The sequence below is a fragment of the Cantharellus anzutake genome (assembly GCF_015039405.1).
Source record: "Cantharellus anzutake strain C23 chromosome Unknown EI90scaffold_100, whole genome shotgun sequence".
Classification (NCBI taxonomy): Eukaryota; Fungi; Basidiomycota; class Agaricomycetes; order Cantharellales; family Hydnaceae; genus Cantharellus; species Cantharellus anzutake.
In genome coordinates, this window is record NW_024067050.1 from 41,562 (window position 1) to 113,466 (window position 71,905).

General features: G+C 48.7%; 3 protein-coding genes across 3 annotated transcripts; 1 reads left to right on the forward strand and 2 right to left on the reverse strand.

Annotated features, from left to right (window-relative positions):
* Positions 1 to 18,480: 18,480 nt before the first annotated feature.
* EI90DRAFT_3021076 (uncharacterized protein) lies at positions 18,481 to 19,095 on the reverse strand (the record flags this gene model as incomplete). The annotated part of the gene is made up of 3 exons (XM_039057606.1): positions 18,481 to 18,530; positions 18,597 to 18,720; positions 18,775 to 19,095. 3 exons carry the CDS (start codon positions 19,093 to 19,095, stop codon positions 18,481 to 18,483), a joined length of 495 nt encoding a protein of 164 aa, XP_038909669.1.
* Positions 19,096 to 61,477: 42,382 nt separating this feature from the next.
* EI90DRAFT_3083767 (uncharacterized protein) lies at positions 61,478 to 62,620 on the reverse strand. The gene is made up of 3 exons (XM_039062076.1): positions 62,400 to 62,620; positions 62,142 to 62,313; positions 61,478 to 62,072 (listed from the first exon to the last, which is right to left on the reverse strand). The coding sequence occupies exons 1-3, from the start codon at positions 62,550 to 62,552 to the stop codon at positions 61,708 to 61,710; spliced, it is 690 nt and encodes a 229-aa protein (XP_038909670.1). The 5' UTR covers positions 62,553 to 62,620; the 3' UTR covers positions 61,478 to 61,707.
* A 3,816-nt stretch (positions 62,621 to 66,436) lies between these two features.
* EI90DRAFT_3133273 (uncharacterized protein) lies at positions 66,437 to 66,813 on the forward strand (the record flags this gene model as incomplete). The annotated part of the gene is made up of 3 exons (XM_039064562.1): positions 66,437 to 66,485; positions 66,549 to 66,595; positions 66,655 to 66,813. The coding sequence occupies 3 exons, from the start codon at positions 66,437 to 66,439 to the stop codon at positions 66,811 to 66,813; spliced, it is 255 nt and encodes an 84-aa protein (XP_038909671.1).
* Positions 66,814 to 71,905: the final 5,092 nt, after the last annotated feature.

A 71,905-nucleotide genomic window follows, 5' to 3' on the forward strand; every position in this document is an offset into this window, starting at 1 on the left:
CGATGAGGGAGCAGAAGATTGAATCGGGGCGGGTTTGGGAGATGCAGGGCGTCCCCTTGCCATGCACACTGTAGGAGAAATAACGGTCACACTATGGAAACCCATTATGGAAATATGCCAGATAAATCACAAAACCTCATACGACAAGTAGATATGAGAAAATAGAAGGACCTGAATTTTTACGAATTTTTACGAATTATTATGACTATACGCAATAAATCAAAAGAAAGAAAATTAGCAAAAATGCTTCAAGCTTAGCATCAACGAGACGGAATTTTCGGGGGAATTTATAGCAAATATTAAACAAAGAATTAGGACAATCGACCAAGATTTGACTATAAAAACAATCAGAGAACCTCCATGGAAACTACTTTCCCACGTCCGCACGTGTAGCCAAGGATGGAAGTACCACGGAACAAGGATTCCTCAGGAACTAATGCAAAATTCAAAGTCGTGTCTATAATAAGAAATGTAGATGTCCCCCAAACGGACCCAATAAAAGTAATTACAGGGGAAACTGTCAGGGACGCGTCCGGGGTAGAGGAGGCCCGGGTGAGACGCCCGACACTAGAAGCCTTGCGGGGTGTGGAGCGGGCGTGCGTACTGGCGGGCCCGGCTCAGGAGGCAGTCCCTGGCCACTTAGACTGAAGTGGAAAAGGGTGTTATTATTATTAAAAGGGGATACTATGTTACTTACCTGAAGTGGAAAAGGGTGAGAAGAAGGCTACTTCTTCGGTTCCCACTTCAGGTATGTTTATATACATGCGGCTTAGGTCACATGACGGGTGCCACGTCATCCTCGCATACAGCCGTAGTCACCCGGGTGTCTCCATGGGAGATCCCGAGGGCGTCCGCTGTGGGCGCACGAGCTGGACATAGCGGGGGTCGCCCGAGGCGCCCGGGCTGGGCGTGTCATGAGCGCGCTGCAGGTGGGTCAATGGTACATTGATACAAGGAAAGGTCGTCCGTGTAGAATAAAGAGAAAATAAAGAGAAGGTGAGACAAGTAAAGAGAGAGTGGAATGGAGGAAGAAAGAAAGAAGAAGGGGGGAAGGAGGTAGGGGAGGACTGGGTGGCGGGGTACCGGGTGAAGTGGGGCCGGGTGGGGCCGGGTCAGGCGGGTGTGCCCTGACACATCCCTATACCGCCGCCACCGCTGCCGCACTCGCCTTGCACCCACAGCGGGCCCTCTCGGGATCTTCTGCAGAAGCACCCGGAGAGCCGTGGCTGTGTGCAAGGGTGACGTGGCGCACCCCACGTGACCATTCCCGCATGTATATAATAACACCTGGAGTGGGAACCGAAGAAGTAGCCTTCTTCTCACATTTCCACTTCAGACTAAGTGGTTGGGGACGCTCACCCCGCAACGGGATCGCCGCTACGCATAGCCGCTATCCGTCCCCCCAAGTCCCGCACCCCGGGACCTCGCCGCTTTCGGAGCTGTCCCTGACAGATAGATAAATAGGAAGTAGGCTACACTTGCCTACTGTGGGTAAGAAAGTGAGAAGAAGGTTAACTTCTCACTTTCCCACAGTGGCCCCAATATGGCGAAAACTTCCGGGGATACCCGGAAGTCACATGAAGGGTAGGAACCGGGCCCGGGGCATGCGGTGCACGGAGCATGCAGGGCAGAGGCGCACATGCGGGTCCAGGTCCGGGTCCGGACGCGGGTCCGGGTCCGGGCTAGTCAGGGTGTGTGCCCTGACAGGTGGCAATGCGAAGGGAACCAGCCATCGGAACCAAGATCCGCACTTCGGCAGATCACGAGACCAATTTCTGTCCAAATAAGGAAGAGCCTGGTCAAAACAAAGCATGGAAAGTGCAAAACAACCTTAGATCATGAGGGAAAAATCTGAAATAAATCACAGAAGCCCATATGAAAGATATAAACACCCGTGCATATCATAAATCCCGAACAATTAAATGGAAACAGTGCCCACATATGAACGACTATGGGAACAATGCACATGATTACCGAATGTGCACACAAACTTTTGCTAACTCAACGAATACCAGGAAATAGAACACAACTTTAGTACCATTGGAAAGGTGGGAATAAATGAAAATTTATGATACCAAGAACGTGAGAAAACATCCAGAAATGAATGAGATACAAGGACATGAAGTTAGAAACCTGAAAATGTGCGGGAAGACAGCTTCAAGAGGTCCAGAGCCCTAAATAAAATACATAAAAATATGATATCTTCGAGGACGACCTACTATAACAACGAACAATACATATGGAGGATTAGGATGTGATAATACAAAGGGGAATCAGGGAATATGAATGAAATTCACGAAAACCACTAAACTACGACGGACCATGGTGGGAATTTTAGGGAACAATATTCTAATGAAGTGGAGAGCTATAATACATTCGTTTGAGTAATTCTTGACTACTAGCAACTTTTTCTTTCGGTTTTAAACCTGAATAATTCACTCATTTACCATTTCAGTCTCATTTTAACTAAATGTCACTAAATAAAAATGGAATAAATCAGCTGAAGGTCTCAGCACAGCCGTACGCATAGTAATGCGAAGTTTGAATTCAGAATCACCGAGTCATAGCAAATTTAATGGTATATATAAGGAATTTGAAATAGGTAACTGTGACAAATGCAGTGCAGCCAAGTTCCAATTAACTATTAAAATAGCTTAGGCGAGGGAGGACAATAAGGATTCTAGGCACAGTCTGACCACAGTAGAACCGCAGTTCAGTGCAGCAAAAGCGCAGTAGAACTATAGCATGAAAATTTCATTTTTTATTCAGTTTGAGAAAAATACACTGTAAATAAATCCTGTAAATAGAAGGTAGAGCGTGAAAAAGGAAGGCGACCCAAGGAGTATAAAAGGGAGACCCTTTCTGCGACTTTTTGCCCCCCTTAGAGAAGTAAGAAAATAGAGTATTATTTTCTCAAGCATTTCTGGTTGTCACTCCAGCACGAAAAAGTGATATACAGTTAAGATTGCCACTGTAGTAAAAGGCAGCAATAAAGGAGAGAAATATTAAGTAGATATTTCAACAGGAGGGCTGGTTAACACTCCAGATTTCAAAGTGTAAACACAAAACAGTTATTTTGCTACTGTTAAAACAAGCAATAAGACAAAAATAAAAAAGACTCAAGGGACACTCCAGACACAATCCAAATCCATTAACTGAGTAGAATCTTTGAAACTTCACCAAGTAGAAGATTTAATTCAAGTTAAATTCCAAATTAAACAACGCTACACAGAATTACACCCAGACAAATTAAGAAATTTAAATAAAGAAACAGCTCCGCAGGGCTCGGTTTATCTCTAAGTCAATTCCCAGGAACTTTAAAACTAACCCATAAAAATAGAATTAGCCAAAACACTTGGATTGGTACTATATTTACAATAAATACTACTAGTACACTTCCCCATCCTAACTAAAGAACCAGGGAACAGCTTGGTGGTGGTCTCGTTTGAACCTCCCAACTGACCTTCCTTCGTTCTCTCCTTCAGTGTGGAACGCGGCAGGTGGGGGTATTTCTCACTCGCACTTACGTGAGTGGGCAGGACCAAATGGTCCTGTTTTGGGGTTAAAATGCCCGTGCTGCTGGGCACTTCAGGGGTGACAGTCTGAGCGACTGTGGAGTTGTTGTCCATCGATGACATGGCAGCATCCGTGATGGAACTTACAGGTGGGGAGTTTGGACTGGAGTCTACGAGGGCCTCCTTGATGGGGGAAAGGTCGAGGGAAGAATCAGTGAGGGGGGATTCAGTTGAGTGATTTCAAATTTGATGGTAGGAAGCAGGATTTGATCCCGCTTTCATCGCATTTATCCGATCTTATTCGGATATTCCCGGACTTGCCAGTTTAGGCAACTCATGGCTTCAATGCCATAGTTGGCCATGATAAGGCATTGATATCTGCTGGTATCGGACCAGTAGGCGACATTCACGCTGCGGTCATGATGGTCCACTGGATCTATTGTCTGGCATCTGATCCTGTCGTTGACGGTTCAGTTCCTCGACGTTCTCTACCCTTGTACTGTTAGGTAGTCATCCAATGCAATTAGATCGTTTACGTTGGCCAAGGGTTCCCAAGTAAGGTCACCAAGTCCCCATCGGACATGGAACCATAAAGACTTATCGTCGTCCCACTGATGGTCGACGATTTCCTTAACCTGGTATTCCCATTCTGGGTCGTTGTTAGACACTGGTCCGGGGTCGGCACCGAGGGTCACCTATGCGGGCCGCTATAGGCCGTGATGGCCATGATGCCGTGAACAAGGCCCGAGGGTAGGGCATTTGGCCTCAGCAACTCTAAAGGGAGTGCTGTGCCCCCTAGCTGTCTCTTGGCCCTCATTTCGGACTCACTGGGGTTGCCTTGCTGGGGTCAGGACTTAGGGGTCATGGTCACATCGATATTAGAGCTAAGGTACAATAAAGTATCATACAGGGTATATATAGGAAGAAGAAATGAATGGAAGCGGACCCGGGCCGGAGGCCGAAGGGTCCGGAAGCAAACAAGAAGAAGGAGCGGGGTTGGCTGCATAGCGGCCAGCAATGACCGAGGGTCAAAACAAACAATAACAGATAAATAAAGGAAAGAGCGTAGGGCCACGATAGCGGCGATGGTATCGTAGCGGCGCTGGACTCGGAGTTGGGCCAGAGTCGGGCGCGGGGATGATAGCGGCCCTGTAGGGGCCAAGTGGGCGGGGTAGGGGAGTCGTGCTGGGCACGGTGCCGGAGGTGGACTCAGGGTGGGAAGGTTGGTGCAGCAGCAGGGGAGTCGGCCAAGTGTAGGGGAGCCTAGGGGCAAGCGGGGAAGTGAGCAGGGAGTCCTCAGGGAGGATAGGGCTGAGGTTGGGGCTCACACTCACGCTCGCATAGTGGGAACGGGCTCGGGCAGCATCGGGACGGGCAGCTAACGGGCCGGAATGCACGGCCGTGACAGTCATCACCAAAGTCATAAAATACTTCTACGGCGCGCCCAGGGAACAGCACAGAATCATTCGGCTCATGAGGTGCAAGCCGTGAGACATGGAACTTCGCAAAGATATTTCTTTGCATCAACACTGGGGGAAGCCTGAGGACGTAGTTGGATGAGTCCTCAAATACCTCCAGTATTTTGTAGGGGCCAATATAAGTTGGCAACAGCTTATGTGCCCTCCCCTTGGGGAGGTTCAGATCTTTCGTTGAAAGATATGCATAGTCCCCTTTCTTCAGTTTGGGGGAATCAGGGTGCCGATGTCGGTTTGCCTGGATAGCCTGTTCTACACGACTCTTAATAATAGCATCGTGAGTGGCCTGGATGTTGTCCAGGGCCCACTGGGCAAAGGATTTTACCCCCAGCAATTCGGATGATGGCAGAGACACGGTCATCATCCATATACCAACTCAAATGGGGTGAATCCTGTTGATTTATTCGCACTTGAGTTCAATGCGAATTCTACCATGGGTATATGCACAGCCCAATCTCGCTGATCAGGTTGGACAAATGACCGAAGGATCTGGACCACCGTCTGGATCGCTCGTTCTGCTTGGCCATCCCCTTGAGGATGGAACCCGGTAGTTAACTTGAGTTTAACTGTCATATCCATCCCCGGCCATCGACTTCCGGTCCCTCCGATTCCTCCGGTCTACCCCTGCTCCTTCTTCACTAACCTTGGAGCTTCCGTATTCCGCAATCCCCTCGGTACCCCTCAATGGTCACCACCCCCTCCTTTCAATTTATTACCTACGCCTCCCTAAGTACGGAGCCCTGAAGACTTCCGGACAGCTCCAACATCCGCTAGCGCACTCCCGCCTCCATTGGGCAATACACTCGCCTGCCCTGCAGAGCCTACCTTCGGGCCTATCCCTCCTTTCCGTTTCTGGGTTATCGCCTGCCTTTCCATTAACCCTGCAACCCGACTCGTTGGTAATATTCAGTCGGCTAATGTTTAACCCCGTTAGCTCCGCTCCGTTCGGCTCCGCCATTTGCGGACCCATCTTTGCTGTAACCATATATATATCCAACTTGTACATAGGTTACACTTCAGTAATAAAATCAACTAGAGTTACCCCCCTTCAGTTCTGGTCGCCAGTTAGTAAGTTAGGGCATGGACATGTTACTTGGCACAGCACTCCTGGCATAAGTCGCTGAGGCCGAAGCCCTCTGCCATGGAGACTTTCCCTCGTCTCAACCTGGTCTCTGACATTAACACCCATTAGTCGGTGTAACTCAGTCCAAAATTGAGATGTAAACTTCATGTCATGGTCTGACACAATGGATGTTGGCATGCCATGCAAGCACATGACATGTTGCAGGAACAGATGCGCCAGCTCAATTGTCTTGACCTGGGTCGTCACAGGCACTAGGTGAACCTGGCACGTTAGACAGCACAGAACTACCCAAAGGTAGTTATAATTCAGGCTTGTCAGGAATGGTCCAACGAAATCCATGGCGATTGACTCCCAAGGTTTCTCAGGGACTGGGAGCTGGTGAAGCAGTCCCGGATATCTGAGTTTGCTCTTCTTGGTCGTCTGGGACGTGCAGAATTTCTCGATGTCAAAAGACATTGAAGACCACTGTCAGGGCACACCTGCCTGACCCGGCCCCACCCGGCCCCACCTCACCCGGTACCCCGCCACCCAGTCTTCCCCTACCTCCTCCCCCCTTCTTCTTTCTTTCTTTCTTTCTCCATTCCACTCCCTCTTTACTTATTCCACCTTCTCTTTATTTTCTCTTTATTCTACACAGACGACCTTTCCTTGTATCAATGTACCATTGACCCACCTGCAGCGTGCTCACGACACACCCAGCCCGGGCGCCTCGGGCGACCCCCACTATGTCCAGCTCGCGCATTCACAGCAGATGCCCCCGGGATCCCCCACAGGGACACCCCATCAGCAAAAAATTGTTATGCTCCTGAGTGCTCTGGAGTATCGAGAGCACTGGGAGAATCAGGAGGAGATTGGCCGGTCCAGGAACAGCCCATTTCCTCCGGAGTTGGCTAGGTACTCCAGGGCACTCCCAGGAGGGCCTGGAGCATTGCTTTGTGCACAAACATATCCAGTAAATACAATTTAAATGCTTCAAAGTGTATAGGGGTGAGAAGCTTCTGGGAGCTCCTGGAGCATTTGAAAATGAAAAGGAAAAAAAGAGGGAAGATCCCCCATGAATACCTCCTACCACAAGACTAACACAACAAGACACTGCTTAACATTTAGATCAAACACTATACTATATATCAAGGACACTGAGACTCACCAATACACAATCAAAATTTATGGCCTGATATATGATTAATCTGGCAACTTAATCACTTTCGGGCTGGCAGAATATGGGGGAGGGGGAAATGGGGGAGAATGAGGGGGGGAGAATGAGGGGGGATATAGAGGGAAATGAGGATAATTTGAAAAATAGGGACTTCTAAAAAGTTGAAAAAAATAATTAGGGAAAAAATAAAAAAAAAATTCAGGAACTGTAGTGCCTTTGAAGTGCTTTCAGGATATATGATTATTTGCAAAATTGAGGAAGAAATGATGGAGAAAAATGGAAAATACTTTCAGAGACCCGAGAAATAATGAGAACTGAATTGATGGGAAAGTCTGAAAATTGAATAGGAAAGTGAGGGGAAGCCTTGTAGCATTGTTATTTTCTGCTGTTCTGATTTTTCCCAATTCTTCTTGGTCTCATTCCCAGCTGCTCCTCAATACTCCAGGAAGCTCCTGAAAGCCCCTGGGAGGGTCCAGGAGCAGCTGGGAGTGAGACCAAGAACAATCAGGAAAAATCAGAACAGCAGAAAATAACAATGCTTACAAGGCTTCCCCTCACTTTCCTATTCAATTTTCAGACTTTCCCATCAATTCAGTTCTCATTATTTCTCGGGTCTCCGAAAGTATTTTCCATTTTTCTCCATCATTTCTTCCTCAATTTTGCAAATAATTATATGTCCTGAAAGCACTTCAAAGGCACTATAGTTCCTGAATTTTTTTTTTTGATTTTTCCCTAAATTTTTTTTTTCAACTTTTTAGAGACCAAAATTTTCCTCCCACTGCTCCTGGCACATTACATACTCCTCACCACTCCCAGCTGCTCCTGAACCCCCTCCCAGGAGAACACTATTGGCTCCAGGAGTGCCCAATCTGCTGTTTTGTCTCCCACATGCTCCAGCCACTCTTGATGCTCCGGAGCATAATGGACTTTTGCTGATGCCGGGTGACTACGGCTGTATGCGAGGATGACATGGCACCCGTCATGTGACCTAAGCCGCATGTATATAAACATACCTGAAGTGGGAACCGAAGAAGTAGCCTTCTTCTCACCCTTTTCCACTTCAGTCTAAGTGGCCAGGGACTGCCTCCTGAGCTGGGCCCGCCAGTACGCACGCCCGCTCCACACCCCGCGAGACTTCTAGTGTCGGGCATCTCACCTGGGCCTCCTCTACCCCGGACGCGTCCCTGACAACCACCAGTAGTGTTTGCATATGTACTCGAGCATCTTCTTGACACCGAGGTGACCAAGGATTCGGTGTGCGTGCTCAATCGCAATGCCCGTAATCCTCTCCCCTTTATGAATAGATTCAGGGAAGACAAGTCATGGTTCACCTGAATCATTCAGACGAAAAATCAGGCCATTGACGATTGAGAACTTAGGGAAATCCTCAGGTTTTGCGAGGATTCCTTTCCAAGCAGTGTGCTTGGAGTAGCCATCTTTCACACTCACGATGCAAGGGAAAGCTCCCTCCTCCCTTGACAATCATCAGGGGGATCGAGCTCAGATGCCTCGAGATCTCATGGCTCCTGAGCGTCTCCGATAGAGTGAGACGCACCCAGGCGTATGCACTGCAGTTTTAACCTGTGCAGGTGTAATAATTCGTGTGCTTCTTCAGCACGTGCCAAGGGCAAGTCGTCGCCCTCTTTATCAATCCGTATATCTGCGGATACGTAATCATCGTAGTGGACATCCTTGTCTGATGAGGATTCATAGTATCGTGACAGGGCATCAGCCACTTTGTTCATGTGGTCCTGTACATACACGATGTCACAATTGAAACCGTGAAAGAAATTTTGCCAACGAATGTGACGCGGCACAGTGTGATTCTTCTCTTTGAAGTAAGTAAGCGCCTTGTGGTCAGTGACCACAGTGAATTTTCGCCCACCAGTCAGCTCGTCAAGCCATTTGGTGAGCGCTTCCAGAACACCTAGAGCTTCCAGCTCATAGGTGAAATATGCCTGTTGAGTTGGGGTGAATTTCTTCGACATAAACGCAGCAGGGTTAGAGGTTTGCCATTCTGCACCCTGTGTGAGCATGGCCCCGACACCAGTGGGGCAGGCATCAGTGATCACCCAGACATGGTACTTGTCTCGGTCTTCTGAACCAATTGAATCTGGTATATCCCAGATTATGGGCTTTAGAATCGGTGTCTTGCATGCAATTACTTTGATCTGCGCGAAACATTTTTCGTGTAGGGTGCTCCAGTGGAACAGCATATGGCTGTTACATATGGATTGCAATGGTCCAGTGTATGCACTGACGTTGGGCAGGAATTTTGCTAGGTACTCAATGAGACCTAGGAATCACAGAACCTCGGTGTGGTTCTCTGGCGTCTGCCAGTTCCTTATTTTGTCTAGTTTGTCGGAATCTGCATGGATTCCGTTTGAGTCCACTTTACACCCCAGTATGTCGAGTACAGGGGCGAATGGCTCAAATTTCCTTGGGTTCACATAGAGCTTCTCATCCTTTAGACAAGTATATATCCACAAGAATTTCCTGTTGTGTTGCTTCACTGTTGTAGTTCCAGTGAATATGTCATCGAACCATATGTGGATGGCTCGACCGATTTGGTCCCTTAGGATCCAAGTCAAAATGCACTGGAATGTGGAAGGGCCGTTACAGTCCCCTTGTTGCAGCACGTTCGATATGAAAGTACCATATGGGGTACTCATCCCTGTGTATTGTACGCAGTCTAGTTCGATACGAATCTGTTTGTACATGTCTGTCATATCGATTTTTGATCGATAAGTTACCCAAGCCATACTATCCATGATGAAACGCATGTCAGGCATGGGCATGACATCGAGAATAGAGTTCGCATTGCGATTTCTCGCATCGATTACAGTCCATAAAGAACCGTGCTTCAAGACAAAGAAGTGGAGCAGCCATCATGACTGCCTTGCGTTCCCACCACTTGGCTTGCTCATAATGGGCAATTTTTTCTCGAAGCTGCGGTTCGAGGGCTTGAGGGCACATAGCCCTTCTTTCTATATGTTTTTTATTCGGATCAATCAAGTTGATCCGGTGGTTAACCTCCCTGAATGGAGGTAGGACCTCAGGGGCTGGTGCCATGATGTCCTTGAAACGTTCACGCCACCAATTCCTGAGTGGCACGAATTCAGGGTCTGTCATTGGCAGCCCTTCTAAATGGGAACAGTTGGGAAGCCTGAGGTCTTTCGACCTTGGGCTTGGCCAGTGATTGGGCCACTGGGAGGTATCCGCATCTTTTTGAGCGGACATGGCAAGGATGCGTGGCAAAGGGTTTTCAGCCTTCGCCGTATTGTGTCATGCCATCTGTTTAGATGGCAGTTCGGATCTCAGTGCACGGGGAAGTTTGGGGCAACCGCATGCAGCAGCCCCCACGGAGGTTTTACCCCATTCCGTTAGGACATCAAACGTTTTGATGTCACCCATCTTTATGTGGATGGTGTGAGTTTCGAAATTGAGGGACGCTCCGTTGGCATTCAGCCAAGGAGCTCTGAGAATGGCGTCGTAGTGGTCAATGTTGACGACGTTGTAACGGGGATTTGCCGGTGTACCATAAACGAGCCAAATCCCGCGATTCCACCATGCTCAACAAACTCCCCACATCCTAGACACATAGCATGCACTCTCACACACTTCTTATACACACTCCTTATTTTTCCTTATTTTTCTGATTTCATTTCCGGTGTCTAGAGGCCGATGTTTCCATTTTCTTATTGTCATGTGATACTCTTTCCTTATTTATCTATCGGACTCTTCCGTGACCCGCTGTATAGTTTGGTAGAGAGTATCAGCACCACACTCTAGAGGACCAATATACCCCACTTCAGACCTGACTTGTAGTGAGACCCTTATCCCCCCCCCTCTTTCCTGTTGCGAGTTTGGTTGGATAGACCCATTACAACATCAAAATAGTGAGTAGTCGTAACCCTGTGAATGGTTACAGGAGTATTTGTGCCATACCTTATGCACGAACGACTGTTTTTGGTCCCCATCTGGAGAACCAAGGGGTTTGGCAACTTGAGCAGCAGAATGTGTACTGCTTGGACAAAATCTGGAGATAGGGCGTCTGTTTCAGCGCCACTATCGAATAGGACAAAAGCGTTTACCCCGGCAATGTTAACCTCACCGGTGAGCATCCACCTTAAGTCGGTGCTGCGGTTTTCAGGGTATTTACCTGCCTCTTGCGAGATTCTAAACTTCGCATCGAATATTGGTGGGATTTTCTTCAGAAGCTTGTTAGGCACTGAAGAACTTGCCACACTTTGCATTGACGGTTTGTTGGATGAAGATTTTGGGACCGGTACAACACTGTCCCTTTTGTAGGTCTTTACTGCGTTGTCAACAAGCTCAGCTACTATCTGCTCATCAGATGGCAGTTTGTCCGCTTGCCAAGCAGATGCTAATTTAATGGAGAAGTTTTCGTCTGTGGGATCCACGAATGTCATAGCACCAACAAACATGTCAGCGTCCACCTCTACATACTCCTCCTCCACCTCAGCGAGGAGGTTGGGGTCATATGGGTCGTCCACAAGTTTATCGTCGAACACCTCATCGTCGGCCATATAGTCCTGCACCTCTGCAGGATCTTCAACACCTTCCGGTTCTTCTACAGGCTCCGAGTCCTGTAGGTCCCACTCATCAGACTCAACCACTATGTTGTACATGTGCAGTTTGGGCTTGTTGTGATTTGGGCAATCACATTGATACCCTACTTTCCCGCATTTATAACAATGTGGTTTCCCATCCTTATCCAAGGATGGTGTCGATTTTGCCGCTGTAGATGATGTCGACTTTTCTGTTTTTGGAGCCGGCAAATAGCTCGCATGGAAGGTCGAGCGTTGTCCACTCTTCAGAGTTGACATGTTTCCCCCGAATGTGTTTTTGTACACTTTCTTGGCAGACAAGGAATCAGCAGCCTTTGTGGGTGCTGCTGCAGCATTGGTATTATGTTTTTGCATTGTTTTCGACACAGTTGGCACCTGCGAGTCGTTACGATACACAGAGATCGCCTTAATAGAATTGTACACGTGGTCCAGGTGGAGCACGGCAGTCCACAACTCATCTTTCATTGTGTAGTCCACGGAAATTTCGTGGCACATAACCATCTCCCAACGAATTTTGCCAGGGATGGCGTTCAGGAAACGTTCATTGAACGTTGCCTGGTCAGGAGGCATGATCATCTCCTCAGCTGCATGATACAGCTGGTTATAGAAGTGTTTGATTCCCTTCGTGGAATCGTATGAAAGCGTTTTGAACGCTTTTGTGGATGCTACTGCTGCAGACTTCTTGATGAAGGTGCAGATAAGGATCTCCAGTAGATCCCAGAATGGGGGAGTCACCCCGTTCTGCACTCCAATGCATATATAGTGCATTAGGAGGTCTTGGGCCTCACCTTCAACGACGGTTGTCAAAGTGTGGACGTGAAACTCATTATAAGCTTCACCCTTCCACCCACAGGACAACATATAGGCTAGCCAGGAGTGCAGCCAGTTGTGGAATATTTTTGAGTTATTCTCTCCAGACCATTTGATGGTCGGAGTTAGTCCCTGCATCTTTTTGAGCAGTTCTGGGCATACATCTGCAGGCAGTGGCTGCAGGATTCGAACCTCCACACTTCGGTGTGCAGATTCAAGAAGCTGAGTCATGAACTCAGATGGATCAGGCACTACTCATGCTGCAGGTGCTGCGTATGAATGCATGGTTGAGTCAAACAAACCGGGTCGTACAGATGAGCGGTTTGGAAAATTGGATGATGTCATATCCATCCCCGGCCATCGACTCCCGGGCTCTCCGACCCCTCCGTCCTAACTCCGCTCCCCCCTCACCAACCTCGGAGCCCCCGTATTCCGCAAACCTCCCGGTGCCCCTCGATGACCACCACCCCCTCATTTCAATTTATTACCTACGCCTCCCTAAGTACGGAGCCCCGAAGACTTCCGGACAGCTCCGACGTCCGCTAGCGCACTCCCGCCTCCGCTGGGCAATACACTCGCCTGCCCTGCAGAGTCCACCTTCGGGCTTATCCCTCCTTTCTGTTTCTGGGTTAACGCCTGCCTTTCCGCTAACCCCGCGAACCGACTCGTCGGTAATATTCAGTCGGCTAATGTCTTAACCCCGTTAGCTCCGCTCCGTCCGGCTCCGCCAATTGCGGAACCGTCTCCGCTGTAACCATATATATACACTACTTGTACATAGGTTACACCCCAGCAAATAAATCAACTAGAGTTACCCCCACTAGGTTCTAAGTGCCAGTCAGTAAGTTAGGGCACGGACGTGTCACTAGGCACAGCGCTCCTGGCAGAAGTCGCTGAGGCCAAAGCCCTCCGTTACGGAGACATTCCTTCGTCTTAAAATCTGGTCTTTGACAGATGAAGGCTCCCATTTTACTTCGGTGCCAAATGGGTCAAGAAATGGTGGGTTGGGCCAGGACGAGCCACCCTCACCACCATCCTTGTCATCACCGTCCCCACTCGGATGGCAGGGCCTTCTTCCTGAGTTAGACCTGACTTGGTCTACACACCTCTTGCTCCCTTCTGGAGCCACAGGCGGTTGTGAGAAACAGTGGTAATTATCCAGCACCCATCTGAGTGCTGTGCTGTGGGACAGTCTATCGGGGTTTTCACCATTTGCCCCATGACCCACATTGTATACAAATGCCGTGTCTGTATCCAGATGGGTGTTAAAGTCGAAAGTGGATTCACTGAGACTATGCTCAGCGAAGATTGGTCTGACCTTGGCAGGCTGCCCACCAATGTCATCTGCACAATCCTGAACGTAGATCGGGCATTTTTTCCATGTGTAATAATCATATGGAACACTGGTGACTCCCACATCACCGTCTTCCTCCTGTATTGTCTCCACAGTGGCCTTCATTGGCACTGCTTTCTTTCTCCCATGGTTGGGAGGGAAATTACGTGTTTGAGTAGCATCAATGCATGGTATTTTCACCCCACCATTTGTGGGTTGCGACGACAGAATGAACGGTGCAGGCACGAAGCCTGGCCTGAAATGGGATGGAGAAGTTCCACTCTCCCCTGCAGTCGACGATCCAGCCAGTTGTCCTGGGTCGATCTCCCTACCTTTCCCCTTGGCGCCAGTGGTTACTGGCACCATTGATGGGGTAGGTGGCTTAGTTCCACTAAAGATGGGAACAAATTGTCCATCAGATTCTTGTACCTCGATGGACGGGCGTGAACTTGTCGCCTCTGTGATGACGGCAGAGACAGTGGGGATCCCTTCAGGTATGGGGACCCCAATGATTGGTTGACCCGTTTGATTAATGGGGACTACAGGGACCTCCTGGGGCACTTGCACCTCCACAGCGGGTTTAGTGATTGGTTGACCTGTTTGATTAACGGGGACTACAGGGACCTCTTGGGGTGCCTGTGCCTCAACAGCGGTTTTTTTCATCTGGTCAGAGACAATGATAGGGTCCCCACCCATTGTTGGGTTCACTGGAGGTGTTAGAAACTGGGCAGATTCGGACGACTCCAGAGTGGAATCGGAGACTTAGCATGGAAGGACCTCAGCCTCAGCGACTCAGGCAGAGCGCTGTGCCATTGCTGGTTGTCCTGGGGGTCCCTAATTTCAGATCTAGCAGAGGGAAAGTCTCTTGGGGGGAATTCAGGTCGATTTCGGACTGAGGTTACAAGTTACTATGTACATTGTATATAAGGAGGGGTCCGGAATCAAAAGGAGCAAGGGTACTCCGAAAGGAGACAAAGGGAGCTGGAAAGAGGAACAACACCGAGGGTCAAGGGTTTGACTCAATGGTGTTTCTCAAAGGAGGAATGAAGGGCCAAGGCCCAAGGAGGAAGGAAGGAGGTTGGGAGTGGGGAATGGCTAGCTGACTGAATAGAAAGGAAGCAGCAGCCCAAATAGGAATGAGGGAGAATAGCGGAACTGAATAGGACAATGCAATAGTTGCAAGGTCCGACATAAGTCCAGAAAGTCCGAACTCGGAAGTTAAACTCCGGAATATTGGCAAACATAATTAAATGGAATGAGCTAACCAATACAATGGGTATAAGCAGAGGTGGGGTCAAAGTCTGAGGTCGGAGCTAAGACCAGAGGTTCCAGAGACAGAGACGCAAACAGGATTCCGGAGCAGAGGTCCGGAGTCGGGAGCATAGGTTTTGCGTACTCGTCTGAAAGGTGTCGAGGTTGGGGTCGGACCCAGAATGTTCTGGAGTCGGACCGAAGGTGGTGTCCGAGCTGGAGGTGGGATAACCTCTTGGGAGTCGGCAAGGAGAAGGTGACGGAAGGGAAGTAGGGCTCCAGAAGCCGGAGTTCGGAGTTCCGGGAGCCCAGAGCGGAGGTCGGGATTGTATGGATATGACAGGAGGGTTTGCAGGTGGGTTATCCACCATTGCTGTGGGTGGCTTTGGCTCGTCACGTCAAGAGAGCGTGAGGAGAATTTCATTTAATTTCTCATTAAGTCTTTCCTCCACCTTAATGATGTTATGATCTAGATGAGCAATGTCATCGCTATTCCCAGAGATTTGGGTATTCATGTTATGGACATTGCCCCTCAAGTCGGCAATGTTGTCATTGACTTGGTCGACGCGATTTCTTAGTACTCATGCCATTTCAGATGCGAGGGAGTGGGTTGGGGATGGAGGACGCAACGCATGCATTGGGACGTATGCCATGAGAGTCTCAGCTGCTAGGGCTTCAGATGTTGTGACTTGGTCAACCTCTCTCATGCAGGTGAGATGCGTCCCTGGGCCCTTGCAGGCCCAGATCACCACCATCACTTGAGGTGGTGTCGTCCTCCGCCCTACGGCCAGTGGAGGGGCCGGCCATGTTGGCGGGAGCGTTGGACATACTCCTGGTGTTGTATCTCCACGACATCAAGAAGATGTGCCGAGTCGTTCAACAAGTTCGCATGAGAACTTGATCGAAGTTGTGTGTTGTCAGGGGCCGACGATGCGCACGTTGCCAAATAGGGTTTTGGTGCCGGTAATGTGGTGCCAAGAATGGAGAAGAGAATATAGCGTAAAAAAGTGAAAGGTATCTTACTAGTTTGGGGACGGTAAGGCTTCGTTCGGGTTGAAGAAACTGGTTTCTTCAACCCGTTTCTTCCAGTTTCTTTGAGCAGTTTCTTTGACGCTCTCAAAGAAACTGCCTGCCCCCAGGGAATTCCACTTAACTAGTTTCTTCCTGTATTGAAAAATACTATTATTTATAATCATATCATGGTGCTTATGCATAGGTGCATTACAAAGGATCGACGTGAACGTGCCAAGCATCAACAACTGCTTATTGGGTTGATCGTATCTCAATGGATTCTTTCAGCAGCTGAAATTTACCACCACCGCTATATTCTCAAACGCCCTTACCATGACTCACCATATCGGGGTGAAGATTGGCTTCGGGATTTGCTGAATGGACACCCAGGTCGGTTCCACAGCCAATTTGGGGTCCATAAGCATGTCTTCCGTCGTCTGGTTGCTGAATTTCGGTCCATGGGCATGACAAATTCTAAATATCTTGCCGTTGAAGAGCACACCGCGATATTTCTCTATTCTGTGGTAACCGGACTCTCAATAAGGCTCATTGCAGAGCGGTTCCAACATTCATTTGAGACAGTTTCGATGTCAGTCTCTATCAAATCTTGTTTGTGCGGCATGGCTAACAACCCTTCAGTTACTTCAAGAAAGTTCTTTGTGTATTATCGTCTCCTCCCTTCTACCTCAAATATGTATGCCTACCCAAGCCTAATACCCCTACTCCACCCGAAATTTCCGCCAATCCAAAATTTTATCCATTTTTCAAAGATTTCATTGGCGCAATTGATGGTACACACCTTCCCTGCAACCCTTCCACAGAAGAGCGCGAAGCATCCCGCAACCGCAAAGGGGGTGTCTCCCAGAACTGCCTGGCAGCATGTTCATTTGATCTCCGTTTCCAATATGTGCTCAGTGGATGGGAAGGGTCAATTGCCGATATGGCAATGTACCGTGATGCACGCATGACAGATTTGCCTATCCCAAACGGAAAAATGTATCTTGCAGATGCCGGATTTGGTGCATGCGATACACTTCTAGTTCCTTACCGGAAAGAAAGATATCACTTACAAGAGTTTGGGCGGAGTCAACTTCGGTAAGTCAATTTTCGTGGTCCCACTACCCATCTCAGCTGTCCTACAGACCACAAAACCATCGAGAATTGTACAACCTTCGACATGCTCAACTTCGGAATGTTGTGGAGCGCAATTTTGGAATTGTAAAAAAGCGCTTTGCAATCCTCCAGCGTGCACCTTCATATCCAATGGCCATTCAGGCTCGAATTCTTCCTGCACTCTGCTGTCTCCACAACTTCATTCGATTTTACGATGCTGATGAAATCCACACTTTTGGAGTGGCCAGTATGGACATTACCTCAGGTGATTTTGGGGAACTTCAACATGGTACTATCACTCGGCAGGAAAGCAGTCGGGCAAGTGGAATTCGCGATAGTATAGCTCAAGCAATGTGGATTAGCTACCAACAGCACTTGTCAACTCATTGAAGTCAGTATATATGAATGATGTGAAACAAATACTAGGATTGCCCAATCACTGGAATTTTGGTGCTGCCAGACGGGCTATTTTCTTCCTGACCCAGTTCTTTCGCAAGCTATCACGGTTCAGGCTGAGGTAGATGTCTGCCGCATATGGCTCCTCCTGAAGAACATTGAGAAGGATCGTCAATTCTTCATCATCCAACTCATCCTCAATCTCTTGAGCATGAGTAGCAGCTTGAATTTTCCGCTGCGGGGTAGTTGGGATAGTAGAAGACGAGGCAGAGCTGGAAGCAATGAATGCCTTGGTGAAGTCACTCATTGACTCAGCTAGGGCAGTGAAGCCAATTGCGGCATTGGAACGCGGAATTGTATGCTTTCGTTTCGGTAGTGCCTCAAGTTTGACAGCATGTTGAACAAATGAGCTTTTTGATTCAGGATGTGGTGACTGATGAGTTGAAGGGATGGAGGGAAGAGATGAGAGGGAGGGAGATGGCTTGAGAAGATCGGGGTCAATATTGTCCTCAAAGCCAAGATCATGGCGCTTGCGAAGTCGTTCAGGGGAGGGGGTACATGACCAATTCTCGGTTTTGTCAGCATCCTACAGACATATATAAGTCATGACCTTGAAAGGAGTGTCAACATACCTTTGGTTCATCAGCAGTGGGTTCGGTGTCCTCGCTTTCAGGCTCCGGCATCTTGGTTGCGTGGAATGCTTGGCATCCAGTTGCGCGCTTAGGATTAATCTCTGCCATCTCATCAAAGAGTGGCCACCCTTTTTGACGGAATGGAGCAGCCAGAGGCCACTCCTAGTAATGTAAATATCATTATTAGCAATTAGTCATCGCAAATAAGAGATATGGGCTAGCAGCTACTTACCGCAACAAAATCAATCCATAATTGCTCCTCTTCCAGTCCTAGATCAGCACCATTTTCATTACTCCAGGGGAAGCCTGACTGTTCCGAGAGCCGTTTGACTGCCCAATATATCTGTTTTAACTGCGGAAAAGGTATAGTCAATACTTTGCTGAGATGCCGCAACTAGCAACTCACCTTGCCATATTTGTTCTTGCATGCACTAGGCTTGAAGACTGTCCCACACTGCTCAAGTAAGTGCGCTGAGGCACCATTCCAGACCTTGTCCTTGAAGCCAATATTAGAAGTACCACCTGCGCGCTTAACTTCAAGAAGATGGTGGATGAGCTCTGCCTCATCATGGGACCTCCAAGTAGCCCGCTCAGATGGTGTCTCAGTAGGAGCGGTGGCTGCATGAGTGGGTCCTCCTTTGGGAGGTCGACGTCGTTTGCTGCCGTTGATCGGAGCTTCAGATGTTGGGTTGACATCTGTGTCAATGTGTTTCCGCTTTGGGGGCATAATTCACAAGTCTCAATGTCGCTGCATTCCATTGTAGAATTTATAAAAGGATCTATGATGAAGAAACTGTGTACCGAACAGTCATCAGTTTCTTCTTGTTTCTTGCCGAAACTGAAAGAATCGGGAAGAAAAAGCGAGAAAGAAACACACAAATAATGAATTAAGAAACTGGAAGAAACGGATCGAAGAAACCAGTTTCTTCAACCCGAACGAAGCCTAACGTTCCGTTCCCCTGTTCGCCTCAGGCCTCAGTTGTCCATCTAATTATACGCTTTGATTTGCTGTATATTAACGGGGCAGAAGTAAAGGCTGATACAGCTACCTCGAGGGTTTATATACAATCTAATGCATTCTCAGCACAAATAAATAGAGAAGCTTCCGCGACGCTAAATTAGCGTTGCGACATAATTATTACACAACACAACATCAACTGATGTTGTGAGCAGAATATAGACATGGGCCAGGGCCTCACATTCGCCCTCCCTACCTCCTTTCAGTTATACCGCAGAGTCTAACCCATGACCTTCAGTACCACACCATTTCCATCATCCCCTTGTCTCTGTTTGGATGCCTTTGTTCTGATTCAGACCCCCCTTTGATTTCCTTGTGCTTTCATCTCTCCACTATATACAGGCACTTGTACATACTCATTTTGGACCTTCAGTCTAAAATCGACTAGAAATGCCCCCTAGAGACTTCCTGCTCACTGCTTCTAAAATTAAGGACCAAATGGACAAACAGCAATGGCACAGTGCTCCCCTTGAGTCGCTGAGGCCAAGGTCCCTCCTTACCAAGTCTCCAGTTTTCCTCCAGAATCGTCTGCCCTAGCCTAGTTCTAACAACCAAGTCATTTTGGTTGAGTCATATCTGATGAAGTCATCTGGGCAAGTCAGTAGCACTTTCTAGAACAAAAGCTTGTAAATACTCTATTGCATGTAAATAGTGCAAAGCATGGGAAAGAAAGGTCTTGAAAGGTATAAAAGGACCATGATTTCGCTCTTTTTGTAGCCCCTCAGAGAAGTAAGAAAATAGAGTAATATTTCTCTCAAGCACTTCTGGTTCTCACTCCAGTGTGAAAAAGTGATAAGACAGTTAAGTTTGCCACTGTACAAAAGGAAACAACAGTGTGATAAGTGAGATAGGCGAAAACAGTAGTATCTCTCCACACATAGGAGTAATCACTCCCTAAACTAAAAAGTGGTAAAATTAGGTGAATTCTGACTGAGAGCTGAACAGACCAGAGTTGGCTCAGACAGACAGAATTATTTGAACAGCTCTGCAGGATGTTTGATTGTTTGATTTTTCTATAGCACACTAAACTGTTGAAAAAGCAACCCAAACACTAACACAGCACTGTACTTCAACAGGTACACTCCCCCACAACCAGGAACAGGGAAAACTGCACTCTCAGTTCCACTCCTTCAATGGATATGACAGAGTAGCCTTATAGCTAAGTGTTCACTCACACCACATACTCTGCTCTGCTTCCTGTAAATACCTTAAATACTGTTTCTGACACTTTGACTGCATGTAGAATTTTTGTAAGATAGGTGATGTGCACAAGTGATTACCCTCTGGATACAAAATATTTGAAAACTAACCAGGCCCTCTGCCTGCAACACAACACTGTTTGACTATTTCTAGGCCCTAAGTTATGTAAAGTACACCCTAAAGAAGACCTCCTGGGTCGCTGAATTTTGATATCTCAACTCAATCAAAATGAGATGATGAAATGGGTGTTGATGCTGGGAATCAACTTTCTTCTCAATCCCTATGCATTTGAAACTACAATCGAAAAATTAGCTCCCAGCATTTTGGTGGCTGGGGCATACCGGATCCAATTGAATCAGGAATTAATGATTCCCAAAAGAGGGAAGTAAATGTTAACTTGCCCTTTCTCTGCCTCTGCCTGCCTCTGTGCCTTACTCCATCATGCCTATAAGCAAAAAACACAAGCACGCAAATAACCTTGGACACTTCTCCCAGGAGAAGTCAAATAATTGTGAACTGGGACCATCTCACCTATTTGTCAGGGACTGCACGTCAGTTCACGACGATAAGGGTGTTCCCAAGAATCCTAGTCATTGTTAACGCTGAAGCGCCACCTTCAGTGGAGATAGGGCTTATATACATGGATACCGCTATCCACTAGAGCGCGGCTACAAATGAGATAAGGAACAGCCGATAGAATGACGACATGAAAAGATAACTATTCATTCGGATAATTGTAAGCGAGGTGTGGGAAAGGGGTGACATGTGGATGGAAGATAGAGGCGGGATGCTAAGCGAGAGCTAAGCGAGATTACCTGCGTTCTTTGGATCTCTCCGGATCGTCTGATGGCAACTCCCTTCCGGCATAGGGGGTCAGGGTAGCTGGCTAGGCCATGCCCTGACACTGTTTTCAGAAATTGCACACTAATGTTCCTATTGAAGGATTGAAGGATTAGATGGAATGGGCTCAGGTGCCTTTCCAGATATGGGAGCTTCTTGGATGGGACTAGCAGCAGTGTTTCATTTGGTGTTGGTACTGGAGAATGTGGCTCTGTTGACTTGACTGGTAGTCCTGACTCTGATAGCGACTCTGATATAGATGAAATATCAAACCCCGCAATGTCATCCAAAAACACATTTATTCAATATCTTCATGAGTCTCAGACTGTCAGAGACCAGAAATGGGATGAAGGAGACGTCCCTGTGGTGGAGGGCTTTGGCCTCAGTGACTTAGACCAGGAGCACTGTGCCTAGTTACACATCCATGCCCTAATTTACTAACTGGCAATGAGAACTGGAAGGGGGAAACTCTAGTCAATTTTATCACTGGGGTGTAACCTATCTACAAGTTATGTATATGTAGGGCAGGCCCATGAATGGCGGGACCGAGCAGAGCGGAGCTAACAGAGTTACATGTTAGCCGACTGAATATTCCTGATGAGTCAGGTTATGGGGTTAGTGGAGTGGCAGGCTATAACCCAGAAACAGAAAGGAGGGATCAGCCCAAAGGTAGGCTTGCAGGGCAAGCAAGTGAATTGCCCAGCAGAGGTGGGAGTGTGCTAGCGGACATTGGAGCTGTCTGGAGGCCTTCAGGACTCCATACTTAGGGAGGTGTAGGTAATATATTGGATTGAGGGGTGGTGACCATCAAGGGAGTCAGAGGTGATTGCGGAATATGGAGGCTCCAAGGTTAGTGACGAAGGAGTGGAGGTAATCCAGAAGGACCAGAGGTAGTGAGGATGATGGCTGTGGATGGATATGACACAGACAAAGCTTGGTTACCTGGTCTGAGCGCAGTCTATGCTGGGATAAGGCAAAAGAGAAGGAGGTTCATAAGGGACTCCAGGAGAAGCAAAGGAAGACCACTATTGATGGAAAGAAACTGTCAGGTCATGGTCCATGTATGTAGGGGTCACGTGACCCAGGGAGGTCACGATCGTCCTACCCACTGTGAATCATACATATTTGATACTCACAGCTGGGTTCTAGGACACCCACCTTACACTTTTTGAGTACTTTTTGTCTGATATCACACTGATCCCTGGCATCGCTAGGAACCACCACAATTTTATGTGGAAACAAGTGAGTTCACACCTTCATTCAAATTCCACTTGCAACTCCAGCAAGCAAAATATAGAAAATATAGGGTTATGGCAGTTCCAGGGCCGGGGTCGGACAAGATGACAGTAGACCGCTAAGGTATATTTTCGGAGTAAATAATTGTAAATACATGATTTCGTGCTTGATCTCCAACACAAAAGACCCTTGCAACTAGCAAGGAGACAAAACACCCAGTCAATAAGACTGGGAAACAGGTGAAAGTAATGCCAGTGTCAGAGACCAGATTCGAGATGAGGGAGAGTCTCCGTGGCGGAGGGCTTCGGCCTCAGCGACTTATGCCAAGAGCGCTGTGCCTAGTGACACGTCTGTGCCCTAACTTACTGACTGGCAATCAGAACTGAAGGGGGGTAACTCTAGTCGATTTTATTACTGGAGTGTAACCTATGTACAAGTTGGATATATATATGGTTACAGCGAAGACAGGTCTGCAAATGGTGGAGCCAAATGGAGCGGAGCTAATGGGGTTAAACATTAGCCGACTGAATATTACCGATGAGTCAGGTCGCAGGGTTAGCGGAAAGGCAGGCGATAACCCAGAAACGGAAAGGAGGGATAGGCCTGAAGGTGGGCTCTGCAGGGCAGGCGAGTGTATTGCCCAGCGGAGGTGGGAGTGCACTAGCGGACGTCGGAGCTGTCCAGAAGTCTTCAGGGCTCCATACTTAGGGAGGCGTAGGTAATAAATTGAAAGGAGGGGGTGGTGACCATCAAGGGGTACCGAGAGGATTGCGGAATACGGGAGCTCCGAGGTTATTGAGGAAGGAGCAGAGTTAGACCGGAGGGATCGGAGGGACCGGAAATCGATGGCTGGGGATGGATATGACAGCCAGCACAACCCCTTATGTGCCAGGCAGAGCTGTCACCTGTAGCAGGAGAACCTCACTTTCACAAGGGTGCGAAAATTCAGTCATCAGAAGACCCTTGCTTTCGCAAGGAGATGACTTCTCCTGCACTTCACCCAACTCAATTGGGTACAAAGGCTCCGTGTGATGCCTCCCAGTTGCACAGGGAGCCAAATCCAAGCCAAACTTACATGGCAAAACCTGCTACATCATCATTTATGCCTGGGCTCCTCCACCCAGGCCTCAAAGCATTACTCCTCCCATTCTATGTGATGGGAAGGCATCAGAAGCAACCAAACGATTGCTCCTGCTCACACAGGGAGCTGTTTGGAGCTCCAGAAAATGTGGAAAAATCGCCCACATCTTCAGATTCGTCTCGCGTCACCTGTGCGACATCCAGCTTGCAATATTGCAGCAAGCTGGTCCAAGCCCTAACCTAAGGGAGAGGGTGCCTCACTTATGGTTGCTGACTTTATCTCTGCAGACTATGGTTGGCCCAAGGGTCATGATGGTTGTGCTGCATGTGTCATTCTCAAACCAGGAAAGAATAGAGATGGGTATTTCACTAATGAGGACATCCTTGCACAGGCATCTCAAGCTATGGACATTCTTCTTCAATGTCAGGGCTCGGTCCTTGATCAGGGACAGCCCGACCTCAGGCCTAGGTGTGTGCGGTGTTCCGGGTGGTTGGGTGCTAGACCCTGCCCTCAGCTCCTCAAACTCACTGAAGGGACTAAGCGGGGATTGAGTTGTCATGTATTACAGAGGGTAACTACAACTTGCCTAAGCAGGGATTGAGTTGAGAAGAAGGGTAAGTTTCCCTATTCCCCACTTGGCTACTATAAAAGGGAAGTGTACTGTACAGTTCATAACGTGACTCTGGGTAGAAGCCGAGCATGTTCCCGCAACTCGGAAAAGGTGTCACATGGGTTAAGGCGAGTTGCTCACCTTGACCCACGTGATTTTTCCCACGGGCTCACATGCGGGCTGAAGTTGTGAGAGATATGTAGGGATGGGGAGGTCAGGGAAGTGGGGGAAGTCTGGGAAGGTGGTTCTGGGGTGTGGTTGGGTGCCCTGACAGCAGGGTCAGGGGCTGATCCCTGACATTCAAGCATACCCCAACAAGAAACATGTCCTCATCTTTGACAATGCCCAGACCCATGCCAAGCATGCTAAAGACTCTCTCTCTGTGCTCAAAATTCCAAAGTTCCCCAAGGACTGGGGTGTATCTGTTTCTGCATGCAATGAACAAGGACAGATCATATACAGTATGAGAGCAATGGGAAACCACACATAATCAAGAAGTGGATGGCTGATGCATTGTTTGACAGCCAGCCACAAAGTCTTTACTACCCAGACAATCACCCAACCTATGCCGGAAAGTTTAAGGGTATGCCCAAACTTCTAGAGGAGTGGGGCTATACATCCCAGCTTCCAGCTGAATGCAAGGGATTCAAATGTGTCAGGGTTCAGCACCCTGCCTTAGGGTGCCCTGGACTCCCCACCTACTTTACTCCCTTTATTCTTTGATTGTTGCCTTGTTGCCTTTGTGTGTTGTGTACACATGTGCATGGGATAGCATGGGAACTTTCTGAGTGAGCAGCTTGCCCAGAATGTTCCCACGCTTACTGGGCACTGCCACCTGGATGTTCCCTCCAGGTCACACTACACAACTCTAGGAGCTGTATAGTTGTGGGCATGTGACCCATTCCTTTATATAGCAACCATGCAGGGAGATGAGACCTTTACCCTTCTTCTCATCTCATGCCCCACATAGTGTGAGGACAGGTTAGATGGGGGTTGAGGTCAGGGAGCCTCCGAGTCTGAGGCTGGGCCCTGACAAAATGCCAAGTGAAGGCCTCCCACTGCTGTTGCTGAAACCTTTTATTTCACCAACCCAACTTCATCAATGTTGACTGCCTCCTGACTTCACATTGCAAGGGTGCTGGCTTTGATGTTCTCTTCCTCCCAAAGTTCCACTGTGAATTAAATTTCATAGAACAGGTCTGGGGATTTGCTAAGCGGCTCTACTGTGAGTGCCCACCATCATCACGGATTGAAGATGTCAAGGCAAATGCAAAGGAGGCATTGGGTTTGGTGACAATCTAGGCAATGAGGAAGTAAGGGTTTTTATTATGTCTCTTTACTTCCATATTTACCAAGTCCTCCCAGGTTTGCTAATGTCAGGGCACACCTGCCCGACCCGGCTCCACCTGCCCTCACCCAGTATCCCGCTCACCTCTACTCCTCACCCTCCATCATGGTTCCTCATCTCTTGTTCTTCTTTCTGTCCTTTTGTTCTTTTGTTCCTTTGTTCTTTGTTCTATCTTTATCTACACAGACGACCTTTCCCCATATCTATGTATTATTGACCCACCCACAACACGCGCACAACACACCCAGCCCCGGATGACCTGGACAGCCTTGTGGTGCAACCCAGCACATGCATGTGCAGCACATGCCCTCAGGATCCCCCATGGGGACACCTGGATGATGCAGCTGTATGCAGAGTGACATGGAAAACCTCATGTGACCCAAGCCGCATGTACATAAAGGTACCTGGGGTGGGAACTGAAGAAGTAACCTTCTTCTCACAGTTCCCACTTCAGTCTGAGTGGCCAGGGACCATCGTCCCAGACCGGGCCTGTCAGTATGCATGCCCGCTCCACACCCTGTGACGGCCTCAGTGCCACATCAGGAAATTGTCACAGTCAACTTTGGACACTTCTGATGATCCTGTTGCTTCTAATACCATGAAACTGGCCGAATTGACCAATTTCCCAAAGCATTTTAGTAAAGGTGTGTCAGGAACGTGCCAGACACGTATCCGGGTGACCCGCAAAGCGCGCAAGGTCGTCCGGGCTCGTAAGGTCGGAGGGGCGGGACTTTAGCTTCAGCGACTCGGGTGGAGCGCTGCGCTTCGTTCTTACGTTGGTGTCCCAATTTCAGACAGAAGCCTTACGATGAGGATAAGAGTTTAGAGGGGGAATCCAAGTCGATATACGAACTAAGGTACATCCGGTGTAACCTACACACGTTATAAACACAAGTAACTAAATGAGACCGGCCCGGAAGGAGTGGCGGATCAAGCGCGATATTAATGAATGAAGAAAGGAACAAATAATCAATATCGGCAAACTTGGTCAACAAAAGGCAAGCAAGGAACAATAAGAGGAACAATAGTCCGCAAGCGGACAAAAGAGAAAAGGCCATCCAGCCGTCTAGCAAGCCATCCGGCTGGGGGCAGACAACAATGGAGCGGGCAACCTAGGTTGGTAGGTACACGCGCGAGGGAGGAAGTGCGGATGAGGGTGACGGGTGGACGGATGGGTGGATGGATGATGATGATAGCGGGAGGCATGGACCGAGTGGCACTAGGGCACATAGAGGGAAGTGACGGATATGTCGGGTCGTGACAGTATCCCCTTCTTAGGGCCGACGCCCCTGGAGGCCCAATTGGTGCACATGGGAATCGTTCGGCCAATTCCGAATTTGAATCCGCGTGTGAAATCAAACATTCGCTCCATCAATTTGACTGAGTCCAGTCATTACTCAACAGCTCTACTCAATAACCCGCCCTTCATGTCCAAAACTCTTGATCTTCACAACATCGCGTCCTGGGAGGAGAAGGACATCCAGGAGGCGACGGACGACGAGCCTGCATGATGCAGGCGAAGCTGAATGAGTGGGTGAGGCGCAAGGCGGTCAAAAAAGCGGCCGAGGCAGCTAGGTGGGCGGCTGAAGAGAAGAAAAGACGTGAGGAAGAGGAGGCCAGGGAGCGGGAGGCAGAGGCGAAGCGCCAACAGGCATGGGCGGCTGGGTCATCCAAAGGCAAGGTGAGTAGCCAGTATCTTACAAACACTTACTGCCACGTGATCCCTGAGGCTAACACAAGTATTTTTTTGTTTTTGTTTTTTAGCGCAAGGCCTCAGTCGACCCGCCACAGGCTGCAAGGGAAAAGCCCCCCTGTGGTCAATGCCTCAAGTCCCAGCTGGTTTGTGAGCAGGGCAGGTACCAGGCGTGCACGAACTGCATGCGCTGTAGGAGAAATAACGGCCACACTATGGAAACCCATTATGGAAATATGCCAGATAAATCACACAACCTCATATGACAAGTAGATAGAAGGACTTGAATTTTAACGAATTTTACGAATTTTTACGAATTATTATGACTACACATGATAAATCGAAAGAAAGAAAAATAGCAAAAATACTTCAAGCTTACCATCAACGAGACGGAATTCTCGGGGGAATTTATAGCAAATATTAAACCAAGAATTAGGACAATCGACCAAGATTTGACTATAAAAACAATCAGAGAACCTCCACGGAAACTACTTTCCCACGTCCGCACACGTAGCCAAGGATGGAAGTACCACGGAACAAGGATTCCTCAGGAACTAATGCAAAATTCAAAGTCGTGTTTATAATAGGAAATATAGATGTCCACCAAACGAACCCAATGAGAGTAATTACAGGGGAAACTACTCATAAACAACGGAGATATGACTAAAACTCCTGCAAAAACGAGGACAATGCCTAAAAGGGAAGCGCGAAGATTAACCAGTAACGACCGAGACAAGCCTGATAGCCCATTAGAAAGGAAGGGATCCAATCTTACTCCTCCCAAATTTTCATAATAAAAGGATCATGCGTTAATGAGATATCCAATAACGGGATTAGTAACATTGTTAGAGATGGGCGGAAACGGACGACTCCGGAGTGGAATTGGAGACTTAGCGTGGAGGGACCTTGGCCTCAGCGACTCAAGCGGAGCGCTGTGCCATTGCTGTTTGTCCATTTGGTCCTTAATTTCACAGTAGGTGAGCAGGAAGTCTCTTGGGGGCATTTCAGGTCGATTTCGGACTGAAACCAGACGAGTATGTACAAGCGCCGATATATATAAGGAAGGGGCAAAAGCACAAGGAGAAACAAAGGGTGACCGAATCGGAACGAAGACGTCCGAACGGGAACAAAGGGTTAGAGGGAGCAGAGCGGTACCGAAGGTCATAGGGCAAGACCTGTGATACATCCGAAAGGAGGTAGAGTGGGCGAGGCCCAGAGGGGCAGGAGGATGAGGGGAAGTGGGGGTGATGACTAACTGGCTAGAATAGAAAGAAGCAGTAGTCCAAATAGGGATGAGGGGGAATTGCGAGAAATACATTACAAACGGCGAGAGTGCCGGAGGCGGTCCGCGAAGCTCGGGGGTTGCGGAGCTTACGGAGGTTACGGAGGCGGGGTTGGAAGTCCGAGGAATATTGGCAATGGTGTTCACGTAGTATGAGGTCACCAATGCAATGGACTAAGACCGAGGTGGAGTCAAAGTCCGAGGTATGGACTATGACGGAGGCTCGGAGTAAGGTACGAACGGTGTCCGAGTGTGAAGTACGGAACAGCGGTGGATGGTCGTAACTTGGTGGAAGGGTGGCGGAGGAATGAGAGAGGGGACAGGTAAGGAAGAGTAGTCAGGTCCGAAGGTGGATATCGGAACGGACGGAGAAAGCGTAGGGGATGATGGGAGGGTGGAGGTGTGGTGAGGGGGAGCAGAGTTGTAGGAAGGGTGGCGAGTAGGGCGATGTTCAGTCCGAGATGAGTATCGGAACGGACGGAGAAGGGGTCGGAGAGGTAAGAGGAGGGGTGTGTTGCCAAGACCGAAGGTGAGTATCGGAAAGGCAGCGGTAGGTTATGACTCCGGAGGTGAAGAGGGTGGAGGTCCGGAAGTCGGGTCGGGGTCGGGTATGCACGGATATGACAAACATCAAAAGTCCGAGCTTAGGGAAAAGACGATGTTTGCGTAGGATCCATAATTAAAACATACAACGAAATTTACAAGGAAATTATTAAAAATGGGGAACTATAGTTATGCAAATTTTCAGCCCAAACAGTCCAGCCGTTGTGAAGTTATACCCATGACGGGAATATAGAAATCCGCTTCATGTGTAATGACACGTGAGGGTGGCAATGCGCAGGGAACCGGCCGTCGGAACCGAGATCCGCACTTCGGCAGATCGCAAAGACCAATTTCCATCCAAATACGGAAGAGCCCGGTCAAAACAAAGCACGGAAAGTGCAAAACAACCTTAGATCATGAAGGAAAAATCTGAAATAAATCACAGAAGCCCATATGAAAGAAATAAACACCCACGCATATCATAAATCCCGAACAATTAAACGGAAACGGCGCCCGCATATGAACGACTATGGGAATGACGCACGTGATTACCAAATGTGCGCGCGAACTTTTGCTAACTCAACAAATACCAGGAAATAGGACACAACCTTAGTACCATTGGAAAGGTGGGAATAAATGAAAATTTATGATACCAAGAACGTGAGAAAACATCCAGAAATGAATGAGATATAGGGACATGAAGTTAGAAACCTGAAAACGCGCGGGAAAACAGCTTCAAGAGGTCCAGAGTCCTAAATAAAAATACATAAAAATATGAAATCTTCAAGGACGACCTACTATAACAACGAACAATACATATGGAGGATTAGGATGTGATAATACAAAGGGGAATCAGGGAATATGAACGAAATTCATGAAAACCACTAAACTACGACGGACCATGGCGGGAATTTTAGGGAACGATATTCTAATGAAGTGGAGAGCTATAACATATTCGTTTGAGTAATTCTTGACTACTAGCAACTTTTTCTTTCAGTTTTAAACCTGAATAATTCATTCATTTACCATTTCAGTCTCATTTTAACTAAATGTCACTAAATAAAAATGGAATAAATCAGCTGAAGGTCTCAGCACAGCCGTACGCATAGTAATGCGAAGTTTGAATTCAGAATCATCGAGTCATAGCAAATTTAATGGTATATACAGGGAATTTGAAATAGGTAACTGCGGCAAATGCAGCGCAGCCAAGTTCCAATTAACCATTAAAATAGCTTAGGCGAGGGAGGACAATAAGAATTCTAGGCGCAGTCTGACCGCAGTTCAGCGCAGCAAAAGCGCAGTAGAACTATAGCATGAAAATTTCATTTTTATTCAGTCTGAGAAAAATACACTGTAAATAAATCCTGTAAATAGAAGGTAGAGCATGAAAAAGGAAGGCGACCCAAGGAGTATAAAAGGGAGACCCTTTCTGTGACTTTCGCCCCCCTTAGAGAAGTAAGAAAATAGAGTATTATTTTTCTCAAGCATTTCTGGTTGTCACTCCAGTGCGAAAAAGTGATATACAGTTAAGATTGCCACTGTAGTAAAAGGCAGCAATTAAGGAGAGAAATATTAAGTAGATATTTCAACAGGAGAGCTGGTTAACACTCCAGATTTCAAAGTGTAAACACAAAACAGTTATCTTGCTACTGTTAAAACAAGCAATAAAATAAGACAAAAATAAAATAAACCCAAGGGACACTCCAGACACAATCCAAATTCATTAACTGAATAGAATCTTTGAAACTTCACCAAGTAGAAGATTAAATTCAAGTTTAAATCCAAATTAAACAACGCTACACAGAATTACACCTAGACAAATTAATAAATTTCAATAAAGAAACAGCTCCGCAGGGCTCGGTTTATCTGTAAGTCAATTCCCAGGAACTTTAAAACTAACCCATAAAAATAGAATTAGCCAAAACACTCGGATTGGTACTATATTTACAATAAATAACACTAGTACACTTCCCCATCCTAACTAAAGAACCAGGGAACAGCTTGGTGGTGGTCTCGTTTGAACCTCCCAACTGACCTTCCTTTGTTCTCTCCTTCAGCGCGCCAGGGCCAAATGCGACCTGATCACGATTTGAGTGGGGACCGCGATGCCCTCACAGCAAAAGAAACCATGGGTGATCTCACCCAAGGCGCCAGTACACGTGTCTGAGGATGGGGAAGATGATATGGAGGATGAGGAGGACGATTGGGACGAGGATGGGGGTGATGTGGAGAAGTGGGGTGAGGCGATCGTGGACGCCCTCAAGGAGCTGACTGACACTGTGAGGCAGTTGCCCAGCGAGGTCGCCAAGATTACGCGGGAGGAGAGGTCGAGGAAGAAGAAGGAGAAGTCGGAGGGTGGGGGAGCAGGTGACCTGCCCACATATACTTCCCGTGGTGTGGGCGCGTTGCCCTGAAGTTCTCTTTTTTTCATTTTTGTATATACCTCCACCATGCCATACCCTAGTCGAAACATGGCCAGTTGATGCGTGAGCACTCTAAGAAAAGTGAGGGCCCGGCTTGTCAGGATAAAGCGCATGGAAGTCAGAAACCAAGTCAGAGGCATGGCCAAGCTCCGTGGCCAGCAACCAAGAAGTCTCCTCATCCGTCCCATCATACCCGAGCCAACGTACCAGGTACAGTAACTTACAGTTACGACGCCTACGATCCAACTTTGAATCTAGTATTTCAGCAATCTCATACTCAGGTTCACCATCAATCTCAACAGGTGGAGGCGGAGGTTGTACGCAGTTGGGGATGGTGTTGGGGATGGCCGGTTCGAGTTGGGACACATGAAAGACCGGGTGCACGGCTCTCATAGTCTCAGGAAGGCGGATGGTGCGGGAGTGGGTTCCTGGCATGGCGATGATCTCAAAGGGCCCGAGGTTCTTTTCTGAGAGTTTCTTCGAGGGTCGGGTGGATCTAAAATACTTAGCCTTAACAAAGACCATAGTACCAACCTCAAAGTCGGGTGTGGGTGAATGTCTAGTGTCTGCAGGGCCCTGATAACGCCGTTGCGCTGAGGACATTTCCTCACGTAGGAACTGATGTAAGGAATCGAGATCAACCGAGTACTCTTGGGCGCATACTGAAGTCAAATCTCGTTCCGGATGGACGGAGAGGGTCGGATGGTATCCCTTGTTGGCAAAGAACGGAGAGACGCCAGTAGTAGCATTAGGGGCATTGTTGTACGCGAACTCAGCCAAGGGCAATAACTCAGCCCAATTGTCCTGCTGGTAGTTGCAATACCCCCGAAGATACTGTTCTAACGTCTGGTTCATCCGCTCGGTCTGACCATCCCCTTCTGGGTGATAACCCGAAGTGAAGTGAAGGCGGATGTCAAGAGCCTTACCTAGAGAGCGGAAGAAATGGGATACGAACTCGGATCCTCGATCCGAAGTGATGTGGGAGGGTACGCCGTGTTTCGAGAATACATGGAGGAGGAACAGCTTAGCGAGGCCGGGCGCATCAATGGTATTGTGCGTAGGAATAAAGACACACTGCTTAGAAAGACGGTCAACGACTACCAGGATGGCCATGAAGCCAGAGGACGGGGGAAGCTGTTCGATGAAGTCCATGGATATCGAGTTCCATGGGCGACCGGGGACAGGGAGTTGTTTCAGCAAGCCATAGGGCTTGTGACGAGGGACCTTGGCACGGGCACAGGCAGTACAGGACGAAACATAGTCCTTGACGAATGAACGGATACCCGGCCAGGTATACTCTCAACGGACCAGATCCAATGTGCGGTTCTGACCAAAGTGTCCAGAGAGTGGATGGTCGTGCTTGTATCTCAAGATCCTGAGACGAAGATCGTTTGCGTCCGGTACATAGATACGCTTATCGAGCCTTAACAGGCCATCCATGTCTAGGGACCAACGAGAGTCTGCAGGGATAGGATCAGAGAGATATTCGGCAATGGAGGGGTCGGATGGCAGGGTGGTGAGAATGTCCTAGTGGATAGCTTCGACGTCAACCATAGAGCTGTCCTGGAGGACCGGGGTGGCTAAACAGGTGGCTCGTAGGGAGGCCGAGAGCTGTTCCGTGGTAAAGACAGGGCGAAAATTCTGCAGATTGACATGGGTGTAGTCCCTATCCCCTTCTTTTGGGTAGACGTCCCAGCGTCTAGTCAACGCATCAGGTTTCGCGCCAAGTCTTCCCGGACGAAAACGGACAACCATATTAAACTGCGAGAGAAACTCTGACCATCGCGCCTGCCTGCAGGTCAAGAGTTTGGTAGTGGTGAAATATTCCAAGTTCTTGTGATCCATGACAACGTCAATAGGAGTGCCAGAGCCTTCAAGATAGTGTCGCCAAGAGTGGAAAGCTTCAAAGATAGCTAGGAGCTCCTTATCATGGGTATCGTAGTTGAGTTCGGGCACTGTCAGCGTTCTCGAGCGAAAAGCAACCGGGTGAATCTCATCATCCTCACAACGGATGGAGAGAATACCTGAGATTGCATAGTCGGACGCGTCAGTTTCAACTATTAGCGGACGATCGGGTACCCAGTGAGTAAGGATGTGGGCAGATGTGAAAGCTTCTTTGAGACGAAGGAAGGCGGAACGACACTCATCAGAGAAGGACCAAGCCACATTTTTACGGGTGAGTCTGGTCAGCGGAAGAACTATACTGGAATAATCATGGATGAAATGGCGATAGAAGTTTGCAAATCCCAAGAAGGACTGAATGTCCTTGACCTTACGGGGCTCGGGCCAATCCTGAATGGATTGAATCTTTTTGGGCGACATGGACAAACCAGTCGGCAAAAGGATGTAGCCCAAATACTCCATAGTGTCAGTTGAGAATTCGCACTTCTGCGGATTGGCAAATAACCCATGCTTGCGTAGCCTACTCAGGACTTCCCGGACGTGATCCTCATGTTGAGTCTCATCTTCCGAATAGACCAGGATGTCGTCCAAGTAGACTACCACACAAGTGTCGAGAAGATCAGCAAAGATGGTATTAACGAAGTGCTGAAAGGCTGCGGGTGCGTTGGTCAAACTGAATGGCATGACGAGCCACTCGTAGGATCCGTAGTGCGTGTGGAAGGAAGTCTTCCACTCATCGCCCACTGCTATCCGCACCAAATGGTACGCATGGCGGAGGTCGAGCTTGGTGTAGATCTTCGCATGGCTAGGAACGTCTAGGAGATCAGAGATACGCGGCAGCGGATACCTATCTTTCTTTGTGATCTTGTTGAGGCCCCTGAAGTCCACACAAAGACGTAGAGAACCGTCTTTCTTGCGGACGAAGAGCATTGGCGCAGCGTGGGTTGAAGACAAAGGACGGATGAAACCGGATGCCAAGTGCTTGTCAAGGAATGTACGGAGAGCCTCAAGCTCAGACTGGGACAGGGAATATAGGGTGCCAAGGGGAGGATGGGAGCCTTCCTCCAACTCGATCTTCAGGTCATATTCACGGTGCGGCGCGAGAGTATTGGCTTTACTCTTACTGAAAACATCCGCAAACTCGTGATACGCCTTAGGAACAGTTGAGAGGTCAATGGGGTCAGAAGAGGTGGATGTCGAGCGCAACTCTGCTAAAGTGGACAGATTTTCCAGGCAGAAAGTGATGGACCCATCGAGTCGGGCAGTCCGGGCAAACACAGCCGGACTGACGATCTCAATTGTGATTGCCTGACGGACAGATGCACACTGTGGGTCGGAGGTTGGATTCCCTTGCATTGGGACTGGGTCCACAACTACGGGAGGAGAGCTCAGGGTGGTTGGACTGGATTGCACAGACATCCGGAAAGTTATACTGCTCGAGACCCAGTCAATCAACAGATTGTGTCGGGTGAGCCAGTCATGTCCTAGGACAATAGCGCAAGAGCCATCCAACGATGTGACATAACATGTCGTCGGAGTAACCTCACCAGTGGCGAATCGGATGGGCAGATTGATGGCTTGGGTGATCATGGAGTTCATGGAGCTGTCAAATAGTCGGAGTTGCAGAGGCGCGACAGGGTACATGGAGATGTGATGTTTATTGACGAAGGATGTATCTACAAAGGTGTCAGAAGATCCTGAGTCAATAAGAGCGGAAAAGTTTCCAGACGGAAGAGAAGAAGGAAAAGACATATTTTTACGGGGTTCAGACCCCCCGGAAGAAGAAGACAGAGCAGAGCCGGGAGCATTCTCCCTTGAAGCAGAAAATAGATCAGAGCCGGGAGCACACTCCCTTGAAGTTGGAAATCGACCATCAGCAGAACAAGGAGAAAAAGAGATCGGAACAGAAAGAGAATGGAGAGCGGATAGTCCAGACATGTTCAAGCGCAGGACTCTAGACGTACGAGGAGGGTCAGTGTGACCAACCGGTCATACGGGGCCCGGAGGGTCACTATCTAGTTTTTTTCCTCGTCCGAATCCACCACAGAATCCGCGACATCCTCAGCCTGGGCTGCCCTAGCTTTGGCCGCACGGGAGGAGGACTTAGGGCACTCTTTGGCCACATGCCCAGAGCACCCACAGAAGAGGCAGAGGTTGTTCTCGAAGCGACGCTGGCGTTCTTCTTTGGTGAGCTTGCCACTCTTGTCAAGCTTCGAGGACAGATCAGAGTCGGGTTGCTTTCCCTTAGACTTTTTAGGGTCCTTGGTAGAGCGGTCAGCGGAGGTGGAGGGGTCGGACGTGGTGTCAGGAGGGTTGGAGGACTTAGAGTACTTCGGGTTCTTGCCCGATTTCGCGTTCTGCTTGGAGGAGTCGGGTGAGGTAGCTCGATCTCTCGGACGGTGCGACAACTCGCCCTTGCGCTCCCAATATCGTCCATCGATATCTTGGGCAAGAGAGCGCATGTCATGCAACAAGCGTGGCTTACCGTAACGAGTGATCTCATCCTTGATCCTATCCGGCAACCCATTATAGAAATGGTGCCTCAAGGCAACCTCACCATATCCGGGTAACTGTGAAGCATTGCGATTAAACTCGATGACGTACTTGGCGATCCTGTGATTATCCAACATAGTCAGAGTACTCAGACGACGCTCAGCATCACCAAAGGGGTCGTGCGGGCCGAAGTGTCAGGGCACACCCACCTGACCCGGGCCCACCCGGGCCCACCCGGCCACACCACACCCGCTCCCCGCTGTCTATCCCCCTCCCCCCTCCTTCCTCCCTCTCCTCCCCCCTCTTTTCCCTTTTCTTTCCCCTTTCTTTATTTCATTCTTCTCATGTTCCTCTTCCTGTTTATTTCTTTCTATCTACACGGACCACCTTCCCTTGTATCGATGTACTATTGACCCGTCCGGCCCACACACCCCGGACGGCCTCCCGCTGTGCCCAGCACGCGCGCATGTAGCGGACGCTCTCGGGATCCCCCACGGGGACACCCGGATGCCTGCGGCTGCCTCCGAGGATGACGTGGCACCTGTCATGTGACTCAAGCCGCATGTACATAAATGTACCTGAAGTGGGAACCGAAGAAGTAACCTTCTTCTCACATTCTCCACTTCAGGTAAGTAGTATAGTTTTCCTCTTTAATAATAATAACACATTCTCCACTTCAGTCTGAGTGGCCAGGGACCACTGTCCCGGATCGGGCCCGCCAGTACGCACGCCCGCTCCACACCCCGCGACGGCCTCAGTGCCGAGCATTACCCCCGGGCCCTCTCGACCCCGGACGCGTCCCTGACAGTCTGGCGGGTCTAGGGGATTAGCAGGATCAGGACGTGGAGTAGGGTTACGAGAAGCTTCGGGGTTATAGTCATCAGCTTGGCTGTCCGGATCGACATCTCTCTCAACAGCAGCTGCCTCGTCATGGTCTTGGAATATGGAACGACGGAATTGACGGGAGGGTGCAGGAGTGGAGGAGGAAGTAGGGTCGTCACGGTCAGCTGTAAAGCTTTGGAATGGCGGACGTTCAGAAGGGTCTAGGTCATGTCTGCACAAAAGTTCTTCAAGCATCCCAAGACCTGGAAGCCTAGAAGAACCAGGTTCGGTGCGCATCTGTGAACGGGTTTGATAAGCTCTAGACATAGTTCAGTGAAACAATGATAGAGCAAGGAAAGAACGTAAGAGCGATTTGAGTTCGTATATACTGTCAGGAACGTGCCAGACGCGTATCTGGGTGACCCGCAAAGCGCACGAGTGTCAGAGATCTGGAATATTGTCAGAGACTGGATTTTGTTGGTGTCGGAGATTGTGGCAGAGGTCTGTTGGAGCGCGCACGCGTGGATATGTGGGCGGAAATATGCGGCGCGTCCAGAAGCGCTGTTCAAGGTTAGCAGAGTGGGATCGCGGCCTCAGCGACTCAGGTGGAGCGCTGTGCCCTGAGCTTGACGTTTGGGGGAGATCCCATATTTACAAACTGACACTTACAGCGGACTTCAAACCAGACTTGTGGGTGGAGCGGACCTGTAGGAGGAGCGCGGACTCCGCGAGCACGGACTCAGAGGGGGGGAAGCCCCCTTTGCAGAAGGAGAGACTCAGACCAGACAGGGGGGGTACTCTAGTTGATTTCAGACTAAGGTCCCCGAAAGTATTTACAGGATATAAATAGGCAGGAGGGAAACACAGAAGGACTGGTCAGTCCGGCGCGGTCCGGCGCGGAAATAAGCGGGGATTGTCAAACTGAATGAAGGACAAGAGCCCGGGAAATGGGAGGCAATGAACTAAACAAAAGCGGATCAAGTGCCAATATTGACAGGTAATAAGAAGTGCATCAGCACATGGATCAAGTGCCAATATTGGCAAGTTAAGCGAATGAATGGATGAACAGTATAGGCACTCGGCAAGGAATGAATGGTATGCTGCCGAGTGACAAGATGGCCAGAGAAAAGCGGAGGTCAGCGCGCGGCACCGATACAAGTCCGCAAATAAGCGGGGTCGGTGCGGTGCCGACACAGGTCCGTGAAGGGACATGGAAATCAGCGCGGTGCTGACAAGTCCGCAACAGAGGGTGGTCCGTCAGTGCCGTCACAAACAAGGGCAGCATGATGGCCAGCAAGGTCGGAGGGGAGTGTTGGCCTGACCACAGGGTGTGGAGGGCAACCAGGAGTGGCAGAGGTCCAGAGGGTGTGGAGGTGGGCAGAGGTACAGATGCGGGTGGAGGTCCGGATGCGGGCAGAGGTCCAGATGCGGGTGGAGGACTGGATGCAGTGCATGGTTGATAGGGCAGGGGGCCAGACATCGGATTGGGGGCTGGTTAGATTGGGTTTCGGGTCGGCGGATTCGCCTATCGGCATTGATTCGCCGCTGACGGAGCCCCAGGATTTGTCGGTCATGACAACGAGGTCGTCCAGGCTCGTAAGGTCAGAGGGGCAGGACTTTAGCTTCAGCGACTCGGGTGGAGCACTGCACTTCGTTCTTACGTTGGTGTCCCAATTTCAGACAGAAGCCTTACGATGAGGATAAGAGTTTAGAGGGGGAATCCAAGTCGATATACGAACTAAGGTACATCCGGTGTAACCTACATGCATTATAAACACAAGTAACTAAATGAGACCAGCCCGGAAGGAATGGTGGATCAAGTGCGATATTAATGAATGAAGAAAGGAACAAATAATCAATATCGGCAAACTTGGTCAACAAAAGGCAAGCAAGGAACAATAAGAGGAACAATAGTCCGCAAGCAGACAAAAGAGAAAAGGCCATCCGGCCGTCTAGCAAGCCGTCCGGCTGGGGGCGGACAACAATGGAGCGGGCAACCTAGGTTGGTAGGTACGCGCGTGAGGGAGGAAGTGCGGATGAGGGTGATGGGTGGACGGATGGGTGGACAGATGATGATGATAGTGGGAGGGATGGACCAAGTGGCACTAGGGCGCATAGAGGGAAGTGACGGATATGTCGGGTCGTGACAAGGTGTCACGTTTCAATTCAGTTCAGAAGTGAACTCAATTGTTTTCAAACCATTTGAAGTGAAACCCTGAGGACCTTTTGCTGATGCAGGCATTACACCTGGGCCCCCTCAACCCTGGATGCATCCCTGACAGCTGGTTGTTCTGTAAGATATATGGATGGATATCAGCAGGGACTCAATGGGTCTGATGCAGCATGGGCCATCAAAAAGTACTGTGGCCACCACCAAATACCACCTGAAGCAACAAAAGAGATCATTAAAGAGTACATAAAAGCTAAACAGCAGATTCACAATTAAAATCAATGTTACCACCACTTGTTCCACATAGACTGAGCAACTTTGGCTGCACATGATCAGCTTGGATGTTTCCATGAGCTAATCACTTGTGCACATCACCTATCTTATATAATAGTGCCTGCAGTGGGAACAGAAGAAGCAGCCTTCTTCTCAATTTCCCACTTCAGACCAAGTGGTCGGGGATGCTCACCCTGCAATGGGACTGCCACTATGTATAGCCAACACCTGTCCCATCGAGTCCCTTGCACCAGGACTTTGCCGCTTTCGGAGCTGTCCCTGACAGCTGCAGAACAAGGTGGACAGAGGTTGGAAGGATTTTTCAATGCATTTGTCATTGTAAATTACTTTTTGAATAGGTACCATCTAGGCCCTCCTCCAGATCAAAGTTTGGCCTACCTTCCTTAAAAGGCCCTCCACAAGATACATCTTTTGTGCCAAAAGGTCAGTTTTGGCCCTTCCCTGACTCAGAGCTTGGGCACTGTGTGCCGACTTTCGGCCCTTTCCTGGATCAGGGGGTCCTCGGAGTATACCGGGGTTCTATTCATATGTGAGGGGTGGAGGCCTTCCACGAGGAAGCCCCAAGGGGTTCCGGAGTGGTCATGGGTTTGCGGACGGACCGTAATGTTTGGGCCTGATTGAGGGAAGGCCCTTTTAAGAAAGGTCGTCAGATTATTCCTGAATTTCTGGTTACTTTCGGCACTGTGCTTGGCGTCTAGCGGGTATGATAGAATAGTTCTTGAGATGGATCTCCATTGAGCGAGGCGGTCGTCGCTGATATCGGCAAGAATTCTTGCGGGCTCGGAAGTCGGTCAGTTCGCCGTCGAGGTCGACGTAGTTGAAGAGGTCATTCCGGGCCCATCTTGTGGGCGCTGGGCTGCCGCTGTTACAGAGTCCGGGGCATCTGCCGTGGCCGGGATTCGGGTGTCGTATGGGAGTTCGAGAGGGAGGTTGGGTGTATGATAGGATTTTGGGTGTCAGCCATCATCTGGTTGTCAGTAGAGCCCTTCCTACAGTAGGAGGGGGTGGGGGCGCGAGGCTTGGCCCTTGTATGTTGGCCGATTCGGGAGACCTCTGGCGTTTGGCTACTTCGAGTATGGACGTGGTGGGTGGGAGTACGGACAAGGGTAGTTCGGTCATAATGGGGACTCTGATTTTAGCCGCGAGGGTACTTTGTCGGTATGACTTGTTTGGGGAGCCGTCTACCATAGTGTCATCTTCCTCAAGGTATTTAGTGGGCGACGGTGATGATAGAGGGCTATCTTGGATATTGGCTGTTCGGGGAGGGACTGCTGTGTGGGGTGTTATTTGTACGTTATTGTATGTCATGGTATTGTTTAGGAGTCCTTGAGGATACACACCGTTTTGGTGTACTTCCGCTGGTATTCGATGTGGGACGAGCGGTACTTCTGTATGTGTACTTCGTGGCAGTATGTACCTTATCTTTGCGGGATCATATTACCCGGATGCAGAAAACTGTAACAGTTTAACGTGTACCCTGCTCCTAGCCCCTACCGGATGGGGGCCCGACAGCGTATTAGGCTTAATATGATTGCCTTGTCGGGGTCCAGGGGACTTTCTTTTGCTGGTAGAGCCAGCGACTCATCCGGTTTTTTACAGCTGATGGTCCCTCCCGTATCTTATGCCCGTTTTCTGTTGTTTATTGTGTACTTAGAGCGTATTGTTTCCGTTATCTTAGTTTAACGACGTTGCGGTCGCAGGTACTGACAATGGCAGCGCTGGTTGTCGGGAAGTCCTATGACTCCGTCCGGTCCACCTATCAACTACCTATTGATGCTGTGGATCCGATGGGAACGGCTCGCACATTGAAGAGCCAATACTAAAGGTTTTGTGGTATCGTTAAGGTGCCAGTAGCCAAGTACAACATTCTGGGAGCCACACTTTGAGAATGTACGAGCATTCGCATTCGCATTCACATTCCGTAATTTCTGTAATATTTTGATTTCGCCAAGTCAGGATTGCAGTTCGCAAATCCTATGTATGTAACTATGCAAAGATGTTGTCGTCTCGGTAGCACTCACAATCTTGTTGGTTGCTAGATCCAAATACCTAATTAGTCGATGACGGTGTTGTTATTATGGCTCCTAGCGGATCAGATCCGATCCGATCCGGACCAGAATCAACACACTTTTCAAACATTGATCGGATGCCTCAACTGCTATATAACCTCCGATAGATTTCTTTCTTCCAAGTACCCACGGCTTAGCTACTCCCTGATTCACGCTAGGCAGATAGCTACCTCACGTCGTCTGCACTGGCTATTAGCAGCAGTACGCACTTCGCCAAAAATTGCAATGAGAGTCTGGAGTACCATCACCACGCTTGCTTTACATCCCATTGTCGCAGCTCATTTCCATGTCGGCGCACTCACTTCCCACAGTGGCCACGAAGTAATTTCTCTGATCCCTTCACCGGGAGGTGAGGGCTAGCCGAAATCTGAAGTGAAATTTGCTCTTATTTAGGTTTGCACCACAGACATTGGCTGCAAAGAGGTACTTGCCATCTCAGAAGGCGGTGCTCTGCTCGGGACGACGATTCAGGGCACAGTTTGCAACCGAAATGTTACGGTTTTCACTGAGAACTGGTTTGTTGGTAACATCTGGTTCACTGCGCTGGATGGCATGAGGGGGATTTGCTATATAGTTGGAAAAGCCTCAGCCTGTGGCGATTGGGTTTGGCGCGATAACGTGTGGTGCGAAGCACCGGACATCTGCTAGTGCCAAGATTTGGAAGAGCTGGCACTTAGTAGGAATTATAGTGCGCATAGATGTGCCTGCATCCCAAAGTTGTGTCAACCAAAGGAGAAGTCCGTAGCTGTAGATACATGAAGATTATGTTGGAGGACAACCTTGAAACATGTATTTACAGATGTTTGTGCCGACAATTTTATTTAGCGGTCTACTGTCATCTTGTCCGACCCCGGCCCTGGAACTGCCATAACCCTATATTTTTCTATAGATTATAATAATAAAACAGTGTAGTGGCTGACCTCAGTCTCAAGCTTAATAGTGTTAGAGAACTGAGGAAGAGAAATGAATGGATAGTGTTGCAACACAGATTACACCAACCCCTTACACTTGGCATGCATTCTGTTTATATCTTTATTCTTTATTTAATAAACTGTTGAAATATCTTGTTTCATGAAATGATGGACTAGCGAGTTTATCACTCAGTGTCAAGATGCGACGATCCTAGTGTAGACGGGGCTCAGCTAGGGGGTTCCGAGAGCTCTGGTAGTGAACCGAAGCTTCTCCAGGAAGCCCGGGTCTGCAGGCTGATACAAGAGGCTCTTAGAAGGACACAGCCTCAGCGACTTGGAGGGGAGCGCTGTGCCTCCATTATGTTAGAGACCGGATCGAGATGAAGGAGTCATCTCTGTGGCAGAGGGCTTTGGCCTCAGCGACTCAGACCAGGAGCGCTGTGCCAAGTTACACATCCATGCCCTAATTTACTTACTGGCAACGAGATCTAAAGAGGGATCAACTCTAGTCGATTTTATCACTGAGGTGTAACCTATGTACAAGTTAAGTATATATAGTTACAGCGAGGGTGGGCCTGTGAATGGTGGGGCCAAGTGGAGCGGAGCTAACGGAGTTAAACATTAGCTGATTGAATATTACCGACAAGTTGGGTTACAGGGTTAGTGGAATGGCAGGTGATAACCCAGAAACGGAAAGGAGGGATAGGTCTGAAGGTGGACTTGCAGGGCAAGCAAGTGAATTGCCCAGTGGAGGTGGGAGTGTGCTAGCGGACATTGGAGCTGTCCGGAAGCCTTCGGGGCTCCGTACTTAGGGAGGTGTAGGTAATATATTGAAAAGAGGGGGTGGTGACCATCGAGGGAGGTGGAGGTGATTGTGGAATACAGGAGCTCTGAGGTTAGTGAAGGAGTGGAGGTAGTCCAGAAGGGTTGGAGGTGGTGGAAGACGATGGCCATGGATGGATATGACACATTACGTCTTAGTTAGTCCTTAATTTCAGATGTCTGAGGTATCTTGTAAGAGGGGACACAAATCACTCATAGGGGAGCTTGGGGGTGAGGTCTTAGTTGAGATTAGAACTGAGGTACAAGGTTCTAATCTACAGGTATATATAATAAGAGGACTTTAGCCAAAGTCCAAATGATACCGAAAGGTTCTGAAGGGTATCTTTAATGGGGAACTGAGGTGTTGGGTCAAGAAGGACAGAATAGAAGGCCAGGAAATGAATGGAAATGAGAAGTGGGTAATGGGAAGTTAGCCAACTGAATGGAAAGAAGACATTGTTGTGGGGACAACTCCGTGCACCGCAAAAAGTCGGATTCTGCAGATTCTACCCAACAACACACACTACATACCCACCAATGCTTCCATTGCTCATTCCCTCACTATCCAACACTCCATACACTCATTCCTTATTTTTCCATATTTTCCCCATCATTCCCAACAGTCCCAAACCAAATTCCCATGCCCAACCATGCTGTCAATCTCACCCCCTCTCCAGACCTCCATAACCACACATTAAACCCAGCCATTTTTCTACCTGTTGGTGATGCTCTACCTTCCTCCTTTACTCATGGAGCATTTCCCAGAATGGCAATCCCCTACTTGGATGGTTCAGCATGGTGTAGAGCCTCATGTGGTCTTGACAGCACCTGTCAATGGCCATATCGAGGATAGGCGGGCGCTGTGGCAAAGTGTTGCAGAGTTAACTTTTACAATTCCCATTTCGGATCTGTTGTCATATTTTCCCCATTCATTCATATTTCTTTTATTGTTTCTCTGTTCCTAATTGGACATTCCTTATTTACGGTTTCCTAATGTCCCGTTTACATTTCCCCATTCCATTCATTCCATTTCCAATCCATATAAAATAGAAAATACCTTGTACATAACAAGTTAGTACTGAATAGACCCATGAAGGAGTAAAAAGCAGTTACATCCAAGTGGCAAAGACACCATCCACGACCCTCACACCCCCTTGAGCTTGTTGCTAACATCTAAGACCCATCCACTCATAACCCTCAGCCTTGACGTCCAAGAGAGATGTAGGTGAGTGTTTAGTTGAGGTTCTAGCAGACCCGGTAGTGCCCCAGGACCAAAACCCAAACCTCCCACCACATATGCAATCACTACCACCCTCCCCCTTTCTCTGTCTTGAGTCTAGGCAATAGACTGTCAGGGCACACCCCGCCTGACCCAGTGCTGTGCTGCCCTACTCTGCTCCCCCCGCTACCACACCTTGTTCCTCCTCTCCCCTTTTCCTTCTTTGTCTCTATTTCTATTCCACAGTCGATTTCCCTTTTCTCTATGTATCATCACACACCTAATACCACTCCCCCAATCGCCGCACCTGCCATGCACATCCCTGCCTACAGAGCGGCACACCTTCAGGATCTCCTGTGGAGACACCCAGAGAGGTCCGGCTGTGTGTGGAGATGATGTGGCTCCCCCCACGTGACCCTGACCGCATGTATATAATAGCACCTGGGGTGGGAACAGGAGAAGCAGCCTTCTTCTCAACTTCCCACTTCAGACTAAGTGGTCAGGGATGCTCCCCCATGATGGGATCGCCACTACGCACAGCCGACATCTGTCCCATCGGGTCCCTCATGCCGGGACTTCGCTGCTTTTGGAGCTGTCCCTGACATAGACCTGTCACAACATCAGCCATGCTATAAGTGGAAGATGACTAATTAAGATGATGAGGGCAGAGTCACCAAGGGATATGGGTAGCTCCAAAGCCAGAGTTACATATCCAAGAAATGTTGGGTGACTCCAATAAATGAAATGGATAGAGGAGGGGTTTAGAAGTATATAACAAAATGTCAGAGGTCCATCAGGAGGTCAGAGCAATCTGGGGATTCCGAAGGTTCTGACTCGGGACCGAGCTTCTGGAATGGAGGTGGCTAAGGGTGAGTGTGCTGAAGTCCAGGCTGCAGCTGAGACAGTAGGGGCAGAGGTGATGTAGGAACATAGGGAGGAATGGTGTAGGGGATGGTGAGGTTGTTAGGAAGGTGTAGTGAGGTGGGAGTGTGTGGGGTCAGGATTCCAGGATATGACACTCAGTCCCATTGTACATGAACTAGCATATGTCAAAAACCCCAAAAGAGGGCGTGAGTCCGAATGCAGGCAGGGCTCAACTATGAGGTGTCAGGGACAGCTCCGAAAGCGGTGAAGTCCTGGCACAAGGGACCTGATGGGACAGATGTTGGCTGTGCATAGCGGCGATCCCATCATGGGGGAGCATCCCCGACCACTTAGTCTGAAGTGGGAAGTTGAGAAGAAGGCTGCTTCTTCTGTTCCCACCCCAGGTGCTATTATATACATGCAGTCAGGGTCACATGGGGGGAGCCACATCATCTCCGCACACAGCCGGACCTCTCTGGGTGTCTCTGCAGGAGATCCCGAAGGTGTGCTGCTCTGTAGGTGGGGATGCATGCAGCAGGTGTGGCGATTGGGGGAGCAGTATTAGGTGTGTGATGATACATAGAGAAAAGGGAAATCGACCATGGAATAGAAATAGAGACAAAGAAGGAAAAAGGGAGAGGAGGAACGAGGTGTGGTAGCAGGGGGAGTGGAGTAGGGCGGCGCGGCACTGGGTCAGGTGGGGTGTGCCCTGACATCACCCCCCCTTAAGCCGCTTTGCCTCAAAGCGGCTGGGTGGTTCTCCTTTTCTCTCCCTGGGGCATGGGGGTGTGTTCGATGGAACTCCTTGACTAGGTCAGAGGTGTGGGTCAGGTGGTCACATGTGAGCCATTGATTTTCCGAGTGCAGCCAGCCTGTATACTTTACCAGGTACCGGAGTTTTCGGCATAGCCACTTAGAGTCCAAGATTTTCTCGACTTCATACTCTTCTTCTCCATCAACAAGGTCTGGGCCTGGGCGGGGGTCAGCAGGTCGTTCCGTGATTTTGTCAGGGCGGTGTGGTCTGATGTTCGTCATGGATACGACTGGGTGAATTCCTCTTTGTTGGGAAGTAAGCCGGAGTTTGATGGCAGCAGGGAGATGACTTTAACAATCATGAAGGGGCCAGTCCATTTATGGTCCAGCTTCTTGATTGGGCAGTCAGTAGTGTAATTCTGGGTGCTGAGCCAGACCCGGTCGCCTTCTTGGTATGTGGGGGCCGCCTCGTGGTTTCGGTCGCAGTAGCAGGCCATCTTGTCTGCTGCATGCTCTAGCGCTGCCTTCACCTCTTCCTGCATCTTCATCATCCTTGATGAGAAGGCGTCAGCGGCTTCTACCTTGGATGTGTGTGTGGGCTCCATCCCCATCCTGGGGTGTTGTCAGGGACGCGTCCGGGGTAGAGGAGGCCTGGGTGAGATGCCTGACACTAGAAGTCTCGCGGGGTGTGGAGCAGGCGTGCGTACTGGCAGGCCCGGCTCAGGAGGCAGTCCCTGGCCACTTAGACTGAAGTGGAAAAGGGTGTTATTATTATTAAAAGGGAATACTATGTTACTTACCTGAAGTGGAAAAGGGTGAGAAGAAGGCTACTTCTTCGGTTCCCACTTCAGGTATGTTTATATACATGCGGCTTAGGTCACATGATGGGTGCCACGTCATCCTCGCATACAGCTGTAGTCACCCGGGTGTCCCTGTGGGGGATCTCGGGGGCGTCCACTGTGAACGCGCGAGCTGGACATAGCGGGGGTCGCCTGAGGCACCTGGGCTGGGCATGTCGTGAGCACGCTGCAGGTGGGTCAATGGTACATTGATACAAGGAAAAGTTGTCTGTGTAGAATAAAGAGAAAATAAAGAGAAGGCGGAATAAGTAAAGAGGGAGTGGAATGGAGAAAGAAAGAAAGAAAGAAGAAGGGGGGAGGAGGTAGGGGAAGACTGGGTGGCGGGGTACCGGGTGAGGTGGGGCTGGGTGGGGCCGGGTCAGGCAGGTGTGCCCTGACAGGTGTTGGCCGGTATCGAGCTCAAAGGGGGTTCGGCGGGTGGAAGAGTGGACATGGTTATTATAGGTGAACTCTGCTAGCGGGAGCCAGTCCACCCAGTCATCTTGGCAATGGTTGACAAATACCCGGAGGTAGGCCTCTACCTCTTGGTTCACTCTCTCCATCTGCCCATCTGTCTGGGGGTGGTAGGGTGTCGAGGGGGTGAGTTTGATGCCAAGGAGGTCCACAAGTTCTTTTGGAAATCATGAGACAAAAGCGCTCCCTCTGTCACTGAGGATTTCCTCAGGGAGACCGTGGTGCTTCCAAACATGTTTGAGGAAAAGTCATGCGATCCCCACCGAGTCCACTGTTGTCACAGTTGGGATTGCATGGATGCGTTTGGATAGGTGATCCACTACGACCAGGACAGCATTGTAGCCCTTCAACTTGGGGAGCTCTCCGATCATGTCCACTGAAATCACTTGCCAGTGGTGGGTGGGGACCTTGTTCGGGATGAGCTTCCCCACTTTACAGGAGGGGAAGGATTTGACACAGTTGCAGGTGTCACATCTGTGGATGTACTGCCTGACATACTCTGCCATCCGTGGCCACCAGTAGTCGCAGGAGATGAGTTCTAGGGTTTTCCACCGTCCTGGGTGTCCCATTGCCTGTGCATCATGGTGTAGCTGCACCAGGTTGTGGCGGAGCTGTGGGTCCTTCAGGACGTATACCTTTCCTCTGTACAGAACTAGCTCTCCTTGCTTCTCCCATTCATCCGGCCTCAATGTGCCCTCTCCTAATTCCCGCATCGCCTTCACCACCTTCTCATCCAGGTGTTTCGCCCTACTGATCCTCTTGAGGATACTCATCTCTTTGCCCTCTACCAGGACCGCCTCCACTGCATGGGCCTTGAACCAAGCAGGTTGGAGGAGAGTCAGCCCATCATTGTCATCTTTGCCATGGCCAGTGTGGTGTGAGAGCATGTCCGGTTTTCCCATGAGTTTCCCTGGGCAGTGGATGAGGGTAAAGTGGAATTGAGAGAGGAAGAGTGACCACTGTGCTTGGCGCTGGTTCAGCCATTGCACGGTGCAGAAATATCCTAGGTTGCAGTGGTCAGTGTAGACCTTGACTTTCTCCTCTGCTCCTTGTAGGAAATGCTGCCACTCCTCGAGGGCGTGTACTATTGCAAGCATCTCCTTGTCATATACCTCATAGTTGCGCTCTACGTCCGTGAAACTCTTGGACATGAAGGCTACTGGGTGGAACTCTCTGTCCATCTGAAGCTGGGATAGGACTGCACCAGTCGCAAAGTTAGAGGCATTGCATTCGAGTTTGAAGTGACCGGTGTCAGCGGGGAAGGTGAGGACCGGGGTGGAGGTGACGGCGTCTTTGAGGGCATATGCACAGTCTTCACCTGGTCCCCAGGCCCATGCCTTGGTTTTGCAGGTCAATGTATGGAGGGGGCAGGCTGTCTCGGAAAAGTCTTTGATAAACCAGCAATAGAAGTTGACAAACCCCAAGAAGGACTGCACTTCTTTGACCTTGGTTGGGGTTGGCCAGTCGAGAACTCCGTGGACTTTCAAGGGATCCATCGCAATGCTTCCCTCAGAGATGATGAGGCCAAGGTACTCGATCCGCTTCCACTCGAACTTACACTTTTCCGGCTTCAAGCAGAGTCTCCGCTTCTGCAGTGTCTCCAGGACCTCTTGGACAACCCTCTGGCGCTCCTCCAGGGTGGCAGTGAAGATCAAGATGTCATCCATGTAGCAGATGATGACCTCTCGATTGATGAAGTCCCGGAGAATGTCGTTCATCATTGTCTGGAACGTGGCTGGGGAGTTACACAGGCCAAAGAACATAATGGTGGGCTCGAATAGTCCGCAGTTGTGTCAGGGCACACCCGCCTGACCCTGCACCGCACCCCGCGCCGTACTGCCCTACTCTGCTCTCCCCACTATCACCCCCCGTCCCTCCTTCCTCACTTTCCCCTCTTCTCTCTATTTCTATTCTACGGTCGACTTCCCTTTTCTCCATGTACCACTATGTACCTAACCCTGCTCCCCTGATCGCCACACGCGCCGCGCACACTCCTCCCTACTGAGCGGCCACCTCCGGGATCTCCCACAGAGACACCCGGGGAGATGCGGCTGTGTGCAGAGATGACATGGCTTCTCCCACGTGACCCTGACCGCATGTATATAATAGCGCCTAGGGTGGGAACAGAAGAAGCAGCCTTCTTCTCAACTTCCCACTTCAGGTAAGTACCATAGCTTTTCCCTTTTAATGATAATTCAACTTCCCACTTCAGCCTAAGTGGTCGGGGACGCTCACCCTGCGACGGGACCACCACTACACATAGCCGATACCTGTCCCATCAAGTCCCTCATGCCGGGACCTTGCCACTTTCGGAGCTGTCCCTGACAGCAGAAGAAGGCTTTAACCTCATTTCCCCCGCCTCCCCCATCTCTCCCACCCTTGTAAATTATTAGGAAAAAGAAATCGTAGGAGGGAGTAATAAAAAAGAAGAAAGAGGGTTTTTGTACGAACCGAAAGAGTCTTTTCGTGAAGGAATTGGTTGAGATTTGGTGGAGAAATTTGACCTGAGATGTCCTCAAGTGCGAAGTCTGTGCACTTGACCGCGACCATGGGAACAAGGTCAAAAGAGGACGATCTTGGGGTCATTAAATCCAGAAAAATGCCCAAAGACTCAGTGTTGAATTTCACCCTAATCGGTTCAGTGGTTGTGGAGATATTCTGATTGTCGGGCATGATGGGAGTCACAGGATGATATGAACTGTTCAGATGCTCACATGTGAGCTAGTCTCAATGAAAATATGGGTTAGTCAAATAATATAAATGCTGAAGAAGTCATTGGAGGAGTCTTGGAATTATGGCATTTTATTTGGACCAAGTTTCCCTGTGCACGGATAATTGAGTTATGTATACCGCTTCTGAGAATTCCTGTTCTCAGTCAAATCTCACCAAATTTCACAAAATCGGTATCGTTAGAAAGCTATGGATAAGGAGAGTCGGATGGAATAAAGGGATGGAGGTTTGACGCAGTGTTTGGAGTGGTATGAGTTTTCCTTTTCAATTTCTTTTGTTGTTTGGATTTATTCTAAGCCAACGGCAGCCAAACCTTACTGCTGTTGTTGGTGGAGGCTTAGCTCAGCCAAACCCATATATTTCGGACTCTTTTCACAAATTGTATGTAGCGATTGTAACAGAATAGGCGATTTCCCCCCTCCCACTACTTTGAAGTCCGTGTACTTGGGTGCTGTGAGTGGCCACATGATTGGTAAAGGGCTATTGTGACCTTTAGGGAAATCCACCATGGAAAGAAGATAAGCAAGAGTTACCAGAGTTATATATTTCCCTGAATTTCCTCCCCCCCTCCCCATTGATTATACAGACCCGTTCTTACTGCAACACCTTTCCAGCCCCCTTTCTCTTTCTTCCCTAGTTTTTGGGGAGTGAGTTGGAGTGCTACCTTCCATTTTCTGGAGACTGTAGCAGATTCCTGCTTGCAACGCTGCTTTTGACAGTTCTAAATAGAACTGTTTTAAACCTTTGCCCCACCTCATATTTTATGTTGCAGTACTTCTTTGTCACATTTAACATGGCAGATGCTTTTATGAAAGTTCTCATCAGTATGTTGAGAACTTCAAGGAACATGCCCTCATCTCCTCTGAGGAGAGTTTCATCTCGGAGTCTTATTCCGAGGTCGAATGCGGGTCCCCCTAGTCTGCAGAATAAGCAGTCCAAATGGACTTCATTGAACTGGGGGCCTTTGCATCCTTGCAAGGCAAGGAATCCCAGTAGTTCTGTGAACCACTGCCAGAACGACTCCATGTCATTTTCCCTGACCATTTCTTGTCAGGGAAAGCCAGGCCGTTCTTCAGAGCCTCCAGGTATGGAGTGAGTATTCTTACTTTGGTCATCTTTATGGCCCTTTTGTACCATTGTTCCAGGTACTCCTCTTGTTCCCCTGCCTTAGCAGGGTCACTGTCCAATGGAGATTTCTCCTTTGGAGGGTTTTTTTCTGGGAGAGACTGTTCTCTCAGCAGTTCTTTGTTTCAGGTGGTTGCACCCAAGGCTGGATATAGATTCTCTCATTCTTTTGAGAGAGCGAGTTATTACCTCTCTGTTCGAGAGGTTTGTCAGTGAAGGAAGTTTGGCTGAACCTTTGGTACGTGCTGATCCTTCTCCTGATTTCTGAACAATGTCTTCTTTCGGCATTGTCTTCTCCTATCTTTGGGAGAAGGACTTCTTTAGCATCTCTGTCAAGTTGCTGGTGGTAATCCAGTGTACTCTCACTGGTCGTTCTTTCCATAAAATTTTCACAAGTTTTAGTTTTTTCCTGGCCTGTGGACTGGGGATATTTTTTTTTGTTTCCTCACTATTTTGTGAGAAATTTAACTCTTTCAGCAAGTCCATTTGCTCACTGATTTTGTTGGTCAATGCGTCGATTGCATTGGCCATTCTTTCTAGAGTTATCTCTAGATGGGCTGTACTATTGTGGCTTGTTTCCTCAGTCTTTTTTTGGATCGAGTTTATCACGTTTATTATGCACGATTCCTGGTTTTTGTCAGGGATGCGTCCAGGGTGGAGGGGGCCCGGATGTAACGCCCAGCAGAAGGACCCTCTCAGGGAGTGAAGTGGGCATGCATGCTGACGGGCCCAATGTGGGACTGCAGTCCCTGGCCACTTAGACTGAAGTGGAAAATGTGAATTGTCATTAGAAAGGGAGAACTACACTACTTACCTGAAGTGGAAAATGTGAGAAGAAGGTTACTTCTTCAGTTCCCACTTCAGGTACATTTATGTACATGCGGCTTGGGTCACATGATGGGTGCCATGTCATCCTCAGAGAGAGCTGCAGCCATCCAGGTGTCCCTGTGGGGGATCCTGAGAGCATCCACTGCAGGTGCATGTGCTAGACATAGCAGGAAACCGTCTGGGGTGTCTGAGCTGGGTGGGTTAACATTACAATGATACAAAGGAAAGTGGTCCGTGTAAATAGAAAGAATAAACAGAAAGGGAGAATGAAACAGAAGAGAGAGAGGAAAGAGAGAAAAGGGAAGAAAGAGAAGAAAGAGAAGGGGAGGAAGGAGGAGGGAGAAGGATGGGTAGTGGGGGGTGGGTGAGGTGGGCCTGGGTGGAGCTGGGTCAGGCGGGTGTGCCCTGACAGTTTTCCAGGAGGGAGTTAGGCTGGGCAAGTAGTGACTCTCCCCAGTTCATGTTGCCGCTTCTGAAGGGGTTCTTGGAGTGTAAGCTCCATGCTTGCTTCATTTAGGTGAAGGAGTTGAGGAGGGCGCTTCCTTTTCATGGAAGAGTCTACTGGCTGATTTTTCCTTACTTTTTCGTAAGGCTTCCTCAGCGAACTCTCTCATTTTGGTTTGCCTTCTCTTCATAATCTCGGAGACCTCCTCCAAGGTTGGTGACCTTGCCTTGTCTGGCATGGCATGGGTTGCACAGGTAGTGGAGGTTCTATTTGAGCTTCCACACTCTGAGGGATCCTGCTCTCAGAGCATTCCTTTGCACTCTCTCAGGCCTTCAGCGTGAGAAAGAGTTCTTCTTCATCTCCCATCTGAATGGAGGACAGGACCTGGAACAAGTCCAGTAGTTTGTCAGACAGCCAACATAGAGGTTCTTCCCTCTGTTTCCCTTTGTCTGCCTTTGGGGCTTGACTTGGGGAGATGTGGGAAGGCTCCAGGGGATAGTGGGGCCCTGGAGTTTCCTATGTCTTAGTCCAATCAGCTTTTTGGGCTGATTTCTCAGTGCTTATGCATTCATCATGTAAGATTTGGTGTAACATGGAGTTCTAGGGGTATTGGGCCCTGCACTTACTCCATGTAAGTTTTTTGAACCCTCAGGGACCAGCCCTGAAGTGGTTGCTTTTTGAGCATCACATTGATCCTTGTTGTCGTCTGATGATGACTTTTGTTGAGAATCTCCATAGTGGGAGATTGGGGTGTCTTTATGAACTGCTCGTCCTTTTTTATTGTCACTGCAGAGGCGACTTTGCCCTTGCAGGTATGTATTGGCACCATAAGTGCTACCGAGTCAGATTGTTATGGATGTATAGAGTTGGTGGTTTGTGTTTACTTTTAAACACACCTCATACACTTAAAAAAGTGTGAGGTCTCAGGGGGTCGCTCAGCACACCAGACTGTAAGTGTTACAATGGTTGTCATATCGGTGCATACCCGACCCCGACCCGACTCCTGGACCCCCTCCTTCACCACCTCCGGAGTCCTACCCTACCACTGTCCGTTGTAACAGGTCTATCACCACTGGACTTGAGACAGAAGAGAGGGGGAGGGTTGGAGTGGTCACATGCACAGGTCCGTTAACTTGGAGTGGATTCCGCTACTCCTCACTGTCTAGCTAACTATACAGCTGGTCACGGTATCACGGAAGAGTCCAGTAATGACAAATAAGGAAAGAACAATAAGAAGGGGAAACATCAGGTGGAAATGGAGTCAGAAAAATCAGGAAAAATAAGAAATGTGTAGGAGGGAACATTGGCTAAGTAAGGGTGGTAGAATCACGGGATTTGGCTTGTTTATGGTACACCAGAAAATCCCCGTTACACCATTCCAATATTCACCTTCGGTCCTGGCACCACACCTCCCCCCACCTCCCATGCCACCCTCCTACACCTCCTCCTCCTACTCCTCCACTCCTTCCTCACAACACCTCCACCCTTCCATCATCCTCCTACGCTTCTCCCGTCTGCTCCGATACTCACCTTCGGACCTGACAACTCTCCCTTCTGCCACTCCTTCCCTCTTCCCTCTCTCTTCCCTCTGGTCCTCTTCCACCAACCTCCTGCCAAGTTACGACCTTCCACCACTGTCCCGTACTTCATACTCGGACACCGCTCATACCTTTGCTCCGAGCCTCCGTCATAGTCCCTACCTCAGACTTTGACTCCACCTCAGTCTTAGTCCATTGCATTGGTGACCTCATACTACGTAAACACCATTGCCAATATTCCTCGGACTTTCAACCCGCCTCCATAACCTCCATAAGCTCTGCAACCTCCGAGCTTCACGGATCATCTTCGGCACTTTTGCTGCTTGTAATGTATCTCTCATGTTTCCCCCTCATCCCTATTTGGACTACTGCTTCTTCCCATTCTAGCCAGTTAGTCATCATCCCCACTTCCCCTCATCCTCCTGCCCCTCTGGGCCTTGCCCTCCTTACCTCCTTTCAGACGTACCACAGGTTCTGCCTTATGACCTTCGGTACCGCTCTGCTTCTGTCATCCCTTTGTCCCCATTTGGATGCCTTCATTCCAATTTGGATCCCCTTTGTTTCCTTGTGCTTTCACCCCCTCCATTATATATATCAGCGCTTGTACATACTCGTTTTAGCCCTTAGTCTAAAATCGACCTGAAATGCCCCCTAGAGACTTCCTGCTCGCCTACTGTGAAATTAAGGACCAAATGGACAAACAGCAATGGCACAGCGCTCTGCTTGAGTCGCTGAGGCCAAGGTCCCTCCTTGCTAAGTCTCCAGTTCCCCTCCGGAATCATCTGCCCTCGCCCAGTTCTAACAATGGTGTTAAGCGGTAACCGGCAGTTTCCGCTTATCCACATGATTCTATGTACACCGTTGTTACATAAGACTTCGGGTTTGGGGCTATTGCCCTGACAGAGCACCAGTCTTCTTTGTCAAGAAGAAGGATGGGTCATTGCACCTAGTCCAGGACTACTGGAAACTGAACGAGATCACAGTGAAGAACTTGTACCTGCTCCCCTTCATCTCAGATGTTGTAAGAGGGACAAGCCAGTAGTACCCAAACAGCACTATATAACGGTCTACAGACGTTACTGGGACCTGACACACAATCCCCCAGCCCCCCCAAAGCCCATTGCACTTCCCCCATTATCTCTGTATTTTTTGATATTTTTCCAGACCAGGTTATGGCCACTTAGTTTCCATATCAGGCCGCTTTCATGGTATTTTCACCATATCTCCCCCAGTTCTTCTCCAATCCAGACGCATTAGGTATCATTGGGGGGCTGTCATCAAGACGAGTCGAACAAGTCCAATATCGGGAGATTGGGTGAAGCTGTTGTGGAGATCGTTGAATTCTATCAATTGTGTGGCTGCACCCATATATTTTTTATGTTTTCTTTGTTCTATGTTGTTCTGTCCGTTTCTATCCATCCCTAACACCATCGGATTGCTTGGACATTAGCTTTGATTATATACAAGTGTCATATCCATACAATACCTGATCCCAATCCAACTTCTGGACCCTCCTCTCCACCTTACCTCCATCCACTCCTATACCCACCTTCGGACATGATGCCACTCCTCTCGTCACCTCCTCTATCCACTCCTCTCATCACTCTCCTCCCTCTGACCCTCTTCTGCCAACCTCCTCCAAAGTTATGACCTTCTGCCACAGTCCCATACTGTCATATCCATCCCCGGCCATCAACTTCCGGTCCTTCCGATCCCTCTGGTCTACCTCCGCTCCTTCTTCACTAACCTCGGAGCTCCGTATTCCGCAATTCCCTTGGTACCCCTCAATGGTCACCACCTCCTCCTTTCAATTTATTACCTATGCCTCCCTAAGTATGGAGCCCTGAAGACTTCCGGACAGCTCCGACATCCGCTAGTGCACTCCCGCCTCCACTGGGCAATGCACTTGCCTGCCCTGCAGAGCCCACCTTCGGGCCTATCCCTCCTTTCCGTTTCTGGGTTATCGCCTGCTGTCATATCCGTGCATACCCGACCCCGACCCGACTTCCGGACCTCCACCCTCTTCACCTCCGGAGTCATAACCTACCGCTGCCTTTCCGATACTCACCTTCGGTCTCGGCAACACACCCCTCCTCTTACCTCTCCGACCCCTTCTCCGTCCGTTCCGATACTCATCTCGGACCGAACATCGCCCTACTCGCCACCCTTCCTACAACTCCGCTCCCCCCTCACCACACCTCCACCCTCCCGTCATCCCCTACGCTATCTCCGTCCGTTCCGATATCCACCTTCGGACCTGACTACTCTTCCTTACCTTCCCCTCTCTCATTCCTCCGCCACCCTTCCGCCAAGTTACGACCATCCACCGCTGTTCCGTACTTCACACTCGGACACCGTTCGTACCTTACTCCGAGCCTCCGTCATAGTCCATACCTCGGACTTTGACTCCACCTCGGTCTTAGTCCATTGCATTGGTGACCTCATACTACGTGAACACCATTGCCAATATTCCTCGGACTTCCAACCCCGCCTCCGTAACCTCCGTAAGCTCCGCAACCCCCGAGCTTCGCGGACCGCCTCCGGCACTCTCGCCGTTTGTAATGTATTTCTCGCAATTCCCCCTCATCCCTATTTGGACTACTGCTTCTTTCTATTCTAGCCAGTTAGTCATCACCCCCACTTCCCCTCATCCTCCTGCCCCTCTGGGCCTCGCCCACTCTACCTCCTTTCGGATGTATCACAGGTCTTGCCCTATGACCTTCGGTACCGCTCCGCTCCCTCTAACCCTTTGTTCCCGTTCGGACGTCTTCGTTCCGATTCGGTCACCCTTTGTTTCTCCTTGTGCTTTTGCCCCTTCCTTATATATATCGGCGCTTGTACATACTCGTCTGGTTTTCAGTCCGAAATCGACCTGAAATGCCCCCAAGAGACTTCCTGCTCACCTACTGTGAAATTAAGGACCAAATGGACAAACAGCAATGGCACAGCGTGTTAGAGATGGGCGGAAACGGACGACTCCGGAGTGGAATCGGAGACTTAGCGTGGAGGGACCTTGGCCTCAGCGACTCAAGCGGAGCGCTGTGCCATTGCTGTTTGTCCATTTGGTCCTTAATTTCACAGTAGGTGAGCAGGAAGTCTCTTGGGGGCATTTCAGGTCGATTTCGGACTGAAAACAGACGAGTATGTACAAGCGCCGATATATAAGGAAGGGGCAAAAGCACAAGGGGAAACAAAGGGTGACCGAATCGGAACGAAGACGTCCGAACGGGAACAAAGGGTTAGAGGGAGCGGAGCGGTACCGAAGGTCATAGGGCAAGACCTGTGATACATCCGAAAGGAGGTAGAGTGGGCGAGGCCCAGAGGGGCAGGAGGATGAGGGGAAGTGGGGGTGATGACTAACTGGCTAGAATAGAAAGAAGCAGTAGTCCAAATAGGGATGAGGGGGAATTGCGAGAAATACATTACAAACGGCGAGAGTGCCGGAGGCGGTCCGCGAAGCTCGGGGGTTGCAGAGCTTACGGAGGTTACGGAGGCGGGGTTGGAAGTCCGAGGAATATTGGCAATGGTGTTCACGTAGTATGAGGTCACCAATGCAATGGACTAAGACCGAGGTGGAGTCAAAGTCCGAGGTATGGACTATGACGGAGGCTCGGAGTAAGGTACGAACGGTGTCCGAGTGTGAAGTACGGAACAGCGGTGGATGGTCGTAACTTGGCGGAAGGGTGGCGGAGGAATGAGAGAGGGGAAGGTAAGGAAGAGTAGTCAGGTCCGAAGGTGGATATCGGAACGGACGGAGATAGCGTAGGGGATGACGGGAGGGTGGAGGTGTGGTGAGGGGGGAGCGGAGTTGTAGGAAGGGTGGCGAGTAGGGCGATGTTCGGTCCGAGATGAGTATCGGAACGGACGGAGAAGGGGTCGGAGAGGTAAGAGGAGGGGTGTGTTGCCGAGACCGAAGGTGAGTATCAGAAAGGCAGCGGTAGGTTATGACTCTGGAGGTGAAGAGGGTGGAGGTCCGGAAGTCGGGTCGGGGTCGGGTATGCACGGATATGACACCCTTGTCTCCTCTGAGGAGAGTTTCATCCCAGAGTCTTATTCCAAGGTCGAATGCAGGTCCCCCTAATCCACGAATCAAGCAGTCCAGATGGACTTTGTCCAATTGGGGACCTTTGCACCCTTGCGAGGTGAGGAACCCCAGTAGTCCTATGAACCACTGCCAGAACAATTCCATGTCATTCTCCCCTGACCATTTCTTGTCAGGGAAAGCCAGCCCATTTTTTAGAGCTTCAGGCTTCACTCCCTCTGGGTAGGGAGTGAGTATTCTCACTTCGGCCATTCTTATGGCCTTTTCGTACCATTTCTCTAGGTACTCCTCTTGCTCCCCTGCCTTCGTGGGGTCGCTATTCAATGGAGATCTCTCCTTTGGGGGGGTTTTTGCTGGGGGGGAATTTTCCTTGCAGCGTTTCTCTGGTTTCAGGCAAACTTGCCTGAAGTTGTATCTGGATTTTCTCATTGTTTTGAGAGAGTGTGGTTGTGTTACCTCTCTGTTCGAGAGGTTCATCAAAGGTAGATGTTTGGCTGAACCCCCGGTACGTGCCGATTCTCCTCCTGATTTCTGAACGGTGCCTTCTTCTGGCATCGCCTTCTCCTATCCTTGGGAGAAGGATCTCCTTCACATCTCTGTTGAGTCGCTGATGATACTCCAGTGTACTTTCACTGGTTGTTCTTTTTGTGAAATTTTCATGAGTTTTGGTTTTGTCCTGGCCCATGGCCCAGGGGTATTTTTTTGTTTCCTCACTATTTTGTGAGAAGTTTATCTCCTTCAGCAGGTCCATCTGCTTGCTGATTTTGTCAGTCAATGCATCGATTGTGTTGGCCATTCTTTCTAGACGAGCCATGCTATTATGGCTCATTTCCTCGATCTTTTTTTGGATCGAGTTTATCGTGTTTATTATGCGTGATTCCTGGTTTTCCAGGAGGAAGTTTGGCTGGGTGAGCAGTGACTCTCCCCAGTTGACATTGCCGCTTCTGGGGGTTCCAGAAGGGGTTCTTGGAGTAAAAACTCCATGCTCGCTTTGTTTAGGTGAGGCCATTGCAGAGGGTGCTTCCCTTTCATAGAGGGGTCTGTTTGCTGGTTTTTCCTTACTTTTCCGTAAGGCTTCCTCAGCAAACTCCCTCATTTCGGTTCACCTCCTCCAAGGTTGGCAACCTTGCCTTGTCTGGCATGGTGTGGGGTAGTGTGAACAGTGGAAGTTCTTTTGGAGCTTCCACACTCTGGGAGATCCTGCTCTCAGGGCATTGTTTTGCACCTTCTCGGGCTTCTAGCCTGAGAAGAAGTTGGTCTTCGTTTTCTGTCCTCCATTCAGACAGAACCTGGAACAAGCCAGTAGTTTTTCAGATAGCTGACATGGAGGTTCTTCCCTCTGTTTCCCTTTGTCTGCCTTTGGGGCTTGACTTGGGGACATGGGGGAGGACTCGAGGGGATAGTGGGGCCCTGGAGTTTCCTGCAACTCTATCCAATCAGCTTTTTGGGCTGATCATTTGGTGCTTACATGTTTGTCGTGCAAGTTGATCACCTCCTGAGGAGGTGAGGGATCTTCCCCAGCTTGGGTTAGATCGATGTGATGTGGGGTTCTAGGGGTATTGGGCCCTGCACTTACTCCACATAAGTTTCTAAAACCTTCAGGGACCAGCCCTGAGGTGGTTGCTTTTTCCGGATTGTGTTGATCCTCGACGTCATCTGATGATGGCTGTTGATTTGAATCTCCCATGATGGGAGATTGCAGTTTCTTAATAAACCGCTCGTTTTTTTATTGTCGCTGCAGATGTGACCTTGCCCTTGCAGGCGTGTGTTTAGGTGCCATTGGTGCTACCAAGTCAAATTGTTAAGATGTGATAGGTTTGGTGGGTTGTGTTGTAAAACACACCTCATACACTTAAAAAAGTGTGAGGTCTCAGTGGGTAGCTCAGCACACAGAGCCATAAGTGATACAAAGATGTGTATTTTAGGGTGTGTGTAAGTAGTTAACTGGAGGTTCCCACTTACCCATGTGACTATATGTATTTTGTAATTACATATGGCTCGGGGTTCAGGGCTATTGCCCTGACACCCAGGGAGTACCCACTTCATCGAGGACAATGTAGCCCAGGCTATGTCATCACATCCGAGGCAGCAATCAGATGTCCAGAGGAAAACCCTCCTCCAGGGCAATAACTCTACCCTTGAGGAAAGGGAAAGTGACATGGTAATACGCCATTGAGGCACCCATGAAAACACCTTCCCCCAACTCAAGGCCTTGCACACAATATTGTATGCAAAGAACTGCAAGTAACAATTGTGGAAATCTCTACTTCATCAAAACCCACATCCACCACTGCTCATGTGTAAACACCATTTACACACGAATCCTCATGGAACAAGTGAGGAGGAACACCAAAGACATATAATCTTTGGGTCAAAATTTATTTCGAAAAACTCCTTCTCTTCATCACTTTCCCCCCCGTGATACCCATGTATCGCCATTCACTTCAAAGTGATGGCCCCACACCCATTTATTCCCTCAATTCCTCTCACCAACATGTATAAATCATCCACTTTAAAGTGGTGACAATAAAACACTCATTGATAATCTCAAACTCAATGTAACTCATTCTTTTAATTTTATTCTCTTCATCATTAACCTTGTATGCGTTGCAAATGCAATGCAAGGAGAATGTCAGGGCAATAGCCCCAAACCCCAAGCCATATGTAATTACAAGATGCATATAGTCACGTGGGTAAGTGGTAACTTCCGTTAACTGCTTACACACACCATAAAATACACATCTTTGTATCACTTACGGCTCTGTGTGCTACCCCACTGAGACCTCACAGATCAGTTGTCATTGGTGAATGGTACACCACAGAATTGTGCACCCCTGCAGCATTCACAAATGGGGTACATCTCTTTTATTCGTATTGGGATCTGTGGCAGTTCTGTAGCGCAACTCAGGATGTCCCATGTCCGTTCAGCTCGAATTCCGTGATACACACATAGGGCTCCTAGCAGATCGGATAACACTCGGATATCCGCAGATGTATCCGAAAATCCGCGGATGCGGATTTGGCTTTTAACAGGATAATATCTGCGGTTTCTAATCCGCGGATCTATTGTCGCTACTGTTCTAGATATCCCTCCTATGTTTCTATATTTTTTTCCAATTTTTTCAAGTCTTATTTGACCACCCAGGCCTGTTATTCCCAAATTAGGCATTTGACCTCCAAGTTTTCCACCATTCTCCCCATATTTCCATCAGTTCTCCACCAATATGGACAAATTTGGGATTGTTAGAAAGCTCTCGTCAAGGACAATTCTGACGAAATGCAACTTTGGAACATTTTATCTACAATCCGCGGTTGATCCGCATATCCGCGGATTTCTAACCGCCGGATACGGATTTTATTTCAAACCTCTAAAAATCCGCGGATTCTGATCCGGATCCGATCCGATCCGATCCGCTAGGAGCCATATACACACATAAGAGACTATATCGAGTTGTAAATCGCCATACGGATGCGTCCTCAGACAGTCAGACTGGTGAAAAATTGGGATTGTAACTCGTTCACTTGTACAGACGCGTACTTAATTTGGAATGGAAACATGATGAGTGTAACGACTTGTCGAGTAACATAACAAACAAGAAGGATACTAATCCTCAGACTCGTGAATGGGAACTGAGGGGAACGAAGTTTTAACAAGCTCCGTTCATGGAACATCAGTGTCAGACAAGCCAACAATAGAGTCCATCAGTCAAACAGAATAATTAGCCTCAGAGATATGAGATGGTCATGTTAGTGGAAGAGGTGATGTTAGTGGAAGTCAGGGCTGTCCCGTCAGGTGCAACGATGTTTTGAATGAACGCTCCCATCAGACCTATCTCCCCCCCCAATGCGTCACCAGCCCACGTGTTGTAGAAATTTATACTGCCCACAAAAGACTGAGAGCGGGGTCCCTCGATACCCCATGATGGCGCGAAACAACGAGGAGTGTCAGCTGAAGGGATGTATCCGCCCGTCGCGTGGCCAGAGGTTAAATTCTCAACAGTTGCGTTGTATCCGGCCCCCAACGCTTCTACAGTTATCTTAGCCGTATCCCCGGCAATGAAGGATACTGCCGGGGGAATGGGTCCCAGTGCTGGTCAGGGTACAGTAACGAAGAAGCAATCAACACACTGTACGAAAGTCAGCCTCATTGGGTACGTACCAAAGACTTTAGTCCCATTGGAATTAATTGAGAAACCGACAAACGCGGAGATACGACCATGATCGCACTGAAGGCTAACTACTGCATTCAAGTACTGGACGCTATCCGCGGTCAAATTGGTCGGGCCAAATTCCGGAATAACAAAGCTCGAGGTAGCAGAAGTATAATAGTTCTGCAAGTACGAGGAAGCGCACGGTTGAATGGTGAGATCCCGGGTTATACGCATATGAGTATTAAGCCTGAGGCGCGATAGCTTACTTCACTGGGGAACGCACCCGCGAATCCCTGATTGCTGTATCCAGGGGTGTCCCTTAGCTCTCGGATGAGATTGGCAGTGGGATGGGCCGTGACAGAGGCGGCGAAGGAAAGAAGGGTCGCGATGAAGCTAGTTGTTGCGAAGTTCAGAAACATCTTGTAACTGTTTAGGTTTTCAATCCATCGGAGGGTCTCCAGTCTTTATATCCTTTGGCAACCCCTATATACTGCGGCCAGAGTCGCAAGCCGCAGCTCAATTAGTACATGGTGATATTCATAGACATTGTGTTGATATATGGTGTATTGACGATACATTTGTGCATGCTACAATCATTGTGATTAACGAAATCTTCATGTTTATTGGTTTGTCTGATGCGGTGTTGATGCGAACATCACTGATACCTTCTTCCGGTTACCATTTTTCATACATTGATCCTTGCTGACCACCACATGTTATGGCTGCAAGCGATATTATTGATATGGGGGTAGGGCTCCTAGCGGATCGGATAACACTCGGATATCCGCAGATTTATCCGAAAATCCGCGGATGCGGATTTGGCTTTTGACAGGATAATATCCGCGGTTTCTAATCCGCAGATCTATTGTAGCTACTGTTCTAGATACCCCTCCCATGTTTCTATATTTTCTTCCAATTTTTTCAAGTCTTATTTGACCACCCAGGCCTGTTATTCCCAAATTAGGCATTTGACCTCCAAGTTTTCCACCATTCTCCCCATATTTCCATCAGTTCCTTGCCTTGCTTTGCCAAACCTGCACAGCATGCACGCATTTCAGCAACAGAATGTGTCCAATGCATTTAAAATCGATGAAATGAAGATGTAGTTTGCCAGAAAGGATGTTGTTGTTGTTATATCAAATTTGTTACTCCCGCGGTCTCGTTAGCACGTGACAAAGCGGCACATCCCACTGCATTACATCAGTACATGAGTATTGAGACTGAATTGACCAATAAATCATTGAGAAAAATGCAAAATACTTTTTTGGACACGAGTCTTTTGGGTTAGTGTGGCTGTCCACCTCATGTCTGTGCACAGTGCTGGTCATTGTCCGGAGGGGTGTCCAGACTGTTTCCCATGGTGTCAACACACTGTGCGTAGTTGGATAGCCCCTTCAAATAGCTTCCAGAATATATAATTTGAGACTAAATTGACAAGCAAGTTATTGAGAAAAATGCAAAATACTTTTTTGGACACGAGTCTTTGGGATATCAGTGACCCGGGAATTTCGATGACTTCAATGACTGTCAGTGAAATTTAGTGGCCCAAGCACTATCCCAAAGACTCGCATCCAAAAAAGTATTTTGCATTTTTCTCAATAACTTGCTTGTCAATTTAGTCTCAAATTATATATATTCTGGAAGCTAGAATTTGATGGGTTGGAGGGAGGATGTGTGGGCAAGATGCCGCATGGAAGCCAAACTTAGTCACTTGGATCCTCCCAATTTCATAGTCACTGGCCAAGCACTCAGCTTGCTGGTGTCAGTAATCCACCAAGCAACAATGGAAAGTCGCACCTTAGAGATCTTGGACCAGTGGATAAATATCTCGGAGCTTGACCTCAGTGATGAAGAAAAGCTGTCTCTCATTCCAGTGGTGAGCACATGCAATTCATGGTGGAATGCGAAGTGTGAGCAGACAAAAGCCCAGTGTCATATCCCAGATCTTCTGCCTCCCTCTGCTCTATCCCTACATGACTCCTATGACCTCCACCAGCCCTCCCAATCTCTCTCTGCTGCCTCCGGTTGATGCCAATGACCCTAGGACTACCTCCTCCGACTCTCTCCAACTCTGCCACCCACCTATGTCCGCATCACCTCCAGACCTCTACCACCATACCTCCACCTCCTTGGACCCCTTGTTTGAAGGAGATGGGCTTGCTTGTTGTTGATGAATCCCAACTTGTCATTCCACCCTCCTTCCTACCTCCAGTCTCCACACTTCCGGTACCTCCTCACCTCCAGTACCTCCTCATTCCTATCTTACCTCTGGTCTTGATAATCTTTTTGTTTTATCATTTGATATTTTCTACAACCCCAATCTTCCAGACTACAACTTCCAGGCTCTGGACCTTTCCAGACATCTTTCCCTGTAGTTCCCTGCTTGTTCATAGACACTTTCAGACCTTGTGTCAGAGTCCACACGTCTATTCGCAGCATAAGAGTATCCCCAGGAAACTAGTCGATATCAAAGCTGGGGGGCTAGCCCAGCTGGCATAGTAGCCTTATGTACATGAGTTCTGCTAACTCACGAGAGTGCAGTTACATTGGGAAGATGGTAACTGATAGAAGCATGACATCAAATAGGAAGATAGAAGATGTGGGAAATGAGGGAATATTGGGTAAGGGGTGATGTGATAGCGAATATAGTGCAATGAGTTATATCTGCATTCTAACTACGTAATTATCTCACGCAATCTTGGCTAATGATTACCTCACTGATATCGCTTAGAGTAAAGGGGGGCCAGATAACCAGGTGTCCCCTGACACCTTGCCATTCAGTTGGCTTTTATTTCTCTCACTCCACAAAACCTCAGACATAATTAAGGCTTTTCGCCTATTCCTATTTGTCTTGTGGACTTCTTTCTATTTACTTCCCTTTCCCCTTGGTAACCTTTGTTTACCTTTGGATCCAATTGTTTCCACTATATGTACATGCATACCCCTCTAGTAAATAGTCCCCCCCAGTTATAATATAAACAGTCTTCAGCCCTCCAACACCTCTTCCAGGACGTCTATCGCGTCCCACTTGTCTGCTGCTCCTAAGAACTGAGTAACAGGCGCTCCCAGAGATGCCTTGGTATAACACCCAAGAAATTGTGTGATGAATGATTGACCCTCGCTAACGCCTCTTCTATTAAGTAGTGAGGGGGGCCTCCGGCCCCCTTCTGCTGGCAGCCTCGGTTCCTCCGTTGCTAGCTCCCCTGACAAATGAGGACAACAAGAACGTACCAGTTACAGTGCTCCATTCCGAGTCGCTGAAGCCAAGTCCCTTCAACATCCCATCACCCTTGGAGCTCTGCCCCACCTCTGGTCTGTCTCTGACCCACCGTCGGATGACCTGGAACACCGAGCTCCACCTGACAGTGTCGCTGTAGGTGGGCACAGCTGGTACTGCACAAACAAACCAAATATCGCGATTTCCCCATCCCAGCACATCCCCACTTCACCAAACACATCATACACGTCCTCATATACTATTCCTACCCTTTCATGATTTTTCCCCATTTTTCTGGACACATTCCCAGTCCCCACAGACCAATTCCCATGCCCACCCAGCAGTGTGGCCACACTCACACTGGATTTCACTTATCTCAGCAACCACTGCACCGATTTGGACGATATTGGTACCGTTGGAAACGCGCCATTTAGGAGTATTAGGATCCATGATTAGCGGGAGTTGATTGGTGATGGATAGAGTTGGATATTTTTTGGCTGGAAATCATTTATTGCTTTATCGTTTTTCTTGATTATTGTTTTCCCTCTCATTTTCCGATATTGTTTGTTGCCGATATGACCCGCCTAAGCACATGGGACTCATCGCATTTTTTTCTGATCATTTCTCATATATACCTGTACATGAGGATGTATCTACCTTTCCCCTTGGATTGGAAACCACCGAGTTTGCCCCTCCCAAGCTAGTAGGGAGTAGTACGACCAAGAAGATCAGCAAGAAGACCTCTAGATTAGTCCTCACCTTAGTGTCACCCAGAGAGGTGGGGCAAGAGATTGATTAGAGTACACCATGCACTGTAACACACCGGACCATTACTATTCCCATTACCATTCTCATTACCCCTTTTTTCCTGACCTGTTGGATACCAAATCCAGTCCGTCCTTTCCTGTTTTCCTAGTAAGTTAGATCCCTAGCCCGCTTACATCGTGTCAGAGTACACCCACTTCCGGCCACTTCCAGCCTACTTACCATCATGATCTGATTCCATGATCTATGATCACCCAGATTCCATGATCCATGATCCCTGTACAGCCTTATGATCTGATCCCACTCCAAGATCCATGTTCCATGATCCATGATCCAACACAGCCAGACAAACCTGGATCATTGATTGTTGGTATGTACAGTGCCTCGTAGATTAGCTGTGTGTGTGGGCTACAGTATATTACACCCTGAGTAGCGAGCAGGAAGACCAGCTTTCTTCTCTCATTTCCCCTCGCTGCTCAGGTATGTTGTACATAGTAACATAGTGGCTGGAATACAACACATTTCCCCTCGCTGCTCAGCTGGAGCCTGTGTCGCCTAGCACACCTCGCGGTTCTCCTATTGAGACCGACCCAGACCTTCCTAGTCTTACCTCCACTTCCACTGGATCCCTTGACCTTAGCTCCGAGCAGCTCGGTATCCTGACACATCGCCTGGATAGCAATCAACCTATCCTCTAAGGAAAGATGTTCATGACACCCAGCAGAAGAAGCTGAAATGAAGGAGAGCACTGCAGTCCACAAACGATCTTGGGTGCAAGTCACACAAGATGATGGCAATGAGGGATTCTCACCAGGGAACTGGCGGTAGAACCTGCATCAGTGTCACAACCCGGCGTTCCCTGGGGTCAGATGACCTCCTCCCTGACCTTCTCCCATGCCCGAACACTCCCCGCACACTCTGCTCACTGCCCATCGCCATCTAACCACTTCCCACCACCTCTCCATGACCCCTCTCCTAATTGTCATTGAACGACCTAGCAGCACAGAGTGCCACGACCTTTTGTCCCATGTTTCACCCACGTTTGACCTTTGCTGTCTTAAACACATGCTTCTTGTTTGTTTTCCTTCTTCTTTTCTCCACCCGCAATCTCTGCGAGATCTGGCGACTTATTCCCTATTCAGTTCCCTAGCGCTTATATACAGCTTGTAACTAATGCTTGTACTGCAGTTCGAAATCAACTAGAAATTCACCCCTAAGCATAGTTCTGTTCCCCGTAAGACCTCCGACCTTCTGAAGTATCGGGACCGCGTCGAGAACGGGGCGCAGCGCTCCTCCTCGAGTCATTGAAGCTGAAATCCCGGCTCACTTGCCTAAGTACCTCAGCCTCGAGATCAGTGAGGTTATTCCTTGCTAAAAGCTTGGTCATGTGTAGGACGCCTGTACCACTAGTGGGCAATGTTCAGTCACCTATGGCTACCATTGGTGAAGCTTTGCACAGTTCTGACAATCAGCCAAAGTGTTGGGTGGGAGGCATGCTGCAGGGAAGCAGCAAATCAGACTCACTGCTAAAGCAATTAATGGATACAAAGAGGATTAGATGTAAACTTAGGTAGGTATGATCCTGAATTGAACAACATAAAAGATTTTGGGAATAACTCTGGTTGCAGCAGCATGTGGAAAAGGCCTCTCACATCTGCTGAAGTGTTGAGTCAGAGGTGCATGGCAGGGAAGTGGCAAATCAGACTCACCCTGAAAGTGATGTTTATGGGGACGATTGGACCTGGAATTTTGATGGACAAAGTATTGGGTTAGAGCTGTGTGAAAGGGAAGTTGGAAGTTAGGCTCGCCGCTAAGGCAATTAATGGAGACATTTACAAGAGAGTTAGATCTAGAATTTAAATGGATTTTGTCATATCCATCCCCAACCATCGACTTCCGATCCTTCGGATCCCTCCGGTCTACTTCCGCTCCTTCTTCACTAACCTCGGAGCTCCTGTATTCCGCAATCCCCTCGGTACCCCTCGATGGTCACCACCCCCTCCTTTCAATTTATTACCTATGCCTCCCTAAGTATGGAGCCCCAAAGGCTTCCAGACAGCTCCGATGTCTGCTAGCACACTCCCACCTCCGCTGGGCAATACACTCGCTTGCCCTGCAAGCCCTCCTTCAGGCCTATCCCTCCTTTCTGTTTCTGGGTTATCGCCTACCATTCCACTAACCCTGCAACCTGACTTGTCGGTAATATTCAATCAGCTAATGTTTAACCCCGTTAGCTCTGCTCCGCTCAGCCCCATCATTTACGGGCCTGCCCCCGCTGTAACTATATATACTTGACTTGTAAATAGGTTACACCTCAGTAATAAAATCGACTAGAGTTTACCCCCTTTTAGTTCTGGTTGCCAGTTAGTAAGTTAGGGCACGGATGTGTTACTTGGCACAGTGCTCCTGGCATAAGTTGCTGAGGCCGAAGCCCTCCGCCATGGAGACCTTCCTTCGTCTTGATCTGGTCTCTGACAACTCCCAGAGATACACCACTCTGAGGCAATTGATATCTGCTTCAATGTCCACCTGGGTACAACCTGGATGAACTCTTGCAAGCCCAATCATCCCCATGAAGCTTTGAAGTAAATCTTTCAGTTCAACAATATTAAGTGAGATGGCTTCCCTGAGAAAGCAAGAATCAAATGCATTCTTTCGTCCATTGAAAACCCACTTCAACCAAAAGTTCAAATGTTCTTGAAGTAAGTCCCATTTGTGAAAGTGGCTGGGAAATCCAGATGGGTTAACTAAGTAGTTGAGGAGAATTGCTGTTTGTGTCACTGTGGGTAGGTGCCACCAGAAATCACAGGCTTGTTGAAGCAACTCATTGCCATAGTTGTTTGACCCAATACCAAAAAAATAGAAATGGAGCCACTGCAACATCAGATTTTATGTAATTTAGAGATTAAACAAAACTTACATGAATAACCTCAAATGTATGACCAATGTCCCCATCATGTACACTGGTGTTGAACTTGTACAGATGGAGCAGATTGCGATAGAGGACAATACTGTTATAAAGTTGTGTGTCACTGGTGAACTGGTCATCTAAGTGGGGAAGGTCATTTGCAATGGGGTCGGGATTGTCAGATGGAGTGGCATCATCCATGTCACCAGTATTAAGAAATGAAATGCCATCGTCTGTGTGAGGTCTTTGGGGTTGCTCAGCACACAAGGCCGTAAGTGATACAAGATGATGTATTTTACGGTGGTGTGTAAGCGGTTACCCGGAGGTTCCCGCTTGTCCACATGACTATGTGTATCTAGTTCACATGTGACTCGGGGTTCAGGGCTATTGCCCTGACATTCTCCCCCCTTGCGTTGCATTTGCGACGCATACAAGGTTGATGGTGAATAGAAACAGAATTTTAATAGTTGTTTTACATTGAGTTTGGAATTATCAATGAGTGTTTCTGTTGTCGCCACTTTAAAGTGGGCGATTTTGTACATGTTGGTGAAAGGAAGAGAGGGGGTTTAGGAAGTGAATGAGTGTGGGCCGTTACTTTGAAGTGAACGGCGATACATTGGTATCGCAGGGAGAGAAGAAAGAAGTGGTGGAGTTTGTTGAAAATGGATTTCGACCCAAAGGTTGTATGTCTTTGGTGTTCCTCACTTGTTCTGTGAGGGTTCGTGTGTAAGTGGTGTTTACACACGAGCGGTGGTGGGTGTGGGTCTTTTGACGGAGTGGAGATTTCCGCAATTGTTACTTGTGGTTCCTCGCATACAGTATTGTGTGCGGGGCCTCGAGTTGGGGGGGGTGTTTTCACGGGCGCCTCGATGGCGTATTACCGTGTCACTCTCCCTTCTCTCAAGGGTGGATTCATTGCCCCGGAGGGGGTTTTCCTCCGGGTTGTTCATCTGGACATCCGATTGCTGCGTCGGATGCGATGACGTAGCCTGGGCTACATTGTCAGGCTGTGGGCTCGACGAAGTGGGTGCTCCCTGGGTGGGAGCGGTGAAGGAGCGGAGCTGGATCACCTTATGTAACCAGTTTCCTACGTCCAATAACGATATTAGAGTTTGTGCTGATTCGCGTACTGACCGTGTTTTGGTTGCCAAATATATGATTGTTCACTGTCTAAACAACAATAAACACCCCCCAACGATCTCACCTGATGTATAGATCGTCTACGGATAAAATTCTATATTGACTTTACTATGATTTCTAGTCAATATTACACCTATATTTACCACTTTTCAGTAGGATGTGATTTTCCTGATAATTTACTGAAGGAAAACTGCTAATAAAATAATTCCGCAATAAATGTTACTCAATACAGGAGTGACCAAACTGCTCTTTCTATCGCTTAGAGTGCGTGCTAGTTATCTAGCAGGTTCAGGATCGCTCACTTTTCTCCTGTGGTGTGATAACCAAGTATTGCTGAGAGATTATTCAATTAAGAAGTCCCTCCACCAAATTCTCACTAATTCTCACTATGACACTTTTGTTCAGCTGTGTCTAACTGACCCTAACTCACGCTTAGAGTGACGTGTTAGTTTTATATTAGCTAACAACTAATATTTGCTTTTATCTTTTGGAGCAAACGAACCAACCACTGGTGAGGAGAATTAAACTTTTATTTCTACCTGAGGTTTGAGAGGGGGCAGAAGCGGTGGCCTTTTATGCTTTTCAGAGGCCTCTCTACTCCCACGCCTCGCACTAGTTACATGTGCTACATTTGTATTATAGATAGTTCTAGAATGATATAGGGGGTTGGGCTGTGTAAGCTTAATAATGGACTTAGGACATGACTCAGCAATAAGTAATTCATTTCTTTGTCTTTTGGGCCGATCTCAGCGGGATCTTGTAGCGCTGAAGCTATGCTCTACACCGCCTTCATTACGAACGGTTATCTTTAGAAATGACTCGGCTATAAAGGAACTTTCTAGACTGTTCTCTAATTGACCCCTTTTTGTGAAGCCACATCATTACTAATGTTCTAGAGCCTTCCCAATTAATTAACTGATCCGCGGACTTCTGAATCACTTCATGCTTATGATCCGAGATCCAGATCATCAATCATTCCTTTGTTCCGATTTATTTGGGCTTAAAATCAAAAAGTTTTGATGAATCATGGGAAAATATACAAGATCCGGTTTTTTAGCATTTTCTCCTCTTCTGATGCGATCAAAAACTGTCCGCCCGCGCCGGGGAATACTCTATCATATGGTATTCGGTCCGCCAGACTTCCGGGCGCCAATATATTTCCCTTGAGTCACATTACCTTTTGTAAGAATTAGCAAATAAATATATATGAATTATAAGGTGTTTCGCCGTTTGAGCGATATCTCCGTCAGTTTTGAAGCTTTTAGAATGAAACAAAACCGTGGATAAAGTTAAGAAACAGTCCTTCCAGATGGTAAAAAGATTACAGTCAAAAGTTTACTGGTTCCCGAGATATTTACATTTCTTTCCCAATGTTCCTTCTTATTCTGCCGTCTATGTGCTATTTTCTTGTTGTAGGGATATATTCTTTGAATATTACACCTATGTCAAGTTCTAGGCATGATTGTAGTAGATTAAATCTCATACTACATGGGTGTAGATATTTTATAATGATCTTCTAATGTCTGTCCAGTCTCATAAAGATCATGAGATCTGTTAAACGTCTGAACTTGTCACCTGTTCGTTGACTATTCTGATAGATCATTGTTTTATTCTTTGAATATTATTTCTCCTACAGCGGGTTGTTGTGTTCCTGAGCTGCTTGGCTCAGGTGTAGAGTACGGTAGGTTTACCGTTCTTCCTGTGGGGAAGGATGGTCGTTGGGCTGGTTGTCCAGCTCGGAG

Excerpts from the sequence above, each read along its gene's own strand:
- EI90DRAFT_3083767 (XM_039062076.1), bottom strand. The coding sequence starts at position 62,552 with ATGTTTCTGAACTTCGCAACAACTAGCTTCATCGCGACCCTTCTTTCC. Across the intron at positions 62,314-62,399 it reads CGGGTGCGTTCCCCAGTGAA|AACTATTATACTTCTGCTAC; the intron begins GTAAGCTATCGC and ends TCGTACTTGCAG. Across the intron at positions 62,073-62,141 it reads CAATGGGACTAAAGTCTTTG|CACTGGGACCCATTCCCCCG; the intron begins GTACGTACCCAA and ends TACCCTGACCAG.